Below are 72,089 nucleotides of genomic sequence, written 5' to 3'. Positions count from 1 at the left end.
CTCCTCCTTTTTGTTACTCAGCAGCCATTCTGATTGCTTTGCCTATATACAAATTACATATCATAATGTCATGTTCCTGTCTAATATGAGGCAATCATCCATCATACAAACTGAGATGCTCTTGCCCTTTCTCCAACATCATATCCCTATCACACCCAGGATCTACAGGAAATTTCTAGTTCTGCCCATCAGGTCCAGATGTCACAGCTCATGGGGTCTGGTGACATATGAACTGAAATTGTAAAGTTATGTGCCACTAACACTCCTTATACAAAATAATAAGAAATGGGGAGGGGGAAATTTTAAAATATGTATATATAAAATCATTGAATATATATATATATATAATACACACAGACACATGCATGAACAGCTGTTAGAGTCCTCAGTTCTGAAATTGGTTACGAGGGTGTCATTGATATTTATCGTTTCCTCTTCTCACTACTCATTCTATGTTACCTTTGTTCTCATATCAGCTGATCAGTGTTCTTTAGAGAAGAATCCCAAACCTTAACTCCAGAAGTGTCTGAATTTTGCCTTTATTGGACCGGCCTTTTTTTAATGAGCCAGGGAAGTAATGAGCTCCAGAGAATCCCAGGGTACTTCTTGCTCTTATTTTAGAGCAGTGACCCAATTTTCCCTTGTGAATTTAGAACAGTCACCCCTACTAATATGATAACCTCATCCTCATCGCTGCCCTTTATTTCAGAGGCATTAGTCTTCGTGCCTCTGAAAATAGTCAGTTGGTAGATTCAACTTCCAGTTTAATGGGCCCATTATTATGTCTCATAGTAGACACTTGGACTAGGTTGCAGGAACTGAAAGAAAAATGTCTGTGAATGGGTTATTGTGTGTGATAGTGAGAGGGGCCCTTCTCACTTCTACTTCTTGGATTCAGGACTTATGGATGCTGGCTATGAAAGAACTAGCATCCTACTAAATGTGGCGGATTCAAAGAATATACTACATGCTATAGAAGAACATCTCAACTTCACCTGCTATTCCATCAAATATCATAACTGTCTTCAGTAGGCTATCCACCCTTCTTTCAGGTCCACTGTGTCTGGGTGATGGGGTTTGCGATTAGATCAGAGAACTCCCTGAGTGTGAGCCCACTGTTGCCCTTCCTTTGCAGAAAAATATGTTTCTTGGTCAGAAACAGTGTTATGTGGGATAACATCATAATGCATAGGGAATTCTCTCAGTCCACAGATGGTGGTGGTGACAGAAGCATGGTGGATATGGAAGACAATTCATATCAAGAACAGATGTTTAATCCAGTAATCCCACTTCTGGGTGTATATCTAAAATAGCTGAAATCAGAATCTCAAAGAGATATCTGTACTTGCACATTCGTTGCAGCATTATTCACAAGCACTAAGATGTGGAAACAATCTAAATGTCCATTGATGGATAAATGACTACAGAAAATGTAGTCTACACATACAGTGGAATAGCATGCAGCCATAAAAAAGGAAATTCTGTCATGCATTATAACATGAATGAACCTTAAGGACATTATAGGAAAACAAAGAGAATAAACGTTCATGCCAGTGAGTAAAATTTACTTCTGTAATGTAAAAGGGCCAATGTCATCCACCTGCAATGGGTAGACCAGTACCTCTAGAAAATGGTGCAACACTAAACATTCAGTATTGGCATCCATGGTTCAGAAACTGGACACCTATCAGAGACAGTAGTGAGATCAATCTTGATGAGGTAAAGTCCATGTTGTTGAGGACATACAAAGCCTATATCCTAATGATATGGCCGTTTTGATCATGGGCCTATCAGAAAATAGACAAACGGACAAACAAACTCAGAATGGATAGGAGACTAGGCTGCCAGTTCTGTGGCAGGATGTCTTGCCCTCATGATTACTGAAATCCTCCTTTTGCAGGAGATGCCCTCAGGGGTACATGCGTGAGACATGCATACCCATTTTGCAAAGTCTGTTAACCCCTCTCGACCTGCTTGCCATCAGTTTTCAATCTTATTCTTCTCAAGTCTCTGACCAATGAGGATAAATATAATCATTATCATGAATCAGAATAGAACTTCATCTCAAGCTATCTCTCTCATTGGACATAAAAATGAACAACCAGCTATAATGTCCAAAGTCTTAACTATGGGAAGGTTGATCTTTACCACCATCCTCCAAGGTCACCCCTAAGTGGGACTGTAACCGGGCAACAGTCCATATGCAGGCTGTGCTATGATATTGTGCGAATTCTGTGTAAACCAAGACCAACAATTTCTTCCTCCAGCAGCTGGTCATAGAGAGCTCATAAGAGGCCATAGTTGTTGATTAATAGAGCAGCAGCAATGCAGCAGAAGTAGGTGTCATGCAAACATATTTGTCTTTTTCTGCTACTGTACCTTCAGAATCTGTTCGAGCAAAACTTTATATGCCAATTCCATTTCATAACGTACTGCTGTTGCAGTACATGTTCAACCTTAACATAAGACACTTTTCAAGTTTATATATTCCAGTTCCATTATCATTATAATTCTGTGATGTATTCCACTGGACTTTGGGTCTGATCCTCTGTCATGTCTTCTCTGCTTCTACAGAAGATTAGATATTATTCTAAGGTGCCCATAACATTTTTCTGGTTCTTTAACTATGACATGAACAAAGAACTCGAAAACCAGAGTCTGTAATTTTCTTTCTGTAAATTCTTCAAAGGTGTCAGAAGCAGGTATTCCAAGGGGGGTACTTGAAATCATCATTACTACCAGACTGGTATGGAGCAGTTGTTACTTGCTTTCCCAAAGTCTTACCTTTTACTCGCATTTCATTCCAAGAAATCATGGGCTCATCTAAGTAATTTAAGCCACTGCATGTCAAGCATTAAGATTATCCTATTTTCCACCTTCAAGGATGTCATTTTTGTAATCACACTCAAATAGGGGAGAAATCTAATCCTGCAAACCCACCTAGAAAACCTGATACTTGGGATGACTTCTAATAACAAGGAGTTGTCAATGAGGGAATAATAAGAAAAATAAAGCCATTCTAGTCATGAACAGAGAGAAGTTAATGCAGTAAAATGGTTGCAAAAGTGACAGAAGAGGCTGAGAATCAAATCAGGGAGTGGTAAGGCCAGCCAGAGGTGAACAGGATGCCCTAGGATGAAGTGACTGAGTGATCAGGAGGTATTACTGAAAACCAGGGGCCCAGGAAAATCAGAAAGACTGGAGCCAAATATGAGACCTGACTACTGCCTCTACACCATCAGAGGCAGAGGCAGAGGGAGAAAGCACTGTAACATCTCCTTTCCACCCGTCCTTTAAAACTGGACAGAACATCCCAGTAGCCAAACCCCAATGGAAAAGAGTTAACGCAGGAGGCTGGGAGATGCAGCCAGCAGAGATCAGCCTATTAGTGACTCAGCAGAGCAGGAGAAGGGCAAGGAACAGGTCAGAGGGCAGACAGATTCAGAACCCGCACAAGGCAGTTTTTTTGGTCACAGGTTCTGAGGTCAACATTTAAGGTAAAAATCTAGTAGAGTAAAAGTTCATCTTGGAAATTCCTTAAGTTTCCCATAAAGCAGAACAAAGTGTCTTTAAACACAAGAGGCAGCTTGGAGAGATGCTCACACCATAAGGGTTCTTAGGAGAATAGAGACCAACCAGAAAAAGCATATCACCGTGTCCTCTCCCTTCCACACTAAGAGAGATGTGTATATGGAGTGGAATAGCAGAGACAATAGTTGAACTAGAGAAAGGTAAATGTACATGTGCTATGACACCATTATCCTTTAAGCAACTGCATGAGTAAGACAGAGAATGGACCATAAAAGCCCTGAAGGAAAGAATGATCAGCCCACCTAATAGACACTAAATTGTATGTGTCAAATGTTATGGATCTAATTATTCAACCAGGAGAATCCCAGGAGAAAAGGCCAGACACCTTAGTTTTACCCAGTAAAAAAGTCATTATCTTCAGAGTTCAGAGGGGAGGAGCGGCTCTGGCTTTAGATTGGAATTTATCTCTCTGGTCAGTTTCTCGCACATCAGGAGCAGGAAATTAATCTGAAAGAGAAGTTTCTTCCAATTCTATAAAACACTAAGATCACAAACTTCTTCAGCCTGAGTCCTATCTTACAGACTATAACACAAATAGGAGACAGCTATTAGGATTGGTCAACGATTGCCCCCAAACTTGGGCACCATGAGCTAGAAACACTGAGGGTACCAAGAAGAGCAATAGCAGAGCAGTGAGAATGATCTCCATGGCCGGCAAAGCAACAATGTCTATAGTCAGGGATCTTAGTTCCCAGGAGAGCAGCAACTAAAAACAGCAATAAGAATTCCGAGAAATATACAGGAAGAGTAAGTATATTGCAGAGTATCGGGGTTCTTTGTTTTAAAATGTGCATTTTTACTAGTGTCACCTCATAGGTATCCACAGGCTTATAAGACCTAGAGAAATTTGGGAGGAGGCCCAAAATTTGGGTAAGAAATTCCTTTGGCAGATTCTTCCTTAGTGAATCCATTTCCATCAGAGTGTGTTGTAAGTTGCAAAGGCATTCTCCAAAATTCTATTTTTTTACCCTTTTCTTTTTTATTTTTCTAATTTATTGCTATGGCTTAGAACAATGGTTCTAAACCTAATGTGCACATTAAAAACAAACAAACAAACATACAAACAAACAAAAAACCATGGAGAGCTTCTTTCTAATACTAACTACTCATCAGTACTGTTAACAGCCAGCCATTATGTGTCCCTGGTGTGACACACTGGGAGTCAAACTCACCCGGAATGTAAGATATTCTTGAAGACAGCTGGCCTGTATTCCTCAGAGGATTCAATGTAATGAAGAACAGAGAGGGGGAGAGAATCTTCTAGATTAAGACAAACTAAAGACCTATGAAAGCCCCATTAGTAATTAAATTTGATTAGATCCTATATAGGAAAAAATAATATATAATTTCTAACATGTCATCCAATATAGTGCATATGTGAAGATAGTAAGTATACCATAAACAGTTATACCCGACTACAGGAACTAATGGGGCTGTCCCAGGCAAACTAGGATATTTTGTTTCCTAGTTATAAAGAACATTTTTCAGAGAATTAGGGAAATATAAAGGTGGTCTGTACATTGAAAGATGTTATTAAATTATGTTAATTTTCTGAGGGGTGATGATGGAATCATGGTTATATAGGGAAATGTCCTTATTTTTGGAAGATATGTATGTGTATACTGAAGTATTTGGAGATAAAGCATGACAATGTATTCAGCCCCCTTTTAGATTGTTTGACAAAAGGGAATAGTGTGTGTGTGTGTGTGTGTGTGTGTGCGTGCGTGTCTGCGTTCTGTAAAAAAAGAGTTGGAGCTAGTATAACATGTTAATAGTCAATTAAGGTAAGAGGCTATATATTTCCATTGTACTGTCCTTTTCATTTTTCTGTGGGTTAGAAATCCCCCCCACCCCACACAAAAGTGTCAACTAGTGGGAAAAAGAGAGGAAAATAAAAATAGATAATAAACTTTATGCTTGGGAAAAACAACAGAAAAAAAATGCTGATTCCTAACTCCCTACTACAGCCCCCATGATTTAGATTTAATTGATGTGGGATGAAATCAGGAACAGTATATGTCAGTGGTTCTCAAACAGGTTTGAGAATCATTAGCTTTGAAAATTAATTATGCACTGGTAACTTTTAGGCCATACTCACCGCTCTTCTCTCTTGTGCTGTAGTTCTGCAGTTCTAAGTGATGGATATCTTCATCTCTAGAATTGTCTGGCCCCTAAAGATATAGTTGTCATCTTTCTTTACCATTCCCATTTCTTTCAAACATTCTCTATCCATTGCTTACCTATTTTTCTCTAATGGCACCTGAATTCTCCCAAGTATCTGAACTAAAATGCATTGAGTCATTTTTCTCCTGCCCCTCCCATCCAATCAGCATTAATACTGCCATCTCGTCTTGCCCATGGCCATCTTCATTATCATCATGCATAGACCTCATTATCTCTCTCACAGAATCATTACAAGAGTTTCATTGTTGCTCTCTCACTTCTTTGTTTTTAAATGTATTTTATTGAAGTATAGTTAATTTACAGTGTTGTGTCAATTTCTGCTGTACAGCAAAGTGATTCAGTTATACATAGATGATAGATAGACAGGTAGATATAGATAGATATTCTTTTTCATAATCTTTTCCATTATGGTATATCACAGGATATTGAATATAGTTCCCTGTCTTATACAGTAGGACCTTGTTGTTTATCCATTCTGTATATACTAGTTTGCATCTACTAACCCCCAAATCCCATTCTATCCCTCCCTCAAGTCCCCTTCCCCTTGGCAATCACAAGTCTGTTCTCTATGGCTGTGGGTCTCTCACTTCTGTTTTATCCCCTTCTCCAATCAATCCTATACACTCCAACCAGAGTAAGCTTCCCAAAACCACACCTCAAAAACAACAACAAGGGCTTCCCTGGTGGTGCAGTGGTTGAGAGTCCGCCTGCCGATGCAGGGGACACGGGTTCGTGCCCCGGTCCGGGAAGATCCCATGTGCCGCGGAGCGGCTGGGCCCGTGAGCCGTGGCCGCTGAGCCTGCACGTCCGGAGCCTGTGCTCCGCAACGGGAGAGGCCACAACAGTGAGAGGCCCGCGAACTGCAAAAAAACACAACAACAACAACAACAACAAAACTTTCAGTTATTCCCTGATACCTACTAAGTTAAATAAAAATTGTATTTCCTAACATTTAAAAGTCTCCATTGTTTTATCCCAACTTAAAATTTCAGGCTTCTTCTCCAGAACCATATGCCTACCTTATATTTGAGTAGAAATCCAGACCTGCCTTTTCATGATCTGTACCCACCATACTGAAATTGTTCCTTGCACATAAATGCCTTCCTCTATAACTGCTTCTTCCAGGACAAGCATACTACTTCCTACTAAAAGCCCCTATTATCCCCTTTTGATTAATACCCAGACAGTTTCATTCATATCAAACCTCCTTTCTAACCTCTAATATTGGAAAGCTGAGGTCTTGCATCAGGAGAACCTCAGAATAGATTCTTCACTTTATGCTTTCTTGTATCTCTATCCTTACTTTCACTTACTCATTTCTCTTCAGAAAAGTGATGAGTTACATTGCTTACTTACAATTCCCCAAGTTGATCTTTAGTTTTCAGACCTCCTTATCTGATCTTTCCAATGCCAACAAGGTATTAAACCTGAAAAAACTGCCAAAATGAATCCTCCGCTGAGTACATTCCTGGACATCTAGTTCACATGTACTTCATAGGTCCCATAGCTCTGTCAAACTTTTACCTCTCTTTCAGTCATTTTCTTCCTTTCACTATAATCAATCTCTCTATATATATATACGCTAAGCTTATTAAGGATAGGAAGTGTCTTTTCCATTTCTATATCCTATGCGATAATTAAAATGTTGCATACATGTTTTTCTTTGATAAATGTATACTGACCTGAATCAAATAAGTGTTTTTAGTGATCTATACAAAATAGTGCTATAAAAACTTAACAAAAAGTATTATGATTATTTTATTATTCTTTTTCAAACTAAAGTAAAATATTTTCATCTGAAATCACACGTGGTGAGTTACAGCTCGATTCTGTGCCAATACATTAAACTCTGAATCATGGAAAGAGTAAGAATGGCAGAAAGTGTTAGGCAGAATGAGGGTTTGTAGAAACTGGCTAGTAAATAAGAAATAATACTCTTTTTTTATTAAACTAGCTTGAAACTAATATTTATTAAAATTTAAATTGATGACGCTCCAAAGCAGTACAAATAGAGCTGTAATGTTATCTTGCCATTCTAATGACAATGAAGAACTAAACTAAATGTTCTCTAACCTTTTTTATACCACTATAACCTGTGGATGAAATTACAGTCTTGCGCTAAAGTGCATTTGAAGAAGAATATGCCTGCCCATATTAACTGTGCTATAGGGAAAAACAGTATTTGTAGTGAATATCTGTGTAATATAATTATATAATCACCTGCTAAGTACATATGTGTTATTGTGTTTTGATCCCTAATGCTATAAATATAAAGAGAAAGAAGAAAGAGAAAGGTTCTGTTTAATCTTAAAGAAAAAATGAGAAAGAGAGATGTAGCTCTCTATAGGGTTTTCAGGCTGTGAAATATGTTGTTATTTCTTTTCACAGCACAATTATTCTATCTTTTCTTTGGATAAATTTTTCTATGTTTCTTTTCCCTTTTTTAACATCTTTATTGGAGTATAATTGCTTTACAATGGTTTGTTAGTTTCTGCTTTATAACAAACTGAATCAGCTATACATATACATATGTTCCCATATCCCTTCCCTCTTGCGTCTCCCTCCCTCCCACCCTCCCTATCCCACCCCTCTAGGTGGTCACACACCACCGAGCTGATCTCCCTGTGCACTGCGGCTGCTTCCCACTAGCTATCTATTTTACGTTTGGTAGTGTATATATGTCCGTGCCACTTCTTACTTTGTCACAGCTTACCCTTTCCCCTCCCCATATCCTCACAGTATGGTACTGGCACAAAAACAGAAATATAGATCAATGGAACAGGATAAAAAGCCCAGAGATAAACCCACACACATATGGTCACCTAACCTTTGATAAAGGAGGCAAGAATATACAGTGGAGAAAAGACAGCCTCTTCAATAAGTGGTGCTGGGAAAACTGGACAGGTACATGTAAAAGTATGAGATTAGAACACTCCCTAACACCATACACAAAAATAAGCTCAAAATGGATTAAAGACTTAAATGTAAGGCCAGACACTATCAAACTCTTAGAGGAAAACATAGGCAGAACACTCTATGACATAAATCACAGCAAGATCCTTTCTGACCCACCTCCTAGAGAAATGGAAATAAAAACAAAAATAAACAAATGGGACCTAATGAAACTTAAAAGCTTTTGCACAGCAAAGGAAACCATAAACAAGACCAAAAGACAACCCTCAGAATGGGAGAAAATATTTGTAAATGAAGAAAGTGACAAAGGATTAATCTCCAAAATTTACAAGCAGCTCATGCAGCGCAATAACAAAAAAACAAACAACCCAATCCAAAAATGGGCAGAAGACCTAAATGGGCAGAAGACTTCTCCAAAGAAGATATACAGATTGCTAACAAACACATGAAAGAATGTTCAACATCATTAATCATTAGAGAAATGCAAATGAAAACTACGATGAGATATCATCTCACACCGGTCAGAATGGCCATCATCAAAAAATCTAGAAACAATACATGCTGGACAGGGTGTGGAGAAAAGGGAACCCTCTTGCACTGCTGGTGGGAATGTAAAATGATACAGCCACTATGGAGAACAGTATGGAGGTTCCTTAAAAAACTACAAATAGAACTACCATATGACCCTGCAATCCCACTGCTGGGCATATACCCTGACAAAACCATAATTCAAAAAGAGTCATGTACCAAAATGTTCATTGAAGCTCTATTTACAATAGCCAGGACATGGAAGCAACCTAAGTGTCCATCAAGAGATGAATGGGTAAAGAAGATGTGGCACATATATACAATGGACTATTACTCAGCCATAAAAAGAAATGAAATTGAGTTATTTGTAGTGAGGTGGATGGACCTAGAGTCTGTCATACAGAGTGAAGTAAGTCAGAAAGAGATAGACAAATACCGTATGCTAACACATATCTATGGAATCTGAGGAAAAAAAATGTCATGAAGAACCTAGGGGTAAGACAGAAATAAAGACACATACCTACTAGAGATGGACTTGAGGATATGGGGAGGGGGAAAGGTAAGCTGTGACACAGTGAGAGAGTGGCATGGACATATATGCACTACCAAATGTAAAATAGATAGCTAGAGGGAAGCAGCCACATAGTACAATTATTCTTAACATTTGACACTTCCACTCAAAATAAGAACTATTTTTCTTCTTTGTCTTCTGACCATAATTATAAATTTAATTGAACAAAATGTCAAAAAAGTAAAAAATCATACAGAACCCAAAATGCAAGGTATAAAGCTACAGAATAGAAAAAAAAAAAAAAGCCATCATCTGAAAATGAAAGAGATAGACCAAAGAGGAAATCAATGATTAAAACTATTCTTTTTTTAATTATTTTTTTATTTTTATTTTTTTTAACATCTTTATTAGAGTATAATTGCCTTACAATAGTGTGTTAGTTTCTGCTTTATAACAAAGTGAATCAGTTATACATATACATATGTTCCCATATCTCTTTCCTCTTGCGTCTCCCTCCCTCCCACCCCTCTAGGTGGTCACAAAGCACCGAGCTGATCTCCCTGTGCTATGCAGCTGCTTCCCACTAGCTATCTATTTTATGTTTGGTAGTGTATATATGTCCATGCCACTGTCTCACTTTGTCCCAGCTTACCCTTCCCGCTCCCCATATCCTCAAGTCCATTCTCTAGTAGGTCTGCATCTTTATTCCCGTCTTGCCCCTAAATTCTTCTGATCATTTTTTTTCTTTTTTTTTTTAGATTCCATATATATGTGTTAGCATATGGTATTTGTTTTTCTCTTTCTGACTTACTTCACTTAAAACTATTCTTATCTCAATCACATCTCGTGATGTAAAAGACGGTTTTAAAAATAAATGAAAATCTCTATTGTAGAAGTGAACAGAAATAAAATTATGTTATCTAAACAAATTTGTCATAGGAACAGTGTATCTAGAATAAAAGAAATTTTAACAGAAATCATGCATGAAATAATAAATTCTTCCAATAATGAATTACTGTTTTATTTTGTAAATAAAATATTAAGATATATTTTGGTTAAATGTATACTTTGCCATACATTAAATTATTTATATTTACTACTTAATCACTTTTCTTTGGGAGATTTTTCTCTGTTTAGTTTTGTACATATTTATTTTAGAAAAATAAATTCTTGAATTCTGTAGTATTTCTTTCCATAAGTAAAAAGCATTCTTGGAATAGTTGCAGGCAATATTCTTTTACACTTCATGCAAATAACATACAGTTTCCTTCATGAGTTGGGTAAATTTTACCTCAGTTTTTTTTTTTTTTAGATAGTGATTTTTCATTTCTTCTTTCAAATTACTGTTTCTTTATGCTGTGAATAATTTGGCATTGTAGAGGATTTAAATTATTTTTTTCTAAATAATTACCACCATCTTTTCCTCCACTATTGCCTTCAGTCGTAATTGGGCCCTGTTTGTACACACTTCCACAGCATATCAAAAAATATTTTCCTTTTCATCTCTCTTAAAGACTTTAATTTTTGTCTTATTCAATATCCTACCATCTGTCCTAAAATATATTTCTGACTCCAGTTTTATCAAGTTTCATAAAGCATCCATTTAAAATTCTGGGCTAAGTTAATAGATAGTGAAAGATGTACTTTATATATGAATAGATACACACCATCCAGAGTCATTTCATTCATTCATTTCATTCACTCACATCTTTATATCCTACTGGTCAATAATCCTGTAAGGTCTACTGTCACAATATATCCAGACTCCAACCACTTCTCCCCATCTCTATCATGATCGTCCCCCAACTGACACCACATTATCTCTCACCTGAATTATTATCCGGATTTCCTAACTGGTCTTCTGTCCTTGCCCACCCCCACACCCTATTCCCCACCCCTAATAGCTTATTCTCAACCTACTGTCAAAATATAAATCAATTTTCTCCATTCGTTTTTCATTCAGGGTGAAATCAACGTCTTAACAATTGCCTAAGTGGCTGTGAATGATCTGACCTCCATTGCCTCTCAGACCTCATTTCTTCCCAATCTTCCTTTCTCTCCTTCTACTTCAGCCATGCTGACTCCTTGCTCTTCTGGTGGCACACCAGATTTATTCCCCCTTCAAAACTTTTGCATCTAAAGGAGTAAACAAAATGTTTTCTTCACATCAGGTTCAACAAAACCTTGTAAGTGTCACTACATTCAGCTTTGTCTCACATTTGTCCAAATGTGTATTGAGTTCCCACTAATTGCCAACTACTCTGATAAACCTATGAAATACAAATATGCAAAAAAAGAAAATCACTTTCCTGAAAGAGCAAATGGTCTAGTGGAAGTGATCAATGATAAGGACCAGGAGCAATGAGCCCAGAAGAAGATGTGTCTATACATACTGTAGATGCCAAAGCTTCCCAGAGGAGTTCAACCTTGAAGGATTAGCAAGGGTTATAAAGGCTAAGAAGGAATTCAGGCGGAAAGAATAAGCAAAGGCACAGAATTCATAGAGCATGTAATCTCTTTGGAAAAGTGCAAGTTAGGGTCCTCTTGCAGTTGACAATAGGGCTCTGACAAATGATAAGACTGAAAATAGAGGCAAGGGAAGAAAGCAAGGGGGGTTTTATACATATATACACTTATTCTTACATTAATGCAATGATTTTTATATGCCATACACTGTGCTAGGTTCTGGGGAACACTGTAGTGACCAAAAACGTATAGGCTTTACACTCATATTGTTTAAAATATAGTGGGAGAAGTAGAAGGTGGTATGAGAATGCCTAGAAGCAAGCCTAAAAATCAGCCTTGGAAAATTAACAAACACTTTTGCCAACAATTTGAAATCAAAGGAGAAATCTGAAGTCCACGCAGGCATTAGCCAGTGTAATAGGCTGAAATGTGTCCCCTCAAATTCATATGTTGAATACCTAACCTCCTGTACTTCAGAATGTGACTGTATTTGGGGATAGGGCCTTTAAAGAGGTGATTAAGTTAAAGCTGTTAGGGAGGGCCCTAATCCAATCTGACTGGTGTCCTTATAGGAACAGGAAATTTGGACACACTGAGAGGAACCAAGTGTGTACAGGCACAAAGGGATGAGCATGTGATGATTCAGCAAGAGAGTGGCCATCTGCAAGGCAAGAAGAGAGGCCTCAGAAGAAACCAAACCTTCCAGCACCTACATCTTGGACTTCTAGCCTCCAGAACTGTGAGAAAATAAATTTCTGTTCTTGAAACCACCCAGTCTGTGATATTTTGTTATGACAGCCATACCAAACTAATACAGCCAGAGAAAGGAGGTAGGTAGTGGGAAGAGAATTCTAGAATGAGGCAATGATGTATGAGTAGGTTTGGAGGTAAGTTATGTCTGAGGACTAAAAAGTGTTCTGTAAGCTTAGATGATAAGTGGAAGAAGAAAACATTGAGAAATGAGACTAGAGCATTACTGTCTCCAGGGGCGAGATCATCCAGGACCGTGTGCATAGAAAGGGGATTGGGCTTTTGCTTAAATCAATGAGAAACCACTGAAGGGTATTATATAGGGGAGGAGGATTGGCAGAGTAAGTTCGAACTTAAAAAGAAGTGCCCTGATGGCAGAATGGAGAATGGATTGGGGGGTGGGGTGGAGAACAAAGCTGGGGGAGAGAATACCAGTCAAAAGCCACTGCTCAGTTAAGAAATGATGGTGGCATTGACTAAAATACTAGCAGTTGAGATCAAGAAAGATGAACAGATTTAAGGTTGCTTCTCTCAGGAAGAATTGAAAGTTTTCATCATTGATTAAAATTTGGGGGGGTTGGGCTTCCCTGGTGGCGCAGTGGTTGAGAATCCGCCTGCTGATGCAGGGGACACGGGTTCGTGCCCTGGTCTGGGAAGATCCCACATGCCGCGGAGCTGCTGGGCCCGTGAGCCATGGCCGCTGAGCCTGAGCGTCCGGAGCCTGTGCTCCACAACGGGAGAGGCCACAACAGTGAGGCCCGCATACCACAAAAAAAAAAAAAAAAAAAAAAAAATTTGGGGGGGTAGGAAGGCAGAAGATTATATCCTGGGTTCTGGCTCCACATGGGAGGAGGGATATGACATTCACTGAGATGTAGGAACACCGTTAAAGATACTGACAAGTGACAATACTGAGTTCAATCAAGTCTCAACTTTTGAGCTTGTGGGCCATGAAAGTAAGGTTGCCCAATAGACATGTGGATAAATGAATCATAAACTTCAGAAAGAGATTATAGGATAGAGTTGAGATATATAGATTTGGGAGTCATCTATAGATGGTTTTTGAAGCCATGTGAATGAATGGAACAACAAATGACTCTAAGAAAAAAAGGCCTAGGAAGGAACATGAATATTTAAAGAAAGGCAGAGGATAATGGGTCCATGAAGAAGGATAGACTAGAGCCTGTGACATAGTGAGAAAACCAAGTCAGCAAGACAGCAGATAATGTTTCAACAGTGTCAGATGATGCAGAGAGATCAGTGAGGCAAAACTTATTTTAGCCAACAAGGAGCTTTTGCTGATCTTAGATAAAGTTTATGCAGGAGTTTGGTGGACTTAAAAACTAGATTGAACATTTTTAAATGTGTGTGTGTAAGCTATCTTAACGGCAGGGTGTAAGTGATTAAAGGCTGTACAGACGTGAGATGTTGGGCTATAAAAGGGAAATAAGAGAATTGTCACTGGAGGCAGATGTGGGATAAAGGAAGATTTTGTTTGTTTTTTCTACGATGGAAGAAACATACTGTGTTCAAATGTGAATGGGAAGGAGCCAGAGAAGAAGAAATATTCAAAATTAATAATGAGATAGCACTGATATCAGTATAGCATGTTTACTTTATGCACAGTTCTGTTTTAGGTACTTTACTCAAAATAAATCATTCAATACTAGGGTGAATTATTATTCTACTTTAATAGAAGAGAAAACATAGTCATAGAGATGATGAAGTTGTAATCATCTTCCCAAAGTTGTCCATCTTATAAGTTAAGAGAGTCAGGATTTGAAACCAGGAAATCTGCCTTCAGAAGTTACCATATCTCTGTAAGCACAGTAGATAAAATACCTTCAAGGGGTCACCTGGAAACATCAGGGCACGACTGAGGTTTGAGATCATGGGTTTTGAAGTGAAATGATCTGTAACAGCCACATTTGCTCTTAGGGAAGAAACATGTAACTCCCAGAGGGAAACTGTATGCGTATGGCTTTTCTCATTTGGAAGAGTCAAGCAGAGAAGCCAGTTAATTAATTAACTTAGCGGCGAAGTCAGGCAGGATAAGATCATATTTTTGTATAATAATGCCTGGATTCTTATTGTATAAGGAGTAGGGACAAAGTAATGTTAAAGAGCAGAATTCTGTTTTTCCAATCAACTAGGCAGTCTTTAAACGCAAAGCTCATTATTTTGGTGGCAAGTTATATCTTGAGGTACTTTAGAAGAAAACTTGGCCACAATTCTATTTAATGATAGAAGAAACCAGCTGCCTCTTCTGGAAAAGAAGAAAGCTGGCACCTCCCTCCTTTAGGGTTATCAGAAGTCGGTGCAGGTGAGCGCTCCAGTTAGAGCTGTCTTAAGCCTAAAGAAGCAAAGATTGCAAGGAACAAGAATAGATGGGGATCCAAATTCTATCATGGGTATTGAGTCCTAAAGGAAAAGTTTAAATAAAGGACTGCAGAAAGAACAGAGGGATGGGAAAAGGGACAGAAGCGTTATGTAAGAGTTTACATTCTAAAGTTTTAACCACAACAGCAAGAATAGGGGTGAGAGAAACAAAGACACAAATTATGTGTGGTTTAGGAACCTTTCTCTGAAATTTCACTGAGCTGCTTAAACATTTATTGAAGTCCAGTCTAGAGAAAAAAAGTTGGAGCGATATTTGAAAACTTGTTAGTGCTTTTTCTCCCTCCTCTTTGCTGTCAGCCATGGTTGCCTGAAGGACTACTGTATGACCCATTGTGAAATTCTAGAAGAAAAATATCAATCAGAAAATAACAGCCCGGGCTTATATATCATACATCTAAAACATAGGTGAAGAGAATGGAGGATATTTGCCAATCATCCTCTGCCCAAAGCCAGCTCCCCTTCATGCTGTACTACTCATTACAAACGTCGTGGTCTAATCATCTGGGAATTATCTTTCTACTTGACATTTTACACTCAGTTACTCCATCTATAATCACTTATTTTTAAGACTGTTTTAGAACAGTTTTAGTTTTATAACAAAATTGAGAGGAAGGTACGGAGATTTTCACATATCCACTGCCCCATACATGCATAGCCTCCCCCATTATCAACATCGGTCACCACAATGTTACATTTTTACCTAGGATGGTCCTACTGTGACACATCATAATCATCAGAGTCCATAGTTTATATTAGGGTTCCAAGGGTTTGGACAAATGTGTGATGTATAATGACATTCATCAATATAATATCATACAGAGCATTTTTACTGTCCTAAAAACCATTCCTCTCTCCATCCTCCATGCCCCAACTCTGGCAACCACTGATTTTTTATTGTCCCATAAGTTTGCCTTTTCCAGACTGTCATATAGTTGAGATCATATAGTATGTAGCTCTTTCAGATTGGCTTCTTTCACTTATTAATATGCAATTAAGTGTCCTCCCCATCTTTCCTGGCTTGATAGCTCATTTCTTTTCAGCACTGAATAATATTCCATTGTCTGTATATACCACTGCTAATCCATTCACCTACTAGAGGACATCTTGTTTGCTCCCAAGTTTTGGCAATAACGACTAAAGTGGCTATTAACATCTGTGTACAGTTTTCTGTGTGGACATAAGTTTTCAACTCATTTGGGTACATACTAAAAAGTACAATTGCTGGATCACATGGTAAGATTCTGTTTAGTTTTATAAGAAACCATAAAACTGTCTTCCAATTTACCAGTACCATTTTGCATTCCCACCAGCAATGAGAGTTCCTATTGCTCCAAAATCTCACAAGCATTTAGTGTTGCCAGTGTTTTGGATTTGGGCCATTCCAATAGATGTTTATGGTATGTCACTACTGTATAATTTTGCATTCACCTGATGACATATTTGCCATCTGTATTTTCTCTGGAGTGGTGTCTGTTAAGGTCTTTGGCTCACTTTTAATCAGGTTGTTTTCATATTGCTGGATTTTAGGAGTTCTTGGTATATTTTGGATAATAATCTTTATCAGGTGGGTCTTTTGCAAATATTTCCTCCCAGTATGTGACTTGACTTCTAATTCTCATGATATTGTCTTTCAGAGAAGTGTTAAATTTTAATGAAATTAAACTTACCAATTTTTTAAATGGATCATATATTTGGTGTTGTGTCTAAAAACGCATCACCATCCCCAAGGTCATCCAAGTTTTCTCCTATATTATCTTCTAAGAGTTTTATAGTTTTGTGTTTTACATTTAGGTCTGTGATCCATTTTCAGTTAATTTTGTCAAGGGTGGAAGGTCTGTGTCTAGATTTATTTTTTCCATGAAGACGTCTAGTTGTTCCAGCACCATTTGTTGAAGAGACTGTTTGTTCCATTGCATTGCCTTTGCTCCTTTATCAAAGATGAATTGACTGTATTTATGGGAGTCTATTTCTGGGCTCTGTTATGTTTCATTGAACTGTTTGTCTATTCTTTCACCAATACCACACTGTCTTAATTACTGTAACTTTATAGTGAGTCTTGAAATCAGGTAGTATCAGTCCTCCAACTTTGTTTTTCTCCTTCAAGATTGTTTTAGCCATTCTGAGTCATTCGCATTCTGCATATAAACTTTAGAATCAAATTTTGGTATTCATAAAGTAGCCTGCTAGGATTTTGATTGGGATTGCATTGAATCTATAGATCAAATTTGGGAAGAACTGACATCTAGACAATATTCAGGCTTCCTGACCATGAACATGGGCTATCTCTCCATTTATTTAATTCTTCTTTGATTTTGTTCATTGGAATTCTGTAGTTTTCCTCATATAGATCATGTACATATTTTGTTAGATTTTTACCAAAATATTCCATTTTGGGGGTACTAATGTAAACAGTATTGTGTTTTTTATCTGAAACTCCATTTATTCATTATGATATGTATATATATGTGAAAGCAACTGACTTTTGCATATTAACCTTGGATCCTTCAAACTTGCTATAATCACTTATCAGTTCCTGAAGTGTTTTTGTTTATTCTTTCAAATTTTCTACATAGACAATCATGTCATCTGCAAAGAGACAGTTTTATATCTTCCTTCCCAAACCCTATATACCTTTTATTTCTTTTTCTTACTTTGTTGCATTAGCAAGGACTTCCAGTACAATATTAAAAAGAAGTGGTAAGTACCAGTACAAGGCAAGGGGACATCTTTGCTTTGTACCTTATCTTAGTGGGAAAACTTCAAGTTTCTCACCACACAATATGATAAAACTCTAGTATTTTGTAGATATTCTCATTATCAAGTTGAGGAAGTTCCCTCTAATCCTAGCTTACTGAAAATTTTTATCATGAATGGATGTTGGATTTTTATCACATTCTTTTATTGCATCTATTTATATGATCATGTAATTTTCCTTTATAGTCTGTTGATGTGATGGATTGCATTAACTGATTTTTGAATGTTGAACCAGCCTTGCATACATGGAATAACTCCCACTTGGTCATGGTGTATTAGTCTCTTCATACTCTTTTGGATTAAATTTGCAAATATTTTGTTGAGGATTTTTGCATTATGTTCGTGAGAGATATTGGTCTGTAGTTTTCCTTCATTGTAATGTCTTTGTCTGGTTTTGGCATTAGGGTAATGCTGGCCTAATAGAATGAGTTAGGAAATATTCCCTCTGCTTCTGTCCTCTGAAAGAGATTGTTGAAAATTGGTATAATGTCTTCCTTAAAAGTTTGGTAGAATTCATTAATAAGTCCATCTGGTCCTTGTGCTTTCTGTTTTGGAAGGTTGTTAATTAATAACTCAATTCCTTTAATAGATATAGGCCTATTCAGATCACATATTTCTTCTTGTTTGATTTTTGGCAGATTGGCTGCTCAAAGACTTAGTTCCTTTCATCTAGGTTATCAATTTTGTAGGCATAGAGTTATACATAGTATTCCTTTATTAACCTTTTAATTTCCATGGACTCTGTAGTGATGACCCCTCTCTTTATTTCTGATATTAGTAATTTATATCCTCTCTCTTTTTTTCTTAGCTAGCCTGGCTAGAGGTTTATCAATTTTATTAATCTTTCAAAAAATCAGTATTCATTTTATTTTCTCTATTGATTTTCAATTTCATTGATTTCTGCTTTAATTCTTATTATGTCTTTTTTCTGCTTACTTTGTATTTAATTTGTTCTTCTCTTTCTAATTTCCTAAGATGTAAATTTAGATGATTGATTTTAGGTATTCTTTTCTTAAATACATATTCAATGCTATAAATTTTTCTTCAGAGGAAGAAAAGGAAGGAAGTACTGCTTTTGCTGCATCCCATAAATTTCAATAGCTTGTGTTTTTATTTTCATTTAATCAAAATATTTTTAAAAATTCTCTTGCAATTTATTTTTTAACCCATTTGTTATTTAGAAATGTGTTGTTTAATCTCCATGTGGTTTGGGATTTTTTCAGTTATTTTTCAGTTATTGATTTCTAGTTTAATTCCATTGTGGTCTGAGAACAGACATTGTATGATTTCTATTCTTTTAAATTTGTTAAGGTGAGTTTTATGGCCCAGAATGTGGTCTGTTTTGATCAATGTTCCATGAAACCATAAGAAAAATGCCATTTTCTGCTGTTGATAGATGTAGTAGTCTATAGATATTAATTATATCCAGTTGATTAATGGTGATATTGAATTCAGCTATGTCTTTTTAAAAAATTTTAAATTTATTTATTTATCTTTGCTGTGTTGGGTCTTCGTTTCTGTGCGAGGGCTTTCTCTAGTTGTGGCAAGCGGGGGCCACTCGTCATCACGGTGCGCGGGCCTCTCACTATCACGGCCTCTCTTGTTGCGGAGCACAGGCTCCAGACGTGCAGGCTCAGTAGTTGTGGCTCACGGGCCCAATTGCTCAGCGGCATGTGGGATCCTCCCAGATCAGGGCTCAAACCCGTGTTCCCTGCATTAGCAGGCAGATTCTCAACCATTGTGCCACTAAGGAAGCCCAAATTCATCTGTGTCTTTACTGATATTCTGCCTTGCTGAATCTGTCTGTTTCTGAGAGGGGTGTTGAAGTCTCCAACTATGACAGTGGATTTATCTATTCTCCTTACAGTTCTCTCAGTTTTTGCCTCATCTGTTTTGACAATATTGTTAGGCATATACATGTTAAGAATTGTTATGTCTTCTTGGAGACTTGACCCTTATCATTATTCAATGCCCTTCTTTATCCTTAATAACTTTTCTTGCTATGAAGTGTACTATGTCTAAAATTAATGTAGCTACTCTTACTTTCTTTTGATCAATGTTAGCATGGTATATTTTTCTCCATCCATTGATTTTTTAATTTATATGTGTCTTCATATTTAAAGTGGGTCTCTTATAGACAACATATAGTTGAGTTGTGTTTTTGATCCACTCTGTTTTTAAATTGGTGCATTTATATCATTGACATCACAAGTGATTATTGATATAGTAATTGAATTAATATCCACCATATTCACTACCATGTTCTATTTGTTGCACTTGTTCTTTATTCCTATTTTTGTCTTCCACTCTTTTTCTGCCTCTTGTGGTCTTAATTCTGCATTTTGTATGATTATCCTTTCTCTCATTTCTTGCCATATTACTTATACTTCTTTTTTAAACATTTTTTTAGTCACTGCCCCAGAATTTGCAATATACGTTTATAACTAATCTAAGTCTACTTTCAAATACCACTATCATTTCCTGGCAGTGTGAGTACCTTATAATAACAAAATAAGCCTAATTTTTTTGTCCCATTTCTTTGATTATTGCTGTCATTCATTTCACTTATATGTAAGCATACATAAGCATATATATGATATTTGATATACAAATAAACATACATAATTGAATACATTTGCTATGATTATTTTGAACAAATTGTTATCTGTTAGATCAATTAAAATAAGAAAAATAAAAGTTTTTATTTTACCGTCACTTATTCTTTCTTAATGCTCTTCCTTTTTTTCTGTAGAACTGAGTTTCTGATTTATATCTTTTTAAAAATTCTTTTAACATTTCTTGTAAGGTAGATCTACTAGAAACAAATTCCCTCAAGTTTTTGTTTATCTGAGAAAGTCCTTTATTTCTCCATTACCTTTGAAGGATAATTTCAGAGGGTACAGAATTCTAGGCTGGTGAGTTTTTTCTCTCAATGTTTTAAGTATTTTAATTCACTCTCCTTGATTGCATCATTTGTGAGGAGAAGTTGGATGTAACCTTTATCTTTGTTCCTCTATAGATAAGGGTTTTTTCCTCTCTCTGATTTTTTTCAGAATTTTTTTTCTTTACCTTTGATTTCCTATAATTTGAAAATGATAAGTATTGGGGGTTTTTTGACATTTATCTGTCTTAGTAGTCTCTGAGATTCCTGGATTTGTGGTTCGGTGTCTGACATTAATTTGGGGAACTTCTCAGTCATTATTGGTTCAAATATTTTTATCTGTTCCTTTCTCTCTTCTAGTATTCTACTGCATATATGTTACAGCTTGGATTTTCTGGGGTTTTTTTTTTCAGTCTTTGTTCTCTTTGCTTTTTGGTTTTCAAAGATTCTATTGATAGATCTTGTAGCTCAGAGATTCTTTCCTCAGCTGTGTTTAGTCTACTAATAAACCCATCAAAGGCATTCTTCATTTCTGTCACAGTGTTTTTGATCTCTAGCATTTCTTTTTGGTTCTTAGGATTTCCATCTCTCTACTGACACTGCCCATCTATTCTTTCCTGGTATCTATTCATTAGAGCCCTTAGCATATTAATTATAGTTTTTATTTAATTCTTAGTCTGATAATTTTAACATCCCTGCCGTGGCTGGTTCTGATGCTTGCTGTGTCTCTTGAATTGTGTTTTATGCCTTTTGGTATGCCATGTAATTCTTCTTTATATCTGGACATGATGTAAAAGTAAAAGGTACTGCTATAAATAGGCCTTTAATAAGGAGGTGGTGAGGTGTTGGGGGAGGGGAAGCATTCTTTAGTCCTATGTTTAAGTTTCAGTATTTTAGCGAGCTTATGCCTCTGGACTGTGAACCTCACAAGTGTTTCTTAAGTTTTCTTTTTTTCCCTCAATCCTTAGGTGGAATAGGAAGGCTAGACCGGGCTGGAAGTGGGTATTTCACTTCTCTCTCATGGAAGATTAGAGCCAGCTGGAGGTGGCTATTTCCCTTCCCCAGGCCTGTTAGACTCTAATACTACCCCTTAAGTGTAAGATCACATTAACTAGTTTCCCCTGAGGACAGGCCTTAATAAGAAGAGCAGAGTTTTTTCTCTCATTGTTCTGGTGTATTTTAAAATGGCTGCTTTCTCTCTCCCCCTGAAGGAAGACCAAGCAGATTTCTCTCCAATGTATACTGTGGGAATCTGGTCAGATTCCTGGGGGTAAATGTCACAGTGTTGTGGGTACCCTCCATGACTGAATTCCCTTGGAGTTTTTAACTCTCAGAGTTGTCTGCACTGAGCCTCCAGCAATTCGTCAATTATGGTTCTGTTTTTCCTACCTGGGCACTGGTTCCAGCAGTATTTCCAATCATGACTCTCTGCTCTGGTAAGTTTTGACTCCCTGTATTCCCTTGTCTGTTTCTTCAGTCTTGGAGACAGTGGTTTCCTCTGTGTCCTCTCCTCTCTTACGGATCCAAGAAGAGTTGCTAATTTTTCAACCTGTTCAGCTTTTTACTTGTAGAATGGAGGGGCAACTTCTAAGCTCCTTACTTGAGGAACCAGAAACTTTTAAAATAAGAATCTTCTGTAATCTTTTTTGTTTGTTTGTTTGTTTGTAATCTTTTTAAATAAGTATTTTTATGATATTAAGTAAATACTTGTGAAAAGATTTGGACAATATGTTGGATTATTAAAATAAAAATTAATGTGTAATTCCACCAAGGAGTGGTAACCATGGAAACCTTGGGGTACTTAACAGTCACACATGTCCACATCTATAATCACATTGCACAAACATCTTGAAATCCTCTCCAATTATTTATTACATGAGTATGCCCCAATGTTACTAAAAAGTCTGAAGACATTGTTTAGTGTCTGTATAATTCCTCATTCAAGTACTATTCTGTAATTTATTCAACCATTTTCCTATTGTTGGTCATTGAAGCCATTTTAAATTTTTCACTACCTAGCAATGAATATCCCTATAATGAAGATTTCATTTCTGATTGTCTTCTTAACGTATTTTCCTAGAATCAAACTATTGCGTGAAAGAATTCAAACTTTCAAAATCTCTTAATGAGTTAGTAAATCTCTTTACAGAAAAGCTATGACAATTTACCCTCTCACCTGAAGTTCATTAGAGAGAATTGCTCACCCATTGAAGGAAGAAAACATTTATTTAAAATCAAAAGAAGCTGGCTTTATTGCTTGCTTGTGTATGCGTGAGATGTACTTATAAGTCACAGTGTCTCAGAGCTGACCTTATAGATACAACTTGGAGAAGTGTAGAGTTGAGGAACTGGAAGGCTGTCAGAGATGAGAGGGTTAGATGGCTTTTAGCTGTGGAAACATGGTTACTGGAGTGTGATTGTTGTTGATTGGCTGTCTTTCAAACTGTGCCACTGTCATCCATTGTTTGAATTCCTAGAGGCTAGGGGTACCAGTGCAAAGTGTCACTGAGCAACTAAGATGAGTTTAACCTCCAATCTGCTTTGTTACTTGCCATGTTTTAAGATTATGGCCAAAGAACTATCAGGATTTTTATTATTTGGATTATTAATGAGGTTGAATTTTTTTCCTATGTTTATTAATTCCTTTTCTGTGAGTTCTTTTCTCATCTGTTTTGTCTATTTGTATAAGTTGTTCTTCTAATTTGTATGACTGTCTTTGAGTTTTACAAAAGATTTGACTAACATATGCAAAGAAAAAAATTTCCAGTTTATCTTTTTTCTTTTCAAGTCTTAGTAAACACTAAAAAAATCTTTGTTTACTTTATAGACATACTCAAACTTTTATTTCTGCTACCACCACATCGGAGACCTTTTTTACCTTGCACTTAAATTATTGACCTGGCCTCCTGGCCAGTCTCCTACCACTAGTATCCTTTCCTCCAGGCATTGCTGTTACCATGATTCATCTTCCAAGTGCACTGCTTTTATTAAGTCAGTTTTCCTCCATAAAAACTTCAGTGCCTCCTTAAGATCTGCAAGATAAAATCTTAAGACTATACACAATCCTTTCACATGTATATCCCATCCATAACTTGCCTAGCACAATTCCTGGACTCCAAACAGCCTGAACTATTTATTCTTCCCCAACACCCATTAGTTCATTCATTTTTTTGATAAATATTTAGTCAATACCTGTCTTATGCTAGTTTCCCAGGGGATGCTAAGACAAGTAAGACTTGCAAATGTTCATGGGATGGTTGGGAAGCCCAAGAAGTAATGAGACAACTGACATAGAATGTACTGAGAAATGTAATGAATCAAAATGAGGTAATGAAGAGGAAGGACATGCTTCTCACAGGTGATAAAATGTGTGAGCTGAGACCTGAAAGTCAAAGAGAATCAGCTGCAGGTTTGAAATGGAGAGAATGTATGAAACAAGTTGGGGCTCTAGTTCTGTATAGACAAGGCAGAAAGAGTCATGGTGAGAGAAGAGGCTAGAGAGAAAACATGGATGTATTTGTAGAGCCATGCCAAGAAAGAAAGTGTGGAGATTCCTTCAGACTATATAATTGACCTAGATAGAATATGGGAGGTGGGAGGTAGCAGAAATGAAATCATTTTGACTAGAATGATGTCTAGTTTCCTGACATAGACCTCAGGGTCGATGTTGGATTCACAGACATGGGAGAGTGGAGGGGAAACAGGCTTGGGCGGTGGGGAGAATACATTCAGTTTGAGACATACTGGATTTGTGCTGCCTGAGGGAAATACAAAGTCAGAAGTTCAGCTGGATTTTCTCCTCTGCCCTTACCCACAATAGCCCCTCTACCTAGTGTGCCCTCTTGGCCCCTCCTCACTCTCCAAATCCTATCCGATCTACAGCCTAAGTCCCACCCATCAGTCATAAAATAATCTTTGTCTACTTAAACTCATCTGAAACATTTGCCTAAAACTGATTTAAATGTTACTTGGCCGAATATATGGGTCTTGTCCTCTCAATAAAGCTGCTTCTGCTCTGTGGTGTGGCCCCATATGAGACAGAAACAATTCTGGGGGCTGTTTTGATTTAAATTCCACAGCAACTAGAAATAAACAACTTGCTGAGTGAGAGAAAAGCTAGTTTGAGGTGGATTTGAGGGAAGAATGTATGCTTGGGGGGAAATAGACACTTATTTCATGAATAGTTTAGCCCAGTCATAGTGAGGGGCAAATAAGACATCACAGAAGTAGTTTCCCAATCAAGGGCCACAGGTTGTGTGAAGTTTTGTGCAGAGAGTATGTCAGGGCCTTATTATATCTTAATAGATGGAGCCCTAGGCTGTGACCATTGTCGTGTTTTGTACATTAGTGAATTGTTAGCTTCTATTTGTAGGTAAGGAAAGAGCGCCTGCCTAGAAATTAATATTGAAATTCATAGCTATCAGGTTTAAATAATACTGAGGCTGCCTTCTCCTACTGCCATCCAACATAATAAAGCTTTAATCTAAATTAGGTCTTCAAAAAATTATGTGCAACAATAGATACATAAGCTGTGCTGACATTGAAGATATACAGTAATTGCCCAGGAGTATGCACTATGCTTGTATCTGATGAATTATAAGCTTTGAATACTATTTAGTCATTTCGTATATGTGACCAAAAAAGTGGCACTAATGTTTTTAATGATACTCATGTAGCATCGGTCATTGTCTAACAAAATGAAAGACATACTTGAACACAGATAACAAATATATATACCCTTTTCCTAAACCAAATGGCACCTTTTCAGAGACGATGATTAGCAATAAAAAAGAAGCGTGAACGGACAGATTTTCTACACATTTAGAACAGTGAGAAAAGGATTGTGCTGCACGTATAATTTTTTTGTGATTCTTTGAATTGAAGACAACTGTGGTGTTAGGATTTAAAAGGAGTCCAGTTCACAGTGGTATGAGTTAGCAATTTTTAAGTCACTATTTATGGATTTTAGGATTGAACATATGAGTAAATATATTGAGAATAATGAAAGCCATATTTCTGCCTGTGGAGAAAGGAGTTAGAAATATGAAAAGGGAGAAGACAAGAACGAACTCTGTTATAATAAATGAAAATTGAAGATAGCAGTACAAATGCATATTTTTAAAATAGAGAAATAGAAATAAAATTTAGCTAGAGATAGGAAGATTTAAATATATACATATTTAGTAGTTCTTCGTACTGAAATGTCCTAGAAGTAAAGCTACCACTGTTGCGATGAGCAAACCTAGTTCTTAGATATCAGCTACTATATACCATAGGCTGCTAAAGGAAGCTGGGGCACCTTAGAGAAGTGGCTGAGCCCAAGGCTATGGCAGAGAGAGTACAAAATTAGCCTGGAGCATCTTGTTGTGATGTAAAGGAAAGAATTGTTAAATAATACACTGAGAATATGTCAAAAGGACACTGAGTCCAGCTTGCAGTGGCTCTCACTGGGCAAATTTGGGACAATTTCATGAAAATGAATAAATGAGAATAACAGAGCTTTCACGAAATAAAAATTTATGAGTCTACACTAATGTAAATAAGTAAACAAATATATAAATAAGTGGGGGGAAAAGAATATAAAGTTAGAAAATCATCATTTTGTGGCCACAATAGATATTATTGATTTAGACAGAAATTGATGATTGATAAAACAAGTGAGAAAAGTTTGGTAAGGAAATTTACATATCACAAAGTATTCTTCCATGAATTCGTTATTACTTAAAAAAGAAATATAATAACTTTAGAAGGGATGAATCTCAGAAAAACAGTCAAGTAATCAAAGTTAACAGGTGTCACCAATAATAGGACAAACTAACACTAGGAGCCTCTGACATGATACTCTAGAAAGAACATAGAATCACTTCCACAGTATTTCTGCCAAAAATATATAATCTGAATCTAACCATAGTGAAACGTCAGACAGACCCAGATTGAGGGACTAAATGGAAAGTATGGTTATTGCTTCTTAATGGTGCATGGAAACTACCCACACTCAACCAAATGGTCACTGAAATATGTACAGATATCAGAAGTGATATGGAACAGTGGATTCAATATTAAAATATGAAATAATGGAACAAAAATTAAAATTATGATCTTACCCTTGTTAGCAGGGCATTCATGAAAAACTTCTCCAGTACTAACAAGATTAAGATGAACAAGGTTGTATATTGTGGTATTATTTGAGATAGTGGTGGCCATGTTCTCTAGAATTAAAGGGAAATACGTATTTCTGAAAAGTTTATAGTAGAACAAGATAATACAAGGAAAAGAAAATCAATGGTAAAAGCAAAACACATACATTTCTAAAAATACTCTTGTTAAAAGACGTACTTTTAACTATGGGATTTTAGAATTGAATGTCTCCTTAAATATTCTCTAATCCGAAACTATCATTTACAAATAAAGAAACTGAATCCAGATCAATTGGTTTATCTGAGATTATCTGGCTAATTAGATGACAACCTGGAATTTGGATCATGTAGTTGAACAGTTTATTTGGAATCTTTGCTCTGCCTTTTTTTCTGATTGTTTAAAAATTGTTTCACATTAGTGGCCTTCCAATAGACAAGTAGAGGTTTAAATGTATCCAAAACCCTCAGATAGCTAGAATCAAGGCATGACTATGTCCTCAATATTATTAAATATATACAGAATGGCGGCTTCTTAAAAGTATGCTCTAAAATTTTCTTTCAATAATTTCTAAGATAGAAAAAAACTAATATGTGATTTTGACTAGCTTATTGAATTATCTGTCCAGAATGATTGTAAACTTTTTAATCATTGTTCAAATATGACATGAGTATTTCACATATGCATGTGGAAAAGTATACTAGCCTTTTAGCTCCTATTCACTATGTCTAAGAATGGTTGTCATACCATAAAATATATAAAATAAAATTTAAAATAAACATTTTAAAACATTTAAAATAAAATAGAGGGATTGCAGTGGTAAACTATACCCAAATCTATTATTCTTAGTAAGAGCTATTTAATGTTAGGTATTCCATTCAGGAAAATATCAAGTGAGTGACAGTCTCAGGCATTTGGGGACTAATGCCCATGTCATTAACCAAAGAGGCCTTTTTAGTGTGAAATCATGGAAGGTCAAACAAAATCCTTAGCATCATGGTGAAAATTGATTTGTGAAAGCTTAGCAATTATTAGTGTTAAAAATATGTTTAACATATAACAAACATTTTTTTGGCTTTATTGTGGTATATTGACAAAATTATAAGATTTAAACTGTATTGTGATTTGATACACGTATACCTCATGAAAGATTCTCACAATCTAGTTAATTAACGCATCCATCACATATTTATCTTTTGTTTTTTGATGAGAACATTTCAGTTCTACTTTAAAAAAAAAATCAGTTATAAGATAGAGTGTTATCAACTGTACTCACCGTGTTTTACATTAGATCCTCAGACCGTATTAATCTGGTAGCTGAAAGTTTGCACCCTTTTACAAGCCTCTCCCAATTTCCCTTACCTCTCTGCAACAAGTTTTCTACTCTCTGTTTCTGAATTTGACTTTTTTATGGTGCTATAAATGTCATATCTTGCAGTATTTGTCTTTCTGATTTTTTTCACTTAGCGTAATGCACTCAAAGCCCATCCGTGTTGTTGCAAATGACAGAATTTCTTTCTTATAGCTGAATAATATTCCATTGTGTATAGAGATGTGTATATGTATACACAGATACACACACACACACATATATCACATCATCTTTATCCATCATCTGTTGACAGACCCTTAGGTTGTTTCCATATCTTGACTGTTGTGAATAATACTGCAACAGACATAGATTGCAGTTATCTCTTTATGATATTGATTTCATTTCCTTTGGATATATACTCAGAAGTGGAATTGCTGGATAATATGGTAGTTCTATTTTTAACTTCTAGAAGAACCTACATATTGTTTTCTGCAGCAGCTGCATCAATTTACATTCCCACCAACAGCACACGAGAGTTCCCTTTTCTCCACATCTTCATCAACGTTTGTTACCTGGTCTTTTTTGATGGTAGCCATTCTAACAAGCGTTACATAATATCTCATTGTGGTTTTGATGAGCCTTTTCCTTATTATTAGTGATGCTGACTGTCTTTTCATGTATACATTTTAGCTATTTGTGTGTCTTTGGAAAAAATTCTATCTGGATCCTCTGCCCACTTTTTAATTGGATTGTTTGGTTTCTTTTGCCATTGAGTTGTATGAACTTTTTATATATATTGGATATTACCCCCTTATCAGCGGTATGATTTGCAAATATTTTCTCCCAATCCATAGGTTGCCTTTTTATTTTGTTGATGGTTTACTTTGCTGTGCAGCAGCTATTTAGTTTGATGCAGTCCTACTTGTTTATCTTTGCTTTTGTTGCTATAGTTTTTGGTGTCAAATCCAAAAAGTCATCGCCAAAAACAATATGAGAGAGCTTAAAACCTAAGTTTTCTTCTAGGAGTTTTATGGTTTAAGGTCTTATGTTCAAGTCTTAATCCATTTTGACTTGCTATTGGTGTATAGTGTAAGATAGGAGTCCAGTTTTCTTCTTTTGCGTGTGGCTGTCCAGTTTTCCCAAAACCATTTATTACAGAGATGAGGTTTTTCCCATTGTATAGTCTTGGCACCTTTGTTGTAGATTAATTGACCATACGAGCATGAGTTTATTTCCAGGTTGTTAAAACTGGAAATAGATCAGTTGTTAAACTGATCTATGTGTCTGTTTTTATGCCAGTGCCATACTCCTCTGTTATAGCCTTGTAATATAGTTTGAAATCAAAGCATGATGCCTCCAGCTTTGTTCTTTCTTAAGATTGCTTTGGCTATTCAACGACTATTGTGGTCCCATACGAACTTTAAAGTTGTTTGTTCTAGTTCTGTGAAAAATGCCATTGGAATTTTGATAGGAGTTGCATTTAATTTCTTTGGGTAGTATGAACATTTTAACAGTACTAATTATCTCAGTCCATGAGGACAGGATATCTTTTCATTCATATGCGTCATCTTCAGTTTCTTTCATCAACGTCTTATAGTTTTCAGTATACAAGTCTTTCACCTCCTTGGTTAAATTTATTCCTAAATATTTTATTCTTTTTGATACAGTTGTAAACGAGATTGTTTTCTGATAGTTTGTTGTTAGCATATAGAGATACAATTTTTTTTTTCTAGAGTCAGTCCTAGTTTCTGCAGAAGTCAGTGGTGGTGACCAGCACTTCTTAGTTTCAACAGTTGGGCAACACACAAAATTGACTCTCAGCTCTCTCATGCCTCCTGTTTATTTTGTATTGAAGTATAGTTGATTAACTATATTTTATTATTTTCAGATGTATAACATAGTGATTCAAAAATTTTATAGATTATCCTCCATTCATAGTTATTAGAAAATGTTCCCTGTGCTGTACAATATATCCTTGTTGCTTTTTTATTTATACATAGTTGTTTGTACCTCAATCCCCTGCCCCTCTCTTGCCCTTCTCCCCATTTTCCTGTCCCCACTGGTAACCACTAGTTTGTTCTCTATATCTATGAGTCTGTTCCTTTTTTGTTATATTCATTAGTTTATTTTTTTAGATTCCACATAGAAACACAACTGATTTTTGTATATTGATTTTTGTATCCTGCACTTTTTCTGAATTCATTGATTAGTTCTAACAGTGTTTTGGTGGAGTGGTTAGGATTTTCTTTATATAATATCATGTCATCTGCAAATAGAGACAGTTTTATTCTTCCTTTCTGATTTGGATGTCTTTTATTTCTTTACCTTGCCTAATTTCCCTGGCTAGGACTTCCAGTACTATGTTAAATAAAAGTGGCAAGAGTGGGCATCCTTGCACCTCATCTTAGGAAAAGCTTTCATTTTTCACTATTGAGTATGATGTTAGCTGTGGGCTTATCACATATGGCCTTTGTTATGTTGAGGTATGTTCTCTCTATAACCACTTTTTTGAGAGTTTTTATCATGAATGGGTGTCATATTTTGTCATATGCTTTTTTTTTGCTTCTATTGAGATGACCCTATAATTTTTATCCTTCATTTTGTTAATGTGGTATATCACATTGATTACGCAGTTGTTGAACCATCCTTGCATCTCTGGAATAAATTGTACTTGATCATGGTACATGATCCTTTGACTGTATTGTTAAATTTGATTTGCTAATATTTTGTTAAGGATTTTTGCATCTATGTTGAACAGGGATATTGGCCTGTAAATTGTCTCTTCTTGTAGTATCCTTGTCTGGTTTTGGTATCAGGGTAATGCTGGCCTTGTATATGAGTTTGGAAGTGTTTCCTCCTCTTCTTTTTTTTTTTTCCTTTTTTTGTTATTATATTTGGGAGAGTTGAGAAAATTGGTATTAATTCTTCTTTAAATGTTTGGTAGAATTCACCAGTGAAAATTCACAGGGACCATCTGGTCCTGGGCTTTTCTCTGTTGGAATGTTTCAATCTCCTTACCAGTAATTGGTCTATTCAGATGTTTATTTCTTCATGATCCAGTCTTTGTAAGTTTTATGTTTCTGGAATTAATCCATTTCTTCTAGGTTTTCCAATTTGTTGGTGTTTAATGTTCCTAACAGTCTCTTATGAGACTGTTATATTTATATTTGTGTTGCATTAGTTATAATGCCTCCTCTTTTATTTCTAATTTTATTTGACTCTTCTCTCTTTTTTTTGCAAGTATTGCTAAAGTTTTGTCTATTTTATTTTTCTTTTCAAAAAAAACATATCTTAGTTTCATTGATCTTCTCTAATGTCTTTTTATTCTTTATTGCATTTATTTCCTCTCTGACCTTTGTTATTTACTTCCTTCTGCTAACTTTGGGCTTAGTTCTTTCTTTTTTCCAGTTCCTTGATGTTGAAATTTAGGTTGTTTATTTGAGGTATTTCTTCTTCTTAATGTAAGCTTTATCACTATGAACTTCCCTCTTAGTACTGCTTTTACTACATCCCATAAGTTTTGGTATGTCATATTTCCAAATATGTTCTGCTTAGGCTATCAGTTAATACTTATTTGTAACATCTATCATTCGAAAGTCCAAAATTTACCTAGAATTTATTCTTACAGTTACATGGGATCCTGTTCTTAATACTGAATTTCAAGAGGATTTAATATCCTATTAATACTTGGTATTATTTATATTTTTTACACTTAAAAATTTATCTTCTAAAGATTAAAAGAGGGCACAAGATTTGAAGAGTCAGTTTATCAAAGAAGAGATAACGATGGCAAATAAGCACATTAAAAGATGCTGAATATTAGTAATTAAGGAAATGCACACATTAAAACAATAATTACACAGCCACTAAAATGGCTAAAATTAAAAAGGAGGGGAAAAAAGTGTTGATAGGGATGTCGAACAACTGAAACTCACATATATCAATGGGCAGATTGAAAAACAGAAGAGCTACTTTCAAAACAGCTTAAAGTAAACATACACTTACCATATGACTGAGCAATCACCATCTTAGATATTTACCCAAAAGAAATGAAAACATACATCACATAAACATTTGTGTTCAGATTTTCCTAGCAGCTTTGTTCAGAATATCAAAAACTTTAAACGGTCCTACCATATGTGACAACATGAATGAAATTTGAGATTATGCTAAGTAAAATAAACCAGTCACAGAAGGACAAACATTGCATGTTTTCACTTATATGAGGAATCAAAAATAGTCAAATCATAGAAGCAGAGAGTAGAATGGTGGTTTACAGGGCCTGAGGGAAGGGGGAAATATGAGTTGATACTCATTGGGTATAAATTTTCAGTTATGCAGGATGAATAAGGTCTAGAAGCATGCTATATAACATCATGTCTATAGTCAACAATATTTTATTGTGCACTGAAAATTTTGTTAAGGGGCTAGATTTCATGTTAAATGTTCTTACCACAATAACAGCAAACACTGGGAACAACTCAAAAGCTCATCAACTGGTAAATGGATAAAAAACTGTAGTGCATGCGATAAATTATTGCATTACTATAAAGTATTGAATCTTAGCTAGCAATAAAAAGGAAAATGTTGGTGAGACACTGTAAAACATGGATGAATATCAAAAGGATCTTTCTAAGTGAAAGAAGCCAGACACAAAAGACAAGAAACTACACAATTCCATTAAATGAAATGCTTAAAAATTGCCAAACTATTGTGACAGAAAGTATATGACTTGTCAGAGGTGTAGGGGTCAAGGAAGAGGAATGACTACAAGGGGGATGTGTAAACCTTTTTGGATGATGGAAATGTTTAATATCATAACAGGAATTACATGCCTCTGTATCCTTGTTGAAACTTTTCAGATGAACCTCAGTTAACCTTACCTAATTATATATCGAAGGTATCATAGAAATAATTTAAATATTTCTGAAATTATAGGTGAAATTTCTTTATTCAATAAACATAAAATTATTATGTATCTTGCTAGCTGTTCACCAAAATCCATTCTTCCTCCTAGCATAGTAATAGAGTTAAAACTGAAACATGGTGGCCCAGCTGGGATAGCTTTTCCCAGCCATTCTTTCTTCTAGCTGTGGTCAAGTGATTAAGCTCTATCATTAGCATGTAAATGATATTTGTAATCTCTGTTTTATTTGATTAAGAGAAAAGCTCTGACCATTGGCTTTCACTCTTTATCCCTCACCCTTTAGAATGGGACTGATCAGGATGACCTTGGAAGTCATGTATATATGATGGCATAGTTACAGCCAGCCTCTACGGCACAGAGCTACTATTTCACTAGGATGGCTCACTTTGGACTGTTCTTGAATGAGAAATAACTTCTTTGTTATTTAAGCGAATGATTATGGGGGGTTCCTTTATCATTAAGCAGCCTATCCTACTTTCACTAAAGCACTTTTTAAAAAATATTTATTTATTTATTTTTGGCTGCGTTGAGTCTTCGTTGCTGCACGCGGGCTTTCTCTAGTTGTGGGAAGCGGGGGCTACTCTTCATTGTGGTACACGGGCTTCTCATTGCAGTGACTTCTTTTGCTGCAGAGCACAGGCTCTAGGCGCTCGGGCTTCAGTAGTTGTGGCATGCAGGCTCAGTAGCTGTGGCTTGCAGGCTCTAGAGAGCAGGCTCAGTAGTTGTGGCCCACGGGCTTAGTTGCTCTGTGGCATGTAGGATCTTCCTGGACATGCTCTGCGGCATGTGGAATCGAACCCATGTCCCCTGCCTGCATTGACAGGTGGATTCTTAACCACTGTGCCACCAGGGAAGTCCCTAAAGCACTTTTCTTAACTAAAATTTCTTTTTTCCCTGAGTGTATTCTTAAGATATATTGTTAACTGAATAAAGCAATTTATAGAACAATATATACTGTAAGCTACCATCTGTTTAAAACTGTTGCTAATATTTAGGGGCAAATTGAATGACTGGGAGACAGGGAGGGAAGGGAGAATTTTTTTATATGCCATTGTGGAATGGCATTCATGGAAAACATTTGGATTTTGAATTATGTACCATGTCAACATGCAATCTATTAAAAATAGAGATTAAATTAGCAAATAATTATAAAATATAATTATAATTATAAAATATAATCTTGACCCACTGTTTCTATCATATTCAATTACAGAGGCTCTGTAGATGTATTATGCACATCCGGAAATACCACAGAGTCAGAGAAGGATTATAGAACAAATGTTCATTACTTTGCAGAATGTTTGACATATGATAGGATGTCAGTAAAAGTTTCCTGTTCTTCATCTTTGCATGGTACTTCACAGTCTTGTCAGTAGCTGCTTAGTAGACCTTTCCTGAAGTGTGGGCATGCACCATCTATGGAATGCAAGATGATTTGAGGTTGCACAGGCGGTGCTTACATGTGGTACAAGGAATTGAAATTATAGAGCATTCGCTCACAGCATGATGCTCTTTTCAGTCTTTCTGACTAATGTCAAATTTGACCTTAGCTTTTTCTTAACATATCTCTAACACTTGCTAATCTGCTTCAAGCTTGGGACATTTGAATGAAAGTGTCTAGTAAATGCACTTTTTTACCATGTATGCCCATTTTATTCTTAACTTATATTAAAAGAAGTGATACCAGTCCTTCAGCTGTAAAACTGATTTTATATACATTTACTTAAATAAAAATTAGGATCAATTAAAGAAAAGTTCTCAGTAAATAATAATACGAGTTATTCAGGGATAAGGCCAAAAAAATTACAGAAGTGTATGTAAAGTTTTATAGAATTCCTATTCTTGAAAAATTTTACTTCTTTCATGAGGGCTTTCTAAACAGCTCTTGTTTCTCTTTTCTATGAATTTTTTTTTAAGATGGTGTGGGTAGGAGTTTATTAATTTTATTTATTTATTTTTGCTGTGTTGGGTCTTCGTTTCTGTGCGAGGGCTTTCTCTAGTTGTGGCAAGTGGGGACCACTCTTCATCGTGGTGCGCGGGCCTCTCACTACCGCGGCCTCTCGTTGCGGAGCACAGGCTCCAAATGCGCAGGCTCAGTAGTTGTGGCTCACGGGCCTAGTTGCTCCGCGGCATGTGGGACCTTCCCAGACCAGGGCTCGAACCCGTGTCCCCTGCATCGGCAGGCAGATTCTCAACCACTGCGCGACCAGGGAAGCCATTCTATGAATTATTAAACTCACGGTTTTACAGTTTTTGTTTAATCAATCCTGTGTTTCCTTTTGACAGTCTTACTACAGTATTTGGTTTATTTACTCACTTAAGTATTTATTGAGGAACCATTAGGCACTGTCTCGAACTAAATGCACAATGGTGAACATAGGGTTTACCTTGTTGAAAAATACAATGTTAGAGAGTGACTTTATGATATACAGTATACTTAGGGGGAACTAAATATCATTTAGAAACAATACTAAAATGGCATGGCATACCCAGTCGTTACCACTCTGCTCACCATAATCTGATTCTAGCATCCATGAAACATTGAGACACTCCGCCCACACATACCCATCACTGCACAAATAAAAACTTCAGGAACATACATTCTAGCTGAAAAGATGCACAATAAGCCATAGATAAAGTAAACTGTATTTTTCTATAAAATGTATAGTAGGAGAAGAGAAATCAGGAATCTGAGTAGAGGAAATGGGGCAGGTTGAATTTTACATCAAATGATCTAATTTACCTAATATTTTAAAGTTGTGTGTCAACTCAAATTCTTGGCTATCATGTTTACCATCTAAATTATGTCTACCCACCCCCTTTTTTTTTTTTTTTTTTTCAGTTGTGTGCTTAATAATGCAAGTGATGGAGCATCTTACTGAGTCTGGGTAGAGATTTCAGCATTCTCTCAAGAAAACTTACACCTAAAAGTAAGTACTGGATATGTTTAAGTATAGGAATGATGTTATTGCAAAGTCACTGGTCCTTGAAGCACTACTGAAAGTTTATTATCATAAAACAGTGGTTATACATATATATATATATCTATAGATATATATCTATAGATATATATATAGATATATTTTACCTCCAATCCACTAGTGTAAAAGACATCTTCTTTTAACTACAGATATGTGGACCCTAGAAGACTTGCCTAAGGCTACTGCGTCACATGATTAGGGACAGTGATTGGCTGACTTCCCATACATTAACATGTTTCCCACAGACATTGATAAGTGTTAGATTAAAGGTGCCATGAGATTTTTGCAATGTATGTTTTCTACATGCTCACTTAAATGGTCTTGAAGTAATTAAGTAATTCTAATCTCCTCCCCCTCCTTTTCCTCTGATCTTTCCTTTCCATTATTTCTCCCTTTCTCTTTTCTTTTTTCTGTAAATCAGAGAGAAGATTCTTCCCCATTTAATTAATCCAGAAGTCACAGTGATGTAAAATAATATTTTGTTTATATGATATCAAGCCCAAAAGAATAAAAAGAAGTTTAAAAATCCAAGTTATTGCACGGCTAGTTCAGATCCATTACTTGTCCAGTAATATCCCTTTAAAATATTTTTAAGTACTAAAAAAGTATTCTTTTCTTGAGCTATATATTCAAATCCAGATATCTTGCTGAAGCCTCACTGCTCTCTCTGAAATCAAGACTGTAATAACAGGATGATTACGTATCCTGAAATTGTACATTACAGGCACATGGGCAGTATAGTCTTCATCACCAGCAGATATGACATTGACCCCTTTCCATTGTACGTTGACAGCTCTGTGCTCTTCCATGGCTATTTGGGATAATCATGTGGAAAATCATTACAAATGATGCATGTTTAATCAAGGGACTACCAGAATTCATGTGTCTTTTAGGTTAGTTTAGAGGAAACCTGAACCCATTCTGAAAACCAGCCAGCAATCAATACTAAAAGAGCATATAAGTCTCCTGTGGAAACATTTTGAACATCCATCATGAATACAAAACAATCTAAAAGATATGAATTTCAACACAATCCCTGTTTATAAATGTGTATTTTAAATCATGTGTTAAAAAAGAAGTTTCCTCTAATATCAAAAAAAAAGTAGACAATTTAATTTTGACTTTTTAGTGCAATAAAAAAATAGAGGAAATATAGCTCAGTTTTACAAATCTAGCCTTTAGGACATTAAATAGAATAGATTTCTATGGATATAGTAACATAGAAGTTCATAGCAAAGTTTTCAAATGTAATAAGATGTTGGATTTTTCTACCATAAATACAGTATATCACCTAAAGTCATTGACTATAGCTGTTCTCTTGATTTTCAATATAACTGAAAGTTAAATGAAAGCTTTTTATCTTGTAAGACAGATTTTTCCCACAGCAGGGCAAAACTTTGAGAAATCTGGGAGCATGATTAGACACCATAATTTTTCCCACACATCAAGTACAAATGATTAAATTATCTTCATGAATATGAGATTATGCATGCAAAATAAACAAATTTAAATGTGTATACAATTACCTGTAATCTGGAAATGAAGTACATGTTGTTCATGAACTGTAATTATTTGCTCTCACACATGGAGATTTTTTTGTGGGGTAACTTTGACTCCTGTTAGAAACAGCTCATGAATTGCTGCTGCTCAAGCTTGCCACTTTTTATGGCAACACGGCCAAAGATCTTTTTCTGTTCTTCTTTAGAAAAAAAAAAAAAATTCAAGGTTTTTAAATCTGTTTGCTCTCACCATAACTTTCAGAGACTTGATTTTATGAGCAATTAAGAGGAATTTTACTCTGTTATAGAAATTATATGAACCTAGAAGGCAGGATGAGTTTTTCATAATTCTCTGTCATTCTTTGCCTCTCCAATAATAAAGACTTCCAGCCAACTATTAATGGGTGTCTCTCAACACTAATATTTCAACTTTTTGACTGTTCTAAATTTCTCTAGTGATAATATCATTTAAAATGTAATCGTTGCACTCAAATACTTTATTTCCTTAAACTATTAAGTTTTCATGAGAAGCTCATAGAATCTTTTATTTCATGGACCATAAATAAACCAATCCACCACTTCAGCACATTTCTAATTGTAATGCACCATGTAATGTTATAGTCCATTATACAGATGTTTTCTGTTATTGTAAGGTGGCAGACAGTGACATTGAAATGTGTGCTTGTTATAGAGACAGTGTGAACTCAATCATGAGTCTTAATGTAATAGTTTTTTTTAACTCTAGAAACCCAAATTTATTCAGCCGTGTTTGTCTTTCAAGTAAGCTGTTATATTTGAATTCTTGGGAATAACAACCTCGTGAAAGACATACCCTGATTTCTCTAGGTTAAATACAAATAAATAGATAAGAATGTTTCTCTGATTCAGACTTTACTGTGTATCTTTTTTAAGAGATTTGATAATTGATACTAAGCATACTGTTGATATGCAAAGTCCTTAAGTTACATTCCTTGAGTTTATGGTAAAACAGTGCCATCCGCCCTGTCATAGTAATAAAAGTAGAATCTGAGGGGTCTTTTTCAGTATATGATTGCAGGTTTTAGTCATCTTTATGAAGAATAGATGAACCCCAAGTACAGATGGGGATATCCCCACTCAAAATGCATGACGCACCATCTTGTTTCTAAATTAACCTTTTCCTTGGAGAAGAAAGTTTCTAGTATCTGAGTTTCCTGCTTATAGACTCAAGTATTGGATGTTAGTAACCCATCCTTTGGTGCCCTGAAAAAAAACAGGCTCACTTTAAGGCCATGACACACTAGCTGCTAACTTTCGGTCAAAATTAAAAGGTTTCAAATGAAAGAATACACAGGGAATGCTAAGTTGTCTAAGGAGAGTCCCTGTCAAGTTTTTCATCTCTAACAATAATAAACTGATAACATTGTTATGTGGTTACTAGGTACCAGGCACTATGCTGAGGACTTTTTAGGTATCACTTCACTGAGTCCTCAAAACAACACAGTAATTAATTAACATTCATGGTACACTCAACTAAATGCTATGCTTTAATTATTTTATTTAATCCTCAACACAAATGCATAATACTATTATTACTCTCATTCTACTGATGAGAAAAAGAATGATTATGTAATTTTTCGAAGATCTTTGCAGCAGTTTTCTATTTCTACGTAACAAATTACTACAAACTTAATGGCTTCTACCAACACTCATTTATTAGCTTAGGCTCCATAAGTCGGAAGTTTGAGCACCATATGACTGCGTTCTCTGCTCAGGGTCTCACTAGCGGCTAAAATCAAGGTGTCAGACTGAAAGCTGGTCTGGAAGTTTGGGGTAGAATCTGCTTCTAAGTTCGTTCAGGTTGTTGTCAGAGTTCAGTTCCTTGTGACAGGAGGACCAAGGTCCCCATTTACTTACTGGCTGTCAGGTGGGAGATAGTATTTCCTAGGAATTATTCACATGCCTTGACATTTGTCCCCCACCCCCATTTTCAAAATCAGCAACGGAGAATCTCTCGTTAAATCCCTCTCGCACTTCAAACTTCTGTCACCAGGAAGAGCTTTGTCTCTTAAAAGGCTCACCTGATTAGATCTGACCCACTTCCTTTCTTAAAGTCACCCCCACCCCCGGCCCCCCATAGCACAACCTAATCACAGGAGTAATGTCTCATCATATTTATACTCTTAGGGGTTATACAGAATGTGTACACAGAAAGCAGTCATCTTGAGGGACATTTTAGAATTCTGCCTAAAACAGTCTCATAGTCAATGGGGAACAGAGTTCAAATGAAAAATCTCAATTGTCCAAGCCCTAGTTTAGTCATTTTTCAGTTTTAGATGGGGATAGATTAGTAACCTACAGGTTCTCTAGAGTTGTCTCAAAGGGTGACTGGAAAAGAGATATTTATTTACTTAGTTGTAATCGACATATAACATTATATTAGTTTTAGGTATATGACATAATGACTTTATATATGCCCATGTTATGAAATGATCAGCAAAATATATCTAGTTAACATCCTTTATCACACAGTTAGAAATTTTTTTTCTTATGATGAGAATATTTAATATCTATACTCTTAGAAAGTTTCAAATATATGGTACCATATTATTGACTATGGTTACCATGCTGTACGTAACATACCCATGACTTATTTATTTTATAACTGGAAGTCTGTAGCATTGGACCACAATCAACAATTTTGCCCACCCCCATCCTCAACCTCTGGAAACCACCAATCTGTTCTCTGTATCAATACGTATTTTTTTTGGATTCTGAATATAAGTGAAATCATACAGTATTTGTCTTTCTCTGTTTGACTTTTTTCACTTAAGATATGCCCCCATGTTGCCTCAAATAGCAGGATTTCCTTCTTTCTAATGGTGGAATAATATTTCATTGTTTGTGCATGTGTGTATATATAGCACATTTTCCTTATCCATTATGAACACTTAAGTTGTTTCCATGTCTTGGCTATTGTAAATAATGCTGCAATGACAAGGGGGTGCAGATGTCTTTCTGTGTTGGAGTTTTTGTTTGCTTTAGTGAATACCAAGATTGGAATTGCTGGATGAGAGGGTTATTCTAGTTTTAATTTTTTGAGGAGTCTCCACACTATATTCCATACTGGCTGCACCAATTTACATTTTCCCAACAGTGCACGAGAGTTCCCTTTTCTCTGCAACCTTGCCAACATTTATTATTTTGTGTCTTTTTTTTATAAAAGCCATTGTAAGGTGTGAGGTGATACCTCATTGCAGTTTTGATTTGCATTTCCCTGATGATTAGTGATGCTGAGCATATTTTCATGTACCTGTTGGCTATTTTATGTATTCTTTGGAAAAATGTCTATTGTGATCCACTGCCCACTTTTTAATTGGATTGGTTGTGGGTTTTTTCCTACTTTTTTTTGTTTGTTGTCTTTGGCTATTGAGTTATATGAGTTTTTAAATATATTTGGGGCATTAACCCCTTATCAGATATATGCTTTGCAAACATTTTCACCCATTACATGGGTTGCCTTTTCATTTTGTTGATTGTTTCCTTTACTGTACAGAGCTTTTTAGTTTGATGTAGTCCCACTTATTTATTTCTGCTTTTATTGCCTTTGCTTTTGGTGTCAAATACAAAAAATCATCAACAAAACGGATGTCAAGGAGCTTATGCCCCATGTTTTCTTAAAAGAGTCTTATGGTTCCAGGTCTTAGGTTCACGTCTTTAATCCATATTGAGTTGATATTTTTGTATAGTGTAAGATAGTGGTCCAGTTTTTCCATCATGATTTTTTAAACAGACTCTCCTTTTCCCATTGTATATTCTTGCCTCCTTTGTTGTAAATTAATTGACCATATATGCATGGGTTTAGTCTTGGGCTCCCTATTCTATTCCATTGATCTATGTATCTGTTTTTACAGAAAAACCATACTGTTTTAATTACTATGTCCTTTTAATATAGTTTGAAATCAGGAAGTGTGATGCCTCCAGCTTTATTCTTCTTTCTCAAGATTTCTTTGGCTATTGGAATCTTTTGTGATTCCATACAAATTTTAGGATTATTTTATTCCTATAAAAATTGGTATTGGAATTTTGATAGGAATCTCATTGAATCTGTAGATTGCTTTAGGTAGTTTGGATATTTTAACAATGTTAATTCTTCCAACCCACAAGCATAGAATATCTTTCCATTCATCTGTGTCTTCTTTAATTGCTTTCTTCTATGTGCCATAGTTTTTGGTATCTAGGTCTTTCATCTCCTTAGTTAAATTTATTCCTAAGAATTTTATTCTTTTTGATGCAATTGTAAATGAGATTGTTTTCTTAATTTCTCTTTCTGATAGTTTGTCATTAGTGTATAGAATTTTATATATGGACTTTGAATCAGGCAACTTTACTGAATTCATTTATTAGTTCTAACAGTTTTTTGTTGGAGTGTTTAGGGTTTTCTCTACATAATATCATGTCTTCTGCAAATAGAGACAGTTTTACTACTTTTTCCTGACTTGAATGCCTTTTCTTTTCCTTGCCTAATTGCTCTGGCTAGGACTTCCAGTACTATGTTGAATACAAGTGGCAAGGTTGGGCATCCTCGTCTTGTTCCTGATGTTAGAGGAAAAACTTTCAGCTTTCCACCATTAAGTATGATGTTAGCTGTGGGCTTGTCTGTTTTATGTTGAGACATATTTGCTCTCCACCCACTTTGTTGAGAGTTTTTATCATAAATGGATGTGAATTTGTCAAATGTTTTTTCTGCATCTAATGAAATGATAATGAATTTATCCTTCATTTTGCTAGTGTGGCTTATCGTGTTGATTGATTTATAGATGTTGAACCATTCATGCATCCCTGGAATAAATCCCACTTGATCATGCTATTTGATTCTTTCAGTGTATTGTTGAATTCAGTTTGCCAATGTTTTGTTGTGGATGTTTGCATCTATTTTCATCAGGGACACTGGTCTGTAATTTTCTTTTCTTGAGGGGTCTTTGTCTGGTTTTGGCATCCAGGTAATGCTAGCCTTAAAAAAGAGTTTGGAAGTATTCCCTTTCCTATTTTTTGGTAAACTTTGAGAAAGATTGGTATTAATTCCTCCTTGACTGTTTGGTAGAATTCACCAGTGAAACCATCTTGTCCGGGACTTCTGCTAATTGGGAAGTTTTTGATTACTGATTCAATATCCTTGGTAATCAGGTTACAGGCATAATTCATTTTATTGTGCTTTGCTTTATCATGTTTTACAGATATTGCACTTTTTACAAATTGAAGGTTTGTGGCAATCCTGCATCAGGCAATCTATCAGTGCCATTTTTCCTATAGTATTTTCTCACTTCATGTCTCTGTGTCACATTTTGGTAATTTTCACAGTATTTCAAAGATTTTCATTATTATATTTGCTATAATAATTTGTGACTAGTGATCTTTGATGTTACTATCTTGATTTGCTGAATGCTCAGATGATGGCTAGCATTTTTAAACTATAATTTATTTTTTAATTAAGGTAAGTTAATTGTTTTTTTAGGCATAATGATATTGCACATTTAATAGACTACAATATAGTGTACACATAACGTTTATATGCACTGGAAAACAAAAAGAAAATGTGTGATTTGCTTTATTGCAATTTTGCTTTATTGTGGTTATCTAGAACTGAAATGGCAGTATCTCTAACTTATGCCTGCATTCAGATTTTCTATTTCATCGTGACACAGACTTAAAAGTTTGTATGTTTATAAGAACTTATCCATTTCTTAGGTTATCCAATTTGTTGGTTTATGATTGTTTATCATTATCCCTTATGTACCTTCATATTTCATTGGTGTCACTTGTACTATCTCCTCTTTCATTTCTGATTGATTCTATTTGAGCCCTCTCTCTTTTTTCTTGGTGAATCTAGGTAAAGCTTTGTCAATCTTTTTTTCATATTTTCAAAGAATCAGCTCTTGTTTCATTCATCTTTTCTCTTTCTTCTTGGTCTCTATTTCATTTATTTCCTCTCTGATCTTTGTTATTTTCTTTCCTCTACTAACTTTGGGATTCATTTGTTCTCCTTTTTTTAAATTTACTTATTTAAATTTATTTATTTTTGGCTGCATTGGGTCTTCACTGCTGCACATAGGCTTTCTCTAGTTGTGGCAAGCAGGGGCTACTCTTCATTGCAGTTCATGGGCTTCTCATTGCAGTGGCTTCTCTTGTTGTGGAGCACAGGCTCTAGGCACACGGGCTTCAGTAGTTGTGTCTCATGGGCTCTAGAGTGCAGGCTCAGTAGTTGTGGCTCACAGGCTTAGTTGCTCCACGGCATGCAGGATCTTTCCAGACCAGGGCTCAAACCCGTGTCCTCTGAATTGGCAGGAAGATTCTTAACCACTGTGCCACCAGGGGAGCCCCATTTGTTCTTCTTTTTCTAGTGTTCTTAGGTGTAAATTAAATTGTTTGAGATTTTTCTTGTTTCTTGCAGTGGGCCTGTATTGCTATGAACTTACCTCTTACAACTTCTTTTGCTGCATCACATAAATTTTGGTATGCTGTATTTCCATTTTCATTTGTCTCAAGGCATTTTTTAATTTCTCCTTTGACTTCTTCATTGACCCATTGGTTGTTTAGTAGCATGCTGTTTAAGCTTGCATATTCATGAATTTTTCCATTTTCTTCTTGTAATTGACTTCGTTTCATTCCATTGTGGTTAGAAAAGAGGTTGATATTATTTAACTCTTCTTAAATTTATTAAGACTTGTTTTGTGGCCCAACCTATGATCTGCCCTAGAGAATGTTCCATGTGCACCTGAGAAGAATGTGTATTATGCTGCTTTGGGATGGAATGTACTGTGTATATCTGTTAAGTTCATCTGATCCAATGTATCATTTAAGGATGGTTTTTCCTTATTGATTTTCTGTCTGGATGATCTATCCAGTGATGTTAAGTGTGGGGTATTAAAGTCCCCTATTATTATTGTATTGCTGTCTATTTCTCCCTTTAGGTCTGTTAACATTTGCTTTATATATTTAGGTGCTCCTATGTTGAGTGCTTAAATATTTACAATTGTTATATTTGTTTGTTGAATTGATCCCTTTGTTGTTATGTAATGCCCTTCTTCATCTCTTATTATGGTCTTTGTTTTAAAGTCTATTTGTCTGATATAAGTATAGGTACTTTAGCTTCCTTTTGGTTTCCATTTCCATGAAACATCTTTTTTCATCCCTTCATTTTCAATCTGTGTATGTCCTTCTATCTGAAGTAGGTCTCTTGCAGACAGCATATAGATGGTTATTTTTTTATCTAATCCACTTAGCCACTCTGTGCCTTTTGATTGGATAATTGAGTCCATTTATATCTGAAGTAATTATTGATAGGTTTGTACTCATTACCATTTTCTTACTTGTTTTCTCCCTGTTTTGAAGTTCCCGTTTCTTTCTTCACTTTCTATCTTTCTTTGTTGTTTGATGACTTTCTTTAGTGATGCACTTAAATTTTCTTTCTCATTTTCTTTTGTGTATCTACTATAGGTTTTTGCTTTGTGGTTACCATGAAGCTTCATTACAACAACCTATATATATATATATATATATATATATATATATATATATATATATATTTTTTTTTTTTTTTTTTTTTTTTTTTTTTTTTTTGTGGTACGCTGGCCTCTCACTGTTGTGGCCTCTCCCGTTGTGGAGCACAGGCTCCAGACATACAGGCCCAGTGGCTATGGCTCACAGGCCCAGCCGCTCCATGGCGGCATGTGGGATCTTCCCGGACTGGGGCACGAACCCGCGTCCCCTGCATCGGCAGGTGGACTCTCAACCACTGCGCCACCAGGGAAGCCCGGACAACAACCTATATTTTTAACAGTCTATTTTAAGTTGTTAACAACTTAAGGAAAGCTCTATATTTTTACTGTCTTCTGCAATGTTTATATTTTGGATATCACATTTTATATCTTTAATCTTGTGTATCCCTTAATTATTCTAGTTATAGTTTTTGCTACTTTTGTCTTTTATCCTTCATTTTAGCTTTATAAGTGATTAAGCTACTACCTTTACTATATATTTACCTTTACCAGTAAGATTTATATTTTCATATGTTTTCTTGATTTTAATTAGCACTCTTTCCTTTCAGCTTAGAAAAGTCTCTTTAATATTTTTTGTAAGACTGTTTTGGTTGTGGTGAACTTATTTAGTTTTGCTTGTCTGAAAAATTCTTTATTCCTCCTTTAATTCTCAATGATAACTTTGCCAAGTAGAGTATTCTCAGTTGGAAGTGTTTTTCTTTCAGCACTTTGACTATATCTTGCCACTCCCTTCTGGCCTGCAAAGTTTCTGCTGAAAAATCTGCTGCTGGTCTCATGAAGATTTCTTTGCATGTAACAATTTTTTTTCTTGCTGCTTTTACAATTCTTTCTTTGTCTTTAGCATTTGGTTCTTTATGTCTCGGTGTTTATCTCTTTGGGTTCATTTTATTTGGAACCGTCTGAGCTTCCTGGATCTGTATATCTGTTTTCTTCCTCAGGCTAGGAAAGTTTTCAGCTATTATTTCTTCAAGTAGGTTTTCTGCCCCTTTCTCCCCATCTTCTTTTTCTGGGACCCCTATAATGTGATATGTCCCATAGGTCCCTTCGGCTAGCTTTACATTTTAAAATTCTTTTCTCTTTTTTGCTGCTGTGATTGAGTTCCATTTCCCTGACTTCAAGTTCACTGATCCTTCCTTTCACTTCACCTAGTCTGCTAGGGGTTCCTTTCATATATTTTTCAGTTCAATTATTTTATTCTTCAGCTCTGTAACTTCTCTTTGGTATTTTCTTACATTTGTTTTGTCTTTATTGAATTTCTCACTGAATTTCTCACATTCTTTACCCAAGTTCTGTGAGCATCTCTGTGACAATTCCCTTAACTCTTTATCAGGTAAATTACTTACCTCCATTTCATTAGTTTTGATGTTGTTTTTTCCTGAGCTTTTATCTTGTTGTTTTTTTTTGTTTGTTTGTTTGGAACATAATCCTTTCTTTCCTCATTTTTCTTGACTGTGTTTGTTTCTATGTATTAGATGAAACAGCGACCTCTCCCAGACTTGAAAGAGTAGCATTGTGTAAGAGATGAAGCTTATTTTTTAACCTTACTCTAGTTATTTGCTTTCTCTCCAGCCATTGTGATTGTCCAAGCAGACTATTTTACTTTTAATATCTCCCTGTTGTTAAGAGTGTGTTAAGACCTATCAGTGTCTCAAAAGAAGGTGGGGAGGGATTTCAGTCAGCTCCTAGATTCAGCCTTACTGGAAGCTAGACCCTCAGGAAACAGCTTTTAAAATATGCAAATATATACAGTCCTTTGGGACCACAAGCATAAGCCCTGCTGGCCACCAGACCAGGTGATTTGGAGGTGTCTCCTGGTTACAGTTGCAAAAACTGGGGCCATAGAGGAATGTATACACTCCAGTCTGGCAGATACTGTCAAGCTGTTGTGAGATAGAGGGAGAGCATAAATATGATGTCCCCTAGCCTGTGTTTCCTGAAAGCACCTCTGCAGGCCTCTAGAGTTGTGCCAGCCCAGAAGCCTACCCCTCAGACCAAAAATCTATAACAAGAAAATAGTCCTCCCTCACAGAAAGACAGGGTGTGTTTCAATCTGCTGTCTGTGCAGTGTCCTGGGAGTGGTAGTCTGCCAAGAACTGTCTCTCTGATTTTTACAGTCCTGTGAGACCCAGCAATGAAAGCGCCCTGGCCACAAAAGCCAGGTGTTCTCTTGAGTGGCAGCCATAATACTGAGGCCCCAGACAGAAAAACCAAGGCACCAGATATGTGTAAGAGCTCCCTTCTGAGAGATGCTGGCACTCTAGAGCACAGTAGAGGGAAAGTTGAAAGTTAGCATCCATCTTCCAAGGTCTCTGGAAAGGTTTACAGTCAGCCCTTAGATATGTGTTTAATTAGAAGCCTTCCCCTCAGGCTGTAGCTATAATAAAAAGCCTATAAGCTTCTTCACAGAAAGGCTGAGCTCCTGGGCCTGTTGCCTCTTGCTATGCCCAAGAGCCTTAGCTATTTAAGAATACTCTCTCCATGCATTATGATCCTGTGAGACCTGTGAGTGTAAACCCCACTGGCCACTAGAGGCAGGCAATGTAGAAGTGTCCCCTGGCAGCAGCTGCAAAAATTGGGCACCAGACAGGGTATAAGCTCCTCTTTGGGAGATGTTGGTGAGCTGGAGCAAGGCAGAGGGAATGAGCAAAGATTCATTAAGAGCAAGTATGCCAGACCAAAAGCCTGACCCTCAGGCCAAAGCTCCTGAGCAAGTAAATGGGCCCCTTTCTCAGGAAGACTGGGGATATGTTTTAGTCAACTATCTGTGCCATGCTTTGGAGGTGGTAATCTGCCAAGAACTCTCTCTGATTATTGCAGTCCCATTGGACCAGGGACACAAGTGCCCCTGCCCTCCAGATCCAGATGATCAAGAGGCATTCCCAGGGCTCCAGCCACAAAAACCAGGGCACCATACACGTGTAAAATCTCCCCTTTGGGAGATACTGGCACTGTGGAGTATAGCAGAGGGAGAGCGTGAAGATGGCACTCACCAAAGGAAAAGAAAAAGAAAAAGGCACCTTCCAGTGTGGAGAAAAGGGAACCCTCTTGCACTGTTGGTGGGAATGTAAATTGATACAGCCACTATGGAGAACAGTATGGAGGTTCCTTAAAAAACTAAAAATAGAACTGCCATATGACCCAGCAATCCCACTACTGGGCATATACCCTGAGAAAACCATAATTCAAAAAGAGTCATGTACCACAGTGTTCATTGCAGCACTATTTACAATAGCCAGGACATGGAAGCAACCTAAGTGTCCATCAGCAGCTGAATGGATAAAGAAGATGTGGCACATATATACAGTGGAATATTAGCCATAAAGAGAAACAAAATTGAGTTACTTGTAGTGAGGTGGATGAACCTAGAGTCTGTCATACAGAGTGAAGTAAGTCAGAAAGAGAAAAACAAATACCGTATGCTAACACACATAATATGGAATCTAAAAAAAAGATGGTTCTGAAGAACCTAGGGGCAGGACAGGAATAAAGACTCAGACGTAGAGAATGGACGTAAGGATACGGGGAAGGGGAAGGGTAAGCTGGGACGAAGTGAGAGAGTGGCATGGACATATATACACTACCAAACGTAGGGTGTATAGCTAGTGGGAAGCAGCCACATAGCACAGGGAGATCAGCTCGGTGCTTTGTGACCACCTAGAGGGGTGGGATAGAGAGGGTGAGAGGGAGATGCAAGAGGGAGGGGATATAGGGATATAAGTATACATAGAGCTGATTCACTTTGTTATACAGCAGAAACTAACACAACAATATAAAGCAATTATACTCCAATTAAGATGTTAAAAAAATATAAAAATTTTTTTTAAAAAGGCACCCTCCAGCTTTAGCTATGTAGAGGGAGAGTGCAAAAATGGTTCCCACCAGCTCTTCTCTTCCCAGAAAGTTTCCCAACAGGACCCTGCCCCTCAGGTCTACCCTTTTAAGATTGGCAAATGAATCTCTTTGTCATAAAGTTTAGGCATTTTTCAAATGGCTGCTTCTGCACTGGGCCCTGGGGTGAGTGTGTGCATGAACCCTTTAAGAGCAGTTTCTCAGTTTGCTTCAGCATTTGGGGTCTTATGGCCACAATCTCTGTTTTTTTCAAAACCAGATGATTTGGGGTCCTGTCTGACAGGTGCAGGTCATAAAAGTTGGGGTGCCTGATGTGGGGTATGAACTCTTTGCTCCTCAAGGAGAAGCTGTGGGTTTGTGATTTCCCTCCTGAATGTGGGTCTTTCCAGGGGTTTATGGAAAGACCACATCTCTGCCTCTTCTACTTGCCTTTGTGTGACCTTTTTCTTGTTTGCCCATTGGAGGAGTTTCTCAGTTGTTTTTCAGCGGAAATTGTTCCACATATAGCTGTAGATTCAATGTCCATGGGAGGAGGTGAGTTCAGGATCGTCCCACGTCACCATTTGGGACCACCTCTCCTGCATGAGTTTTTGTTTTTTGTTTGAGTTATTATGTCAGAAAACTGGTTTACTGGCATGTCAGATTTACTTTGCCCAATATTGTTTTAATTTTTGTTTAAGGAAGACTAGAATAGTTGTTATACCTGTGCTAGAGTAGTCCTAATTTTAATGCATGGCCTTTCTGGGAAATCAGTTGTACATTCAGGATGTTCAACAAGGTCTCTTCACTCTGGCTTGTCAGAACTTCAACACTTCGTAGCACAGGATCACCTGCAGAAACTCTACTCAGCTCAAAGTTCACCAGTGGCTATTCTCTACCAGACTTCACTTTTCAGCTGAACGCTCAAGGGGACTTTCATAAAGACTGTGGAGCTCTTTCTCCACACAGCTTTCCCCAGTCTGGGATCTGCATACCTCATCCTCAAATTTCTAACACCTCTGCAGCGCTAAATCCAATCACTGTATCTTCTACCAAGGGAACTGAAGCTTTGTGTTTGGGTCTACTTTCCTGTGCCATAATATGGAGAAAGCCCTCAGCAGAAGGGCAACATAAATGTGGAGTTCACTTCATGTACTTCCCTTTCTCAAGGATCTCTGCTCTATGGTAGAGTCTGTCTATTGCCTAAAAATAATTGCTTCATGTATATTGGCCAGAATATATGTATTATCTAGTTTTATAATTGTTTTAAACAGGAGTATAAGTCTAATACCTATCACTTCCTCATGGCCAGAATTCAAAATTTTTCTACACTGTTCTTAATTTTATTTCCAGTCTAATCTCATGAGGAAAAAAAATGGCTAAGAGTAATTTGTCTCTATTAGTTAAATGCGTGGGCCTTGGAAATAGCATTCCTAGGCTCAAATTCTGGTGTGGCCATTTCTGAGTTGTAATACTTGGGCAAGTTACCTAGTCTTTCTGTGCCTCAGTTTCTTCATTTATAAAATGTGAATAGTGATAGTTCCTAACTCGAAAGTTCTAGTGGAAGTTACACAAATTAATATATGATGGAAGAACTAAAGTGTTACAATTACCCATACCTCACATAGGCTTCTATGGCCAAATAAAAATAACACACCCAGGCAAATTGTTACTACCATGACTTTATCACACATATAACCAAGTCCTTGTATTCTGTTCCCCAAGGAGAATTTTCCAATAGGGAAGAAAATAAAATAACTTATCTTTAAGGTATTTGGTCTAGGCAACAATTTATTGGTTGGTATTTCTCTCCTCCTGACCTTCCACAGTGTCGAATAAGTACACTCCAGATGATCAGGGTTAAGGTAGGGAAGTGGGGATACCAACCATTGTACTGAAAGTTATTTCAACCATCTTCTACAGAACAAATAAATGCTAGAATTAAATGAAGACTTAGCTTCCATACAATACAGTTTGTGCTTTTGTTTAAGAACTGTGCATTTGTTTATCTAATCCACTTGTTTATGTTACAAATTGCCATGGGGGTTCAGCCTTTAGAAAGTAATCCTATGTGAATGCTTCTCCAACATTTAATTCTCCCTCAGCCCAGATTATTTTCTTACTTCTGCAGTTCTGTAAGTCCTCCTCCCCAGTCAGGACAATGTATCTCCTCGAAGGAAACTGGAATATGTCTCCATCATTTATTGGGTATCACAAACTTTTGCATCAGTTTCAAGTGGTTGCAAATGGAATCTTCACCTACGCCAGCTTCTTCCCCTTAACAAGGGAGAGAGTGACTTCTGTTTCTCTTGGACCTAAGGAAATAGATATCTTTGCTCATATACCACTGCTATGGCCATGTTACTTCTTAGAGTACCTGATGACTATAATAACTTCATACAATAAATGAGATTTTTTCCCCAAAGACCACCTTGATCAGTCTACATGAGGCTGGGGGGGGGAATAATTTTCCACCTCTTCACATGACTTTTACACTACTATTTATAAAACAGTAATTCTGTTCTGACATATGCCCATCTTCTAGCCAGGCTCCCATCCAGTTACACTGAGAGATAGTGCCTCTGCTTGAACCTTCCACATGGGAGGGACCACACTTACATGGTTTCTTGCTGTGAACCTCTCATTTCCACTCTAATGGCAGGCACATGTGTTTCACTTCACCGGGCTTTCACATCTCTCTTCTCCAACAGCAACCACACGCATAGAGGTCAACCCTTGATCTTCAACCTTTCCTTCTCTACTGGCTCCTTCCCATCAATATTTAACACGTTTAAGCGTCTCTCATCTAAAAACAAACAAAGAAACCCACTAATTCTAAAATGTTATTGATGGATATGAAACACCTGTTCTTCCCCCCCTTTTTGTAGCACAGCTTTTTGAAAGTTTTCTTTGTAGCCTTCAGTCACTCCACACGCACTCATCAACCTACTGCCCTCTGGGTGTTGTCCCAGGTTTACTGTTCACATTGGTCTCTTCCACTCATCCGGTAGGCATTGCAGTTTCCCAAGCGTATACTATGTCTGCTTGCTCCAAGCCTTTTTACACACTGTTCCCTTTCTAGAACACTCTCACTGCTATTGGGCCAAATTCTTGATATAATAGAAACTATTTTTACCAAGATCGTCATTGGTAATTCCAGTGTTCCTTTTCAGTCATTTCTGTGGCATTGGATGCTATTGAAATACTCTCTTCCTCTAGGCCTGTGAGTCTGTCCTCTTGATGCTCATCCTCCCTCTGGCTATAACTGTGTCCCCTTCACAGGCCCCTCTACTTCCTCTAATTAAATATTGGTGTTCCTTTAGCTTTGATCCTAATCCAGTTCCATAAACAATGTTATTCTCTTTCAGCTTCAACTGTCATCACCATCATGCTTTCAGATCTCTTCCCTATTTTATGTCTCTCTAAAATTTCAGAGTAATATATCCAAATGCCTCCTGGACATTTATCCTTATAAGTTTACAGCCACCTCAAGCTTACCAAATCCAAAACTAAACTCCTTACTCATCCATGGCTGCAACTTCTCATTTGTCACCTATCTAAGTGAGTGTCACAGTCATTTTCCTGATTACCTAAATCAGAATCCTGAGTATAATCCATGACTCATTTTGATCCTTCTCCATATATAATCAGTGACTAAAATCAGTCAATTCTTCATCGATTATATATTAACATTCTGTTCATGTTGCTTCATTTCCATCATTATTCCTTTAATCAAAGTTATTGTCACCTCTTAACTAGATAATACTAGTGTAAGTACCAGTTGCTCTTTCTGCCTCATTTGGCCCTTGCAATACATAACGCTGCCTCAGAGCTTTCATAAGTGCAAACTTACATCTGCGATTCCCCAGCCTGAAAGCTTTCTACAGCTCTTCCCTGTGCTAAGGAAAAGTCCAAACTCCATATCACCCTAACACGATATGGATATGGCCTAATCCCTGCTTATTGTTCCAGGTTTATTTCTCACATTGGTCTCCTCCACTCATCTTCTAAGCATCAGCCATACAGAATGTATTTCAGCTCCCTGAGCATGTACTATGCCTGCTTGCCTCCAAGCCTTCTCATGTGCTGTTCCCTCTTTCTAGAAAACTCTTCACTATTCAACCCCGTTCATCGGGCTAATCCTCCTGTAAATTTCAGATCTCTCTTTGTATGTTCATTTTTTGGGGAAATTTTCTATAATCCCCTGAGGGATCTAGGGTGTCCATCCCATGTATTCCTATCACACCCTGCAATTTCCCTGTAAGGGACATATATTATCTGCCTTTCCTATAAATAATAAACAATATGACTATGGTACCCGTATCTTTCTCATTTGCCATTGTGCTCCAGTGCCAGGCACAATGTATGGCATATAAATAAATATATGTTGAAATATGAATGAATGAATATATACATTAAACATTCCTTAGCAAAACATTTTTAAGTGCCTTCATATTCTTCACCTTGCTGGTGTTTTTGTCTTATCATCTCCACACAGCCCACTATAGTATGTTACCCAAGCACTTATGGTTTTCCAAGGAGATTGTATTCTCTGTTACTTCTATGCCTTTGCATATCCCAGTAGCCCTCTCTAGAATGTCCCCACATACCCTCTTCTCCTAGATCACTCATCCGAGCCTTCAACTCTTCCACAAACCGATTTGTCCAGAATCCACTGACATATTATGCTCTGCATTCCCAATACCTGTAGGAGCATTTATGTATTATAGCACTTTTCACTGGTGCACCAATAGGATTTTTCTCCTCAAAACTAAAGGAAATATTCTTGTGTATCTTTTTATCAAACATCTAGCAGAGAAGCTAGCAAATTACTAGCAGAAGAACTAAGTACTGCTTATTAAATGAAAGAGGGAAAGAAAAATCATAGTCACTTGTATGCTCTTCTAGTAGCCTGATGAGAGCAGATAAATTTGGCCATTAACCTAATATGTCTGAAAGTCAATTCTCAGGGAACATTCAATCAAATAAAAATTATATATTAGTATGTCTTACATTCCATGTTCATTAAGGGCAAATTTTGTTGAGCCATTTCTTCATAGTCAATTAAAAAAACTATATTTTAGAAATGAGTGGTAAATGATAACCCCTGAGAAATCTTACCTGATTTGAATAAACCAAATAGCTTTGCTAACTTCATTCTCTAAGTAGAAATTCTGCTGCCAACTGTATTCACATTAGATGAAATGGAAGGCCAAAGGCTTCATTTATTCAACTACTCACCTGTTCCTCAGCATGAACTTGATGTTAACCAAGTTTTTCAGGAAGAAAAAACTATCTTAATTTGGTTTTAATTTTTAGATATTTTAACATTTCTGCTTTCTCAAAAAATATTTTAACAACAATATTGCCCTAAAAAGAGAAGCAAAATGTATAGAACAACACATGCATGAAATAAGTTTTTTATACTCTTAATATAAAAACTAAGGAGGTTAACAATTCAGATAATTATTACATGAGTTCTTAGAGGAATAGCAGAGAACTAAGGTTGTGATAACATCTAGATTTCCTTTCATGTAGAAGTCGTTTATTTGTTGTTTTGCTGAAGCATTTTCTTAAGAGCTAGATCATGTTTTAAAATTACTACACAATCCAGTTTTAAGCTTATAATGTTACAAAATTGAAGAGAGAAAAATAACGCATAAAGTGCCTGTGGTATCTTTATGTGTAAATTTGAGAATCATTAAGTAGCTGTCACTCTTTCCCAGCATCAATTACTCTGCTCTGGATTTACTTACTCCACTCTGTGTAATGAGCCCCCAGAGCACGTTGCATCACAGGGGAAAGCACACATTCTTCACTTGCGGTCAGTGGGATGTGGTTAATTTGAAATCACTTAAACTATTATATCTGTCAAGTGCAGTTATTTTATTTTCAATTCACATCAGTGTTTTAGCATGCATGTCAGTTACCGGGTCAAACTGGCAGATTAATTTAGGGGCATTCTGTTGCAATGCTCTTTATCACTACCATCAAACGGAGGCCACTGTTGAAAGTTAATACCTGCCCGTTAAAATTGATTGCCAAAGATATCACACTTAATGTAAACAATAATGTATAGATAAGAAAATGGTGCTAAATTAGAGATTATGGCTCACAGTTCCTATAGTATGGGGGCATTCAGTGATAGAAAATATTTCGGGAAAATTGGACTTCGAAAGCAACAAATGCTGAAAGAAACCTTCAGAATGCTCTGAGAAACCTGGAAAGCCTGGTGGGGCTTTTTGTATTATTTTAACCTGTTATATTTGCTATAGGCAGGATTTTAAATGGTGTGTACGTGTGTAAATGTATCTGTGTATATGTATATAAATATTGAGAGAGAATATGAAGCTATTTCAAGACAATTATTTAAAGGTGAATATTGCATTGATGTAAACAGTCTAGGTTGGACTTGGAAAAAGCAGAAGTAAGGATACTGCAACACTAGTTTAGTCTATCCCATTAATAAATAGCCAGGAATTAATAAAAAGTAATAGCATTGAAATAAACATTTGGGAAATACACTATCATAATACCATACATACTGCATTAGTAAATAGTATTTTTACCAGATGTAGCCAGGCTTTCATCATTTTATAATACTGCTAACAGTACTAAGCATTTGAAGGCCTATGACTTTCTTGGAGGTTTCGTAAATAAGGAAAAGCCCTGATTAATAGTACCTGGGTTGCAAAGATACAAAATTCAAAAACAATAATAAAAACTGATCATACACCAGAAAGTTTCATTTCCTCAAAAAAGAAGAACTATATACTCTGGAAACAGTTCTTTGAAGTTATACCTCTTTTATGGAAGTTGTAGGACAGCAGGAAATAGAGCATTGCCTTTATCCACTGGCACCCAGAAAACTGTAACCTTCAAACATCTGTGTGAAACTAGAAGTCACACACACACAAAAAAAACAAGCGCAGCCCAAGAAGACCCAGAGATGCACATATAGAAGCAACCCACATGAAACCTTCTGACCATGGCAGAAACTTCAAAAGGTCTTGCTTTGAAACACTACGTAATACTGCATCAAGGATGAGAGAGCAAAGTATTGCTGGGAGAAAGTAGTGAGATCTTTGCTATCTGGGGAGTGTGAGTCAGAATCTAACCCATTTTTATATCACTTTCTTGACACTTTAGAACCATGAGTTTTGATCCTTTACAATACACGTCTCTTAAAAACTCATGTATTTCTGACCTAGTAAGTAAATCACAAGCTGCAGTACAACAAAAATGGTAGCTCTAAATTAAAACTATTAACAACAAAAAAAAGCTTACCCTTCTCATTAAGTTCGGAAACATGAGTTCTACCTCTGTGTTCTTTGGGGAATATGTTTTTTTATACCCTGAATTATTCAGTTAGCTAAAAGTTGGGAAAAGCAACCAAAATTTTGCTTTTCTTGAAAGTCTTTCTAGCCATTTTGACACTGCATATTACATTCTAGTGACTAGTGCAAAAGCATATACTTATGGAAAGCAAAAGCATTTAAAAGTAAATATCTTTCAAACTACCTTGACCCTATAGTTAATGATCAGGTTGCTAGGTTAAAAGTGGTTAATGGAAAATATCTTCATTTTGAAGTCAACACAGTTATATTTGAGAGTCCCTAAGTTGAGTTTCTGTTCATGTGTGTTTCTGTGGAAACTAGTGATTAATCAGTAGGATAATAATTGGTATATAACATTACTAAAGGGTTTCGTAGTCAGGTTTGAAAAGCACAAGATTAATCTATTAAACTGCTTTTTATGTTTGGTATGGTTTTACTGTGCTAATATGCACATATATGATCATAGGATACTCTCTTGTAGATCCCACATAAAGGATACTTTGGGGCATTATACATACACATCTAGTACTAGTGCTAAATATAAGGGTTAACTTAAGTTGTTGCATTATCTCTAGCCCAGCTATTCTCAAACAGTGTTATTCATTAGAATCATCTGTGAGGCTTTACATAAAAAAATGCCTGGAACACATCTCAGCTCTATTGAAGAGGAGTATTGGGGATAGGGTCTTTAGTTGTTATGTTTATAAAAAGCTTCGTGGATGGTTCTAAAGTTAACCCCTATTTAAGAAACACTGCTGTAAATATTTTTGTTTCTCCAATTTTTATCTCCACTTATATCTCTTATATTTAATCATGTCTTATATTTTGTAGCTCAGTATTCTTCCATTGCAAGCCAAATGAACATAGCAATATTCTAGAAAGTCTTTTTTAATTGAAGTATAGCTGACTTACAGTGTGTTAATTTCAGCTGTACAGCAAAGTGATTCAGTGATACATATATAGACATGCTTTTTTATATTCTTTTCCATTATGGTTTATCATAGGATATTAAATATAGTTCCCCCTGCTATACAGTAGGACCTTCTTGTTGTTGTTGTTGTTGTTTAGGACCTTGTTTTTATCCATTCTGTATATAATAGCTACATCTGCCATTGAAAGATGTAGAAAAGTCTTTAGAAAGTCTTAAATGAAAGTATACAACAATTTAACAAGAATATTTGCGATATTAGATACTAAGATCATATTAATCCACGAAAGTTACTGCTATAATAAGTAATTTAATATAAAATAAAAATAATATGGACGAAAAATACAATTTCTCTAGTAACTAAATACCCTACCTCCTTTAAAATCCTGGGCTTCCCTGGTGGCGCAGTGGCTGAGAATCTGCCTGCCGATGCAGGGGACGCGGGTTCGTGCCCCGGTCCGGGAAGATCCCACATGCCGCAGAGCGGCTGGGTCCGTGAGCCATGGCCGCTGAGCCTGCGCGTCCGGAGCCTGTGCTCCGCAACAGGAGAGGCCACAACGGTGAGAGGCCCGCGGACCGCAAAAAAAAAAAATAAAAATCCAACTGAATGCTTACCATCTTTTATACTCTCTTTTATTTTCACAAAGCTCTGATCACTTATCTCACTTAAACTTACCTATATATTTTAAAATAATTGCATTTGTCTACCATTTTGGAATTTTTAAAAATCACAGACCTTCATATTTAAGAAGGATCTTAGTGATCATTTACTATATCTTCCAAGCCCCTGCTGGAATATTTTCTAAAATACTTCTTAGTCTTGTCTGTATGAATCTCATTGTATACATTTTTTGTTTTGTTTCATCTCTATTAGCATTATAAGAACCACTCCTATTTCTTTTCTAGCTTTATCAGATGCAATTAATGATGTTGTTGACTGAAAAGCAAATGAATTAGTCTTCTATAGCATTCACTGTTTTGCTCTTCAGGTTTTTTTTTCCATTATCAAAATGTATTAATGGATTTTAATTTTTGAGTGCGTAACTTAAAAATAAATAATCAGATGATGAGGAAATAAGTCATGATTTTATCATCTACTTGTTAACAGCCAGGATATTTTGTTGCCAGTGATAGCCCAACTCAAAGTACTTTAATCAAATATGGAAGGCATTTCTTCTTAAATGAAAAGCCATGGCTAAGGCAGCCATTGGTAGGATTGTATCCAAGTGTCCACAAAAGGCATCAGTAATCTTTCTCTCCTTCTCTCAGGTGATAGTAAGGAAGGGCTTTTGAAATTTCTAGCAGTTTTGACCTTTGTTCTCTATGAAATACCTTATTTAATTAATGACATTAGACCTCATTTGTAGCAGTTAACGTTTTGAAAAAAACAATTTTCACTGCTGGTAGGAAAATATAAATTGAAAAATTCTTTATGTCAAATGGTTAATTATGTTTTAACAGTTAATAACTTTAATCCCAAAAGACATTGAAGCTAACCATTTGATTAATAGCTAAAGTTTCATTATAAAGTAAATGTATGAATTCACTGATCATAAACATTTCCTGCAAAAAATGAATTCCAATTATTCAAGAATTAAATTTGTAAAACGTCATCTTTCTGTGGCTCCCTTTATTTCTCTTAGAGACAGCACGTGAACTTCTTGTTTTTCCTAAAATAATCAATTAAGGCAAAAAGAAATTTAATTAGAGCCAATCATATCAATACTACTTTAAAAAAAGTACTAGAATATTGTATCTATATGTATAATGAATCAAAAACAAAACCAAACGAAATATAAATATTTCCAGAAGGTTAATATCAAAATAAATACTGCCCTTCATAGTATTCACCAGGACAGATTTTACTTATTCCATTAACTTTTCCATTATCTTAAAATATTTTGAAACTCCCTTTTGGGAAGAGCCTTCAAGACTAGTTTATAAGCCACTTGAGAAAAGCAGTTTTGTTATTTTTTGTCACATCCCATATCGTATCCACAGTTAATTAAAACAACTTAAATCTACATCTCACTCAACAGATTTGACCTGAAATGACTCCCAGCCAATTCCTATAATCATATCTGTCCAAAAAGGTGACTTGTCATAGTGGAAGACACTCAAAGGCTGGACCATATGAAGTCAGAGAGTTTCAAAGAAGAAAACATTTTTCATATCCAAAATTATCCAAAGAAGATTTTGTGTAATCTTCAGAATAAGTGGATAGCTTGCAAGAGGACAAAATAGAAGGGAAAGACTGACATCTGAAGCATGTCATTACTTTAAGTCTCTCTTAATATTTACATATTAACTGTGTGTTATGAAAATTGGCAATAAATATGGCTGTGTAGGTAAAACATACTTTATTTTTTAAAATTGAAAGACCATATTAAAGGTGAAGCCTAAAAAGAAGAGATGATATGAACTCAGGCTAGATGCCCTTACTTGTATGAGATTTTTTTTAAATATATAATACATTTTAGTTATTTTTCATTAAATCTTAAATTTTCTATTTTTAACTCAAAAGTATATTTTACCCCTTTACCCACCGTTCCCCATCTCTAACACAATGTTTCCTTAGCTGAGAAGCAGGACAATTTCAGAATCATGACTTTCAGTGAAATCAATCAGCTGATAAAGCGTCAGGTTCGTGCCTCTGCTAAGATTACTGTGCTCATGAAGCCATGTTCACAGGTTTGATCCCTAAGTGGGCCAATTTACTCTGCTACAGGCAGTCCCTCAGACCCTGGCCTGACATCCTGCAAATGGGAACCATCAGTCATAAGGAGAAGCTGGGGGAAAGTGTAGGTGAAGTAGAGCCAATTCATCCCCACTGTAGGAAAAGAGCTCCATGTCCAAGCCAGCTGATGGTTATGCTTGGCATTTCTCTTGTAAATAAAAGAGGGAACTATCTTCCAAATGATAGTGAATTGGTACAGGTCACAGTGTAAATCTGATTTCCAGAAATGTACTTTAATATCAAGTATGTCAATAATTACTAAACTAGCAACGAATTGTTGGTTTGATTAGTGTTGTACCAAGAATGGTAGGAGGTGCAGGGAGACCCCAAAATAATGTATGAATTTATAATGTATTCATTACCAACTTCCACAAAAAAGATTGGCTGCCGCTCAAACAAAAGAGAAAATGTAGCTACTAGCTGAGAAATTATGATAATAGATTGGATAAAACATACGAAAACCATCAAAGCATTATGTGTCAAAGTTTTATTTAACTCTTTATTGAGGAAACTAGCAAGGTGAAAAAATAAAATTTGAGAAATTGGAATTTTTTAACCAGTAGGAAAAAAAAGCTGAAATAAAGTACCAAATTAGATACAAAATTAGTTAAAGTCCTACAGGGCAATAAAACCATCACAGCTTAGCAGTTTTACAGAACTATAAAATGGCCCTATGCAGTTGTGTAAACAAAGTTATATTCCCTTAGAGCGTATTAGAAACAGCTAGGGAGTCTTAAAAAATACTGGTAACTAGGTCTTACCCCAAATATTCCCATCTACTTGGAAACTGAGTAAGGCCTGAGCAGCAGGTTTTTTAAAACCTCCCCCGAGTGATTCTAATGTGCAACCAAGTTTGAGAACCTCTGCCCTAGAAAGTGGCACGGACTTTTACAAGGGCTTTCAACAATTTGCCCTGGAACCTTGCCATTCAAAATGTGTAGCATCGTCTAGCAGCATTGCAGAATCTGGGTTCCCCACTCCAGATACACTGAGTCAGAATCTACATTTTAAAAATATCACCAGGTCATTAATATTAAAGTCGGAGAAGCATTTTTTTTCTTTAATTTTTTTAAAGATTTTTTTTCAATGCGGACCATTTTTAAAGTCGTTATTGAATTTGTTACAATATTCTGTTTTGTTTTGGCTTTTCGGCCTGAGGCATGTGGGATCATAGCTCCCCAACCAGGAATCAAACCCGCACCCCCTGCATTGGAAGGCAAAGTCTTAACCACTGGACCACCAGGGAAGTCCGTGGAGAAGCACTTTTGTAACAGGATATTGAAAGGACTTGCAATCATTTTTTCCCCTTATTTCCAAGTTTTAGAAAAATTTTCCTAAGATGACACCAATAAGAAATTGGCAAATATTTCTAAAAAGGCCACAAATAGCACTGTAACAATAGGAATGCTGGTGGAGAGGGGAATCAACTCTAAGCTTGAAAACCTGCTCTAGATCAGGCAATGGCCCCACTTCCCAGGACCTTCAGCCCCAGATGCAGTAGGACTGGGAGTATTTAAGATGAATGGATGGGTGTTTAAGGGATCTTAAGGGTAAACATCATGTTCTATGTATCAACTTTACTAAGGGCTGCTGGGAACTGGGCCAGTGAGGGGTGGGGCCACCCATGTGTGCCAATCATTTTTAACCACTAGCCAATCATGTAACAAGCACAGCATAGGAGCTATGAAGAAAAAAAATAGAAATAGTATTTGAATACTAATTAGGGCAAAATACAAATTTTCAGTGAAAGTATTTTTTTTTTATTGAAGTATAGTTGATTTACAATGCTGTGCCAATCTCTGCTATACAGCATGGTGACTCAGTTATACACATATAGACATTCTTTTTTTAATATTCTTTACCATTATGGTTTATCCCAGGTGATTGGATATACTTCCCTGGGCTGTACTGTAGGACCTTGCTGTTTATCCATTCTAAGTGTAATAGTTTGCATCTACCATCCCCAAAGTCCCAGTCCATCCCTCTCCCTCCCCCTCTCCCCCTTGGCAACTGCAAGTCTGATCTCTCAAGTCTGTGAGCCTGTTTCTGTTATATAGATAGGTTCACTTATGCCATATTTTAGATCCCGCATACAAGTGATATATGGTATTTGTCCTTCTCTTTCTGACTTCACTTAGTATGATAATCTCTAGTTGCATCCCTGTTGCTGCAAGTGGCATTATTTTGTTCTTTTTTATGGCTAAGTAGTATTCCACTGTATATATGTACCACATCTTCTTTATCCATTCATCTGCCAATGGACATTCAGTTTGTTTCCATTTTTGGCTATTGTGAATAGTGCTGCTATGAACATAGGGGTACATGTATCTTTTTGAATTATGGTTTTGTCCAGGTATATGCCCAGGAGTAGAATTGCTGGATCATACAGTAATTCCATTTTTAGTTTTCTGAGGAACCTCCATATTGTTTTCCATAGTGGCTGTACCAACTTACATTCCCACCAACAGTGTAGGAGGGTTCCCTTTTCTCCACACCCTTCCCAGCTTTTGTTATTTAGTGAAAGTACTTTAAACAACTTACCCAGCATCAAGTTGCTAAAATTTTGATGGTGAATGTGTCAACCCAGACTTAGTGTTTACTGCATTTTGTGAAAGATTGACAGGGGAGTTTACTGCCTTTTGAGTATGAAAATTTAGGGCATGGTTATCCAGCAACAAGACCTTTGATATGGCAATTGACACCTCAGGAAACAAAACAATGTTCTTACATGGAGCTTTCCAGAAATATTAAATGAATTTCACTTTAGCCTGAAAGAATGACAACTATACATCTTGGATTTTCAAAGTCATTGCCAATTTTCAGTCTTTTAAATTCATAAATTTATTCATTAGATATTAAGTACTAGGTACTTTCCTAGGTTTACAATGATATACTAAAAAACATGGCTTCTGCCTTCATGGAGCTAGCAGTCTAGTAAGGAACAAGGATATTAAACAATGAATAAAGATTACAAATATTATTGTCATACTGAGCGAAGTAAGTCAGACAGAGAAAGAAATATCATCTGACATAGCTTATATGGGGAATCTAAAATAAAATGATACAAATGAACTTATTTATGCAACAGAAACAGACTCACAGACTTAGAGACTGAACCCATGGTTACCAAGGGGGGAAGGGTGTGGGGGAGAGATAATTAGGGAGTTTGGGATTGACATGTACACACTGCTATATTTAAAATGGATAACCAACAAGGACCTACTGTATAGCACAGGGAAATCTACTCAATATTCAGTAACAACCTAATTGGGAAAAGAATTTGGAAAAGAATAGATACATGTGTATGTATAACTGAATCTCTTTGTTGTACACCTGAAACTAACACAACATTGTTAATCAACTATTCTCCAATATAAAATAAAGAGTTAAAACTAAATAAATAAAAATAAAAAGCAAATGTTATTGTTATAACAAAGCTTGGTAAGTGTACTAAAAGAACAGGGTGATTTCAGTGAAAATGACATTCAATATGTAACTAAATGTGATTTATTATCTATAACTTTACAAGGCTTTATCAATAAGTTCCCAAGTCATAAAACAATTTCAATCATAAAATATATGAATTTCACAAATGCACTCAACTCTGCTTAACTCCTCAAATGGTAAGAAACATCCAAAAGCTCTGACAATGCTTCTCTGACATTCTTTCTTCATTACGGCAATATGGGTGGTTTTCTCTGAGCAGCTGAATTTGTGGTGTGTCTTCCAAAGACCTAAAAATCAGAGACTTTAGTTAGAGTGACTGAAATGACACACAGATATTGATTCAGGTACCTTAAATCCTCTCTGGAATATGAATGAAAATCATAGAATCATATGTGTATACATATATCATACTGATATATAATACTTATATCACACTGATATATGAATAATACTATATATGTGGTATGATATTGGAGATTATATGTATGTGTGTGTGTGTGGATATATATATATATATATATCCACACACACAACACATATTTCCACTTCCATATATATTTAGATAATCTCCAATTTCAAAGATTCTGATTTGGTATCATATTTTTTATTAAACCTGGTAGAGAACTACAAATATCATTACAAATGAAAGATTTGGAGTCTCTGTGTGATAAGACTGCCTGAAGTGTTTTCTTAGTTTGGGGCTTGTTTTGTTTTGTCTTGTCTGTTTCTTCATGGCTATATAAATGTGTTTGTCCTCTCTAGATAATATACTTGGTCTTACCATACTTAAGTTCAGCCTTGATAGTAAATATTATCTTTTGCATTATTTATTCAAAAGCCGCCTCTCCCCTTAACTCATTCATTGCTCTTATTACTCCTGGTTCCCCTGACCCCTTACCTCTACACATCAGCTCCTGATGCCTGTTATTTACACTCCTGACTCTGTGATGGTCAGTTTGAAACATGCTTCTCATGTTGTAATCCTCAGAACACATAGATCTAAAACTCAAATTCTCCTTCATCCAAAGAGCCCAGGAATAGGAAATTTGCCATATTATTTAACAATAAAAGAAGTGTACACATAATTAATAAAGCACTGAATCAAGTAAAGTGGTCCTTCTACACTGTCGACTCCTGAATTATCCCCTAGTTTTATTGAGATACAATTGACATATAACATTGTATGAGTTTTAGGTAAACAATATGGTGATTTGATACAAATATATATAGTGAAATATATACCACAATAATTCTAGTTAATCTATCACCACACATAGTTAAAATTTTATTCTTATGATAAGAAATTTAAGATCCACTCTGTTAGCAACTTCCAAATTATAATACAGTATTATTAACTTCAGTCATCATGCTATGCATTACAACCCAGAACTTAGTAATCTTATAACTGGGAGTTTGTATCTTTTCAACACTTTAACCCACACCTGCCCCCCATGTGGTAACCACCAATATGTTGTAAGTTTGTTTCTTTAACTCAATATATAAATGATATAAATTTGACATATAAATACAGTATTTCTCTCAGTCCGATATATTTTACCATATTGTTGCAAGTGGCAGGATCTCCTTTTTATTGACAAATAATATTCCATTTTATGTATATGTGTATGTGAATATCTTCTTTATCCATTAATCATTCAATAGACACTTAGGTTGTATCCATGTTTGGCTGTTGAAAATAATGCTGCAGTAAACATGCAGATATCTTTTCAAGACAGTGACTTTATTTCCTTTATATGTATTCAAAGGTGATATTGCTGGATCATTGGGTAGTTCTTTTTAAATTTTTGCAGAACCTCCATACTGTTTTCCACAGTGTCTGCACCAATTTACATTTCCAGGAACAGTGCACAGGGTCCTCTTTCCTCCACATCCTAGCCAACATTTGTTATCTCTCGTCTTTTTGATAATAACTTTTCTAACAGGCGTGAGGTGATATCTCATTGTGGTTTTGATTTGCATTTTCCTGATAATTAGTAATGTTGAATACCTTTTCATGTACCTGTAAGCTATTTGTATCCCTTTGGAAAAATGTCTATTCAGTTCTTTTGCCCATTTTTTAATGGACTGTTTGGGTGGTTTTTGCTATTGAGTTGTATATGTTCTTTATATATTTTGGACATTAACCCTTATCAGATATGATTTGCAAATATTTTCTCCTGTAGGTTACCTTTTCATTTTATTGATGGTTTCTTTGGCTGTACAGAAGCTTTTTAGTTTGACATAGACTCACTTGTTTATTTTTACTTTTATTGCTTTTGCTTTAGGTATCAAATTCAAAAAAATCATTGCAAAACTCAGTGTCAAGGAACTTAATCCCTATGTTTTCTTCTAGAAGTGTTATGGTTTCTTCTAGAAGTGTTAGAAGTCTTATATTCAAGTCTTTAATCCATATTGAGTTCATTTTTAAATATGCTATAAGATAGTGATCCACTTTTCCCAACACCATTATTAGCCTGTTATTTCCTCCTCTATGTTCTTGGCTCCTTTGTCATAAATTAGTTGATCATATGTGTGGGTTCATTTCTGGGTTACCTATTCTATTCCATTGATCCCTGTGTCTTATTTTAATGCCATTATCATACTGTTTTGATTACTATAGCTTTGTAATATAGTTTGAAATCAGGAACTGTGATACCTCTAACTTTGTTCTTCTTTTGCAAGATTGCTTTGGCTATTCAGAGTCTTTTGTGGTCCCATACGAATTTTAGGATAGTATATTTTTGTGAAAAAATGCCATTGAAATTTTGATAGGGATTGCATTCAATCTGGAGATTGCTTTGGGCAATATGAATATTTTAACAACAGTAATTTTTCCAATCCACAAGCACAGAACATCTTTCTATTCATTTGTGTCATCTTCAGTTTCTTTCATCAATGTCTAATAGTTTTCATTGTGCATGTCTTTCACCTTGGTGGTTAAATTTATTCCTAGATATTTTATTCTTTTTGTTGTAAGTGGATCATTTTCTTAATTTCTCTTCATTCATCATTAGTATATAGAAATGCAACTAATTTTGTATATATATTTTATATCCTGTAATTTACTGAACTTGCCCATTAACAGGTTTGTTTTTTTTTTTTTTGGCAGAGTCTTTAGGGTTTTCTATGTATGCTGTCATGTTATCTACAAATGGAGACTTCTTCCTTTCCAAGTTGGATAACTTTTATTTCTTGCCTAATTGCTCTAACTAGGACTTCCAGTGCTATGTTAAAAGTGACAGGGGTGAGCATCCTTTTCTTGTTTCTGATTTTAGAGCAAAGGCTTTCAGTTTTTCACTGTTGAGTATTATGTTCACTGTGGGTTTGTCATATACGGCTTTCATTATGTTGAGACATGTTCCCTTTATACCCACTTTATTGAGAATTTTTATCATGATTGGATGTTGAATTTTGTCATGCTTTTTGTGCATCTATTAAGATGACATATGATTTTTACCCTTCATTCTGTTAATGTGATGTATCCCATTGATCGATTTGCAGATGTTGAACATTTCTGCATCCCTGAAATAAATCCCACTTGATCATGGTGTATGATCTTTGACTGCTAGTTGAATTTCATTTGCTAATATTTTGTTGAGAATTTTTGCATTTTGTTCCTCAGAGATACTGGCCTGTATTTTATTTTCTGTAGTAGGCTTGTCTAATTTTAGTATGAGTAAAACTGACCTCATAAAGTTTGTTTAGAAATGTTCCCTCCTCTTCCATATTTTGGAAGAGTTTGAAAGGATTCATAATTCTTTAATTTTTTGGTAGAATTCACCAGTGAAGCCATCTGGCTTAACTTTTGTTTGTTGGTGGGTTTTTGATTACTGAATCTATCTCCTTACTAGTACTTGGTCTGTTCAGATTTTCTATTTCTCCATAAATTAGTCTTAATAGTTTGTATCTTTTTAGGAATTTATTTTTACTAGGTTGTCTAGTTTGGTGGCATATATCAGTCTCTTATGATCCTTATGATTTTCTTTCTGTGATATGGTCTCCTCTTATTATAACATCTCTTTCATTTCTAATTTTATTAAAATCCTCTTTTTTCTTTGTGACTCTAGCTAAGGGTTTTACTATTTTATTGTTTCAAAAGACCAACTCTTAGTTTTATTGATCTTTTCTATTGTCTCTTATTCTCTTTTTCATTTGTTTCCTCTCTGATATTTGATGTTTTTCTCATTCTACTAACTTTGAGCTTAATTCGCTTTTCTTTTCTAGCTCCTTGAGGTGTAAAGTTAGGTTGTTTGAGATCTTTCTTATTTCTTGATGTAGCTGTCTATCACTATGAACTTCCCTCTTAGAACTGCTTTTGCTGCATCCCATATAAGTTTTGGCATGTTGTATTTCTATTTTCATTTGTCTCAAGATATTTATTTTTAATTTCTTCTTTGACACATTGGTTTTACAGTAGGAAAAATTTAATTTTCACATATATGTGAATTTTCCAGTTTTTTTCTTCTTGTAATTGATCTGGTTTTGTAACATTGTGGTTCAAAAAGATGCCTGTTATGATTTCAGTCTTTTTAAATTTACTAAGGCTTGTTTTGTGGTCTAACATATGGTAGATCCTGAAGAATGTTCTAAGTGCACTTGAAAAGAATGTTTATTCTGCTATTTTGGGATGGATGTTCTGTAAATATCTTAGTGAAGTGTTTCCTTATTGATATTCTGTCTTGATCTATCCATTGTTGAAAATGAAGTCCTTCACTATTTTTGTATTGCTGTCTATTCCTTCCTTCATCTCTGTTAATATTTGCTTTATGTATATAGTGTTTCTATGTTGGGTGAATGAATATTTATAACTGTTATAGCCTCTTGTTAGATTGATGCCTTTATCACTGTATAATAACCTCCTTTGCCTCTTATAACAGTCTTTGGCTTAAAGCCTGTTTTGTCTGACATAAGTATAGCTACTCCTGTTTTTCTTCAGTTTCCTTTTGCATGGAGTATATTTTTCCATCTCATCATTTTTAATCTGTGTTTGTTCTCAAAAGAGAAGTGACTCTCCTGTAGCAGCCAATAGTTGGATTGTTTATTTATCCATTCAGCATCCTGTCTTTTGATTAAATATAAATGGACTGAATTCTTCAAAGTAATTATTGATAAGTGTGGACTTACTATTCCTATTTATGATTGCTTTTTGGCTCTTTTACAGGTCTTTTGTTCCTCTCTTCCTCTGTGATTTGGTGATTTTGTATGGTGGTATGCTTAGATTCCCTTCTCTTTATATTTGTGTATCAATTATAAATTTTTGCTTTGGAATTACCATAAAGCTTGTACAAAACATCTTGTATTTATTATAGCCTATTTAATCTGATAACAACTTACGTTTGAATGCATATTAAAGCTGTAGCTTTTTACTCTTCCTTCTCATATTTTGTTTTTTTGTCACAATTTACATCTTTGGTCCTGCGTATTCATAAACAAATTATTGTATTTATAGGTAGTTTTACTACCTTTGTCTTTTAACCTTCATAGTAGATTTATAAGTGATTTACCCACCACCATTACAACATTAGAGGATTCTGATTTAACTATATATTTACCTTTACCATTAAGATTTATACTTTGATATGTTTTTCTCTTACTAATTAGTGCCCTTTTGTTTCACCTTGAAGAATTCCCTTTACTATTTTTTCTAAGGCCAGTCTAGTGGTGATGAACTCCTTCACTTTTGCTTGTCTAGAAAACTCTGTCTCTTCTTCAAATCTGAGGGACTTTTCTGGGTAGAATATTATTTGTTGGCTTTTTTTTTTTTAACAATTTGAATATATTGGCCACTTCCTTCTGGTCTGCAAGTTTCTGAATGAAATTCTGCTGACAGTCTTACAGAGAAACCCTTGTACATAAAAAGTTGTTTTCCTATTGCTGCTTTTAAGATTCTCTCCTTGTCTTTAGCTTTTGGTAATTTAATTATAATGTGTCTTGGTGTGGTCATTTTGAGTGCATCTTATTTGGAACTTTTTGGACTTCTTGGATCTGGATGTCTGTTTTCTTCCCCAGGTTAGGAAAGTGTTCAGTTATTATTCTTCAAATAAGGTTTCTGCCTCTTTCTCTGTCTTCCTCTTCTGGGATCCTTATAATGCAAATATGTGTCCACTTGATGATTTCCCTTAAGCTATCTTCACTCTATTTCATTCTTTTTTGGGGGGCTAGGGGTCCTCTGATTGGATGAATTCCACTGCCCTGTCTTAAAGTTCACTGATCCCTTCTTCCACTTCACCTAGACTGCTGCTGAACCCCTCTATTTAATTTTTCAGTTCAGTTATTACATTTTTCAGCTCTGTGCTTTCTGTTTGGTACTTTCTTATGTTTTCTGTCTATTGAAATTTTCACTTTGTTCATGCATTGTTCTCTTGACCTCAGTGAGCATCTTTATGATCATTATTTTGAACTCTATTTTATTAGGGTCTGTTTCTGGAGTTTTATCTTCTTATTTTGGAAAATATTTCCATTTCTTTTTCTTTGTTTCTCTATGTGGGTTTCTGTGCATTAGATAAAACAGCCACCCTCTTAGTCTTGAAGGAGGGGTCTCATGTAAGAAATGAAGCTTATTGTTTAGCTGGGTGTTAGCTGTTGATTGTTTCTCAAACCTCTGTGTTTGAGAAACCACAATGCTTCTCTCCAAAGGCAACACATTCCTTATTTACAAAAGCCTCATCCTCTCTATCCTGCACAAAAACAATGGTAGGAGCAATGCTGTTGATCAGGAGAAAGAAGGCAGGAGCAGTGCCTTTGAGATGAATTTTTCTTAATATGAACAGAACAAAGGAGAAATAATGTGTAAGCTTTATCAGGGAAAGTTCCCTTTAGATGATAGAAGAAATGAAGTTTCTCTGCTGTTAAATATAAAAGTATTATGGTGAGAATTCAAACTATAGAAATGTTTAATGCATTCATATAATTCAAAATATCAATATTTATTGATGCCTGATATAATGGCAGACATTAAGCTAGATACTGGGTGTAAAGTTTTGAAAGACAATATAGTTCCTACTTTTAACATCTTATGGTCCAATGGGATGAACAGGTAGTAAACAACAATAACAATACATTTTATCTTTTAAATTCTTATCTTATATTGGAGTATAGTTGATTTACAATATTAGTTTCAGGTGTACAGCAAAGTGATTCAGTTCATATATATATATATATATATTCTTAGATTCTTTTCCCACATAGGTTATTACAGAGTATTGAGTAGAGTACCCCATGCTATGCAGGAGGTACTTGTTGATTATTTTATATATAGTACTGTGTATATGTTAATCCCAACTTCCTAATTTATCCCTTCCCCGCATCTCTCCCCTTTGGTAACCATAAGTTTATTTTCTAAGTATGTGAGTTTGTTTCACTTTTGTAAATCAGTTCGTTTATATCATATTTTTAGATTCCACATATAAGTGATATCATATATGTCGTTTTTTTTCTGACTTCACATATTTTTTAACATCTTTATTGGAGTATGATTGCTTTACAATGGTGTGTTAGTTTCTGCCTTACAACAAAGTGAATCAGTTATATATATACATATGTTCCCATATCTCTTCCCTCTTGCATCTTCCTCCCTCCCACCCTGCCTATCCCACCCCTCTAGGTGGTCACAAACCACCGAGCTGATCTCCCTGTGCTATGCAGCTGCTTCCCACTAGCTATCTATTTTGCGTTTGGTAGTGTATATATGTCCATGCCACTCTCTCACTTTGTCACAGCTTACCCTTCCCCCTCCCCATATTCTCAAGTCCATTCTCTAGTAGGTCTGTGTCTTTATTCCCGTCTTACCCCTAGGTTCTTCATAACCTTTTTTTTTTCTTAGATTCCATATATATGTTACATATGGTATTTGTTTTTCTCTTTCTGACTTACTTCACTCTGTATGACAGACTCTAGGTCCATCCACCTCACTACAAATATCTCAATTTCGTTTCTTTTTATGGCTGAGTAATATTCCATTGCATATATGTGCCACATCTTCTTTATCCATTCATCCGATGCTGGACAATTAGGTTGCTTCCATGTCCTGGCTATTGTAAATAGAGCTGCAATGAACATTTTGGTACATGACTCTTTGAATTATGGGTTTCTCAGGGTATATGCCCAGTAGTGGGATTGCTGGGTCATACTGTAGTTCTATTTTTCGTTTTCTAAGGAACCACCATACTGATCTTCATAGTGTCTGTATCAATTTACATTCCCACCAACAGTGCATGAGTGTTCCATTTCTCCACACCCTCTCCAGCATTTATTGTTTGTAGATATTATGATGATGGCCATTCTGACTGGTGTGAGATGATATCTCATTGTAGGTTTGACTTGCATTTCTCTAATGATTAATGATGTTGAGCATTCTTTCATGTGTTTGCTGGCAATCTGTATATCTTCTTTGGAGAAATGTCTATTTAGGTCTTCTGCCCATTTTTGGATTCGGTTGTTTGT

This window comes from Kogia breviceps, chromosome 5 (assembly GCF_026419965.1).
Source record: "Kogia breviceps isolate mKogBre1 chromosome 5, mKogBre1 haplotype 1, whole genome shotgun sequence".
NCBI lineage: Eukaryota > Metazoa > Chordata > Mammalia > Artiodactyla > Physeteridae > Kogia > Kogia breviceps.
This window is presented reverse-complemented; position numbering follows the sequence as displayed.